Source organism: Eriocheir sinensis, unplaced genomic scaffold (assembly GCF_024679095.1).
Source record: "Eriocheir sinensis breed Jianghai 21 unplaced genomic scaffold, ASM2467909v1 Scaffold532, whole genome shotgun sequence".
Taxonomy (NCBI): domain Eukaryota; kingdom Metazoa; phylum Arthropoda; class Malacostraca; order Decapoda; family Varunidae; genus Eriocheir; species Eriocheir sinensis.
In genome coordinates, this window is record NW_026111868.1 from 2,829 (window position 1) to 74,917 (window position 72,089).

Here is a 72,089-nt window from a genome sequence, read left to right on the forward strand (position 1 = left end):
AGACGATCAGGATCGTTTCCGCCTGCAAATTTCCGCCTTTGTTTACATTTCCAAGACCAAGACCGAGACTTTCCGCGTGGCTTCAACCTGTCTCAAACGCTCTCCTGCAGTGACAGCCTTCCTCATCCTGGTGTCACTTCTGGCAATGAGAGGTGTCACTAACTCCAGAAGTCTGTGGTACTGGCTCTTGTCCAACCTGATCCAATTCTTCAGAGTCTCATGATCCTCTAAACTCAGCTCTTTTAACAGCCTGTGGTACACACTTTCTCTTTCCCGACGAGCCAACCATGAGCGCATCCATGCACGCTTTTTGGCTTGTTTAGCTCGTCTAAGTCTCACAATACACAGTATTAGGTTCAGAGCAGCGTATCTTTGCCGCAGCGTGGACTCCATGTTTGTTTACATTCCCATGGTCTGTGCCGACGGAAAGTTTCAGACGAAACACCGTTTGTGTGTGACAGGCCGCAGCCAAGATAGCGACGATTTTCAGAAAAACGACGGAAAAAGTTGACGGAAAAAGTGCTAGTGTGACACCGCCTTTAGGTTGCTCCTGAGTGACGTCACGGTTAGACTGTGACGTCATGCTTTCCTATTGGCCAGCAGCTCACTCAGGGACGACTGCTATTGGTCGAGATTTTCTCATAGCAAAAAAAAATTCACGCGCCGCCACACTGCAGTGTTGCCAGATTGGGCTACTTATCGCAAATTGGGCTACTTTTGGGAACAAAAAAACATGTTTTATATGACGTGTCAGAGGTGACTTCCCAAATGCATATTTTCCCATAGGGTTATAGTCCCGCCGTTCGCGGTTTCGCGCATCGCGCCGAAGTCCGAACGAAATACCATGAACGGCGGGATGACTCTATATATATATATATATATATATATATATATATATATATATATATATATATATATATATATATATATAAATTCAATTATTTTTTTAGTGTTGCCTTGCATCTTGGTCCCATTCCCTCCAGCCAGGATATATAGTAACATTCTGCTGAGGCTGCCAGGCATGAGAGGCAGCAGCTCTGCAGGGTGAGGGCACCAGTGGATGCCGTGTGTGGGGCCGGGAGCCATGGCTGGGTCGGGACTGCTGCCCTTGGTGCTGGTGATGTCTTTTGGCCTTGGCCTCCTGTCAGGAGTCACAGACACTGTCCCCAAAGGTGTGTTAACTTTATATGAATACAGTAGAGATAAACATTAGAGTTGCATACTTGTGACAATGTTGTTAACTTTGTGCAATAGTTAACACAGAAGTGTTTGTACACTGCAAGTTTTCAACATGTTTTGTTTGGCTGCCTCCTGTCACATGTGTCTCCAAAACATATTTTGCAGAGATCTATTTTCCCTCCACCTCACAGAATGCTATGTCCAACACTCTATCAACCATAGTGTGTGGAACAACAAATCTCTGGAGGCAAGTTTCTGGGGGAACGTCAAAAACGATCATCCATTCATGGAAATGAAGTTAAAAAAGAATACTGACATAATGGATCACTTCATTGTCACATTCAATCTGACCCATGTCAAAGTCCATGAAGTAACAACATCTGACACCACGCCAGTGTCAGTGGAGGTCATGCCGGGGCTGGTGTGCCAGGGCTGGAGGCTGTTTCGTCTTGTGCTGAGCGGCAGCAAGCTTCTCACCGTCACTGACGACCACAACACCACCTGGATTGACAGAGAGTTCAACAGCAGCGTCTCCAACCTGGAAATTACTGTTGACAACTTTAACTCTTCGTGTATCACATGTGAGTGGTTGGCTGCAGGTAATGTGTCAGGCTGGGTGGGTGAGTTATATGAATTAAATGTAACTAACTTAAAAGTGGCTGTCAGAGGGTGAGGTGTGAACAAGTTCTCTTTCCCTTCTCTCAGTGACTCCCATCTGGCATGTAGTTAAAGGAACACTTGTGAATATGACTCTGCCCTCGCCACAACAACAGGAAGACCTCCGCTTCACTCTACTAAGCAAAGTGGACAACGCCAAGCCCAAGTTTTTGATAGGCAAAGACACAGTAAACTTGGACATGGTGCTTCCCAGAATACCCACTCGTCTCAGGCTGAAGCAAACTCCTGGAGCTGTGCCCGGCAAGGTTGAGACTGACTCTGATTATGTCTGTTTTCTTTTTGATCTTGGCAGTGTGGATGAGATGCCTTCAACTTGTCCCTGCTTCTCATATGGGATTCACCCCCTCTGAGTTATTCCATCTTGTAAGTACTATCTTTCCCAGTGGTAACTTGCATTTCATGAGCGTGTTTGTTCATCACAGGTGGCGGCAAACACATGGGAACAGGTTATAGAGATCGGAAACACCACCTCAGTTGGCGTAAGGGCATCCGGTGACATTCTTATCTTGCAACACCTGGGCTGCCGAGTGTGCCCACTCTCAGCTGGTGAGGAAGGTGAGGAAGATGGTACAAACTTAGGTTAGCCACATGAGCTCCCCTGTTATAACTATACTTGAAGTTTATGTTCATATATTATGTTCAGTATCGGGACACCTCTCCACCTGAAACTGACACCTCTTTTGGCCACTCTGCTAACTCTTTTACAGGGGCAGTGATTAGCAGGCTTTATTTTTCTTCCATCATGGTTTCTTTTCTTTTTTTTCCCTTAAACTGCTTCCTTTGATGTAAAAAAAAAAAGTAACCCATGTATTAAACCCATTTCTAAAATCAACATTTTGATCAGTAGACTGCTGTTGCATCCCAGACTTTGTGCTGGCCTTCATGTGGATAGCGGCGGTCAGCAGCGTGGTCACCTACTTATCCCTAAAAAGGTAACACTATCAACATTACACTTGCACTTCACACACAAGCTCTATCATCATTCTTTTCTCTTTCCAGTCCGTTCTTTAACCCGTCTGCTGCTATTGGCACAGATTTGGCTTTCACTGGTAGCCAGGTAACATATGGTCCCAGGTCTTTGTCTGCCTCATTGGTGGATAGTGCAGTGTTTCCTATGTGGTATTGGTGTGCTGGATATCCCTTCCCAAGGTGCATGACTTTACATTTTCTTCATTGAATTGTAGCAGCCAATTTTTGCTCCATTCCCATAGTTTGGTGATGTCTTCTGGTAGGAAATCCACAGTCAAGGGGTTAATGAAAGGGACCCAATAATAATAATAATTATAATAATAATAATGGAACCAGGCCTATCCTAGATGAGCAACGCAGCACACTCAATCACCTAGAGCTGTATCTTTCTTTCATTCTTCCTGAGTAATTCTTCTCTCTGCACATCCAGAAGGCTGAGGAATGCTAGGAAAGGGAAGGGCAGCTGCATGGAAGTGGAGTTGGTGGGTGAGGGAAGCAATGCACCCCCTGGCATATGCTCCCTGTTAGTTAGTTAGAGCTAAATGGTTACTTAATTTTCCCTTATCCTAGAAGCCATTAAAATATTATTACACCCTTTGACTGTGGATTCCCTACCAGAAGACATCGCCAAGCTACAGGAATGGAACAAAAAGTGGCTGCTACAATTCAATGAAGAAAAATGTGAAGTCATGCACCTTGGGAGGGGAAATCCAGCACACCAATACCACATGGGAAACACTCCACTATCCACCACAGAGGCAGTGAGACCTGAGAGTATATTTTGCCAGGCTACCAGTGAAGGTCAAATCTGTGCCAATTCCAGCAGACGGGTTAAGAACATTTTTTTTTTCTTTACAGGATTTTTGAGCTGATCACCAACCAAGTACCTTCAGACAACCCCCCGCTGCGCCCACCCAGCCCTGAGGCCATTTACGAGGAGATAATTGCTTCCCCGTGGCTGTGATGTCTGTTCACCGACAGCAACCATGCACAGTTTGATGCAGGCGTGTGTTTGTGTGTGTGTGTGTGTGTGTGTTCCAGTCACGCAAGATCACTGTGCATCCACACAACCAAGAGTGACTTCCCTCAACCAATACAGGAATTCTAAATGTATCAGCATAGAAGGTTGGTTTCCGGGAATGTTTGGCGAGCCCTCCCAAAAAAGGCTTTTAAACAACCCCAAAAGAACACAGTAATTTTACACAAACTACTACTACTACTACTACTACTACTACTACTACAAGTACTACTACTACTACTACTATTATTAAAATGAATCTATAAAGTAAAAATGTGTTCAGGGGATCAGCTGGTAAGGGAAGACGATGGTTGGGCATCATAATTACATAACTTTCTGTGGATATAATACTGAATAAATAGCTCTAGTATCTGACATGACAAGTCAATACAGTTGCAGTCATTACATCTGCAGTTATGGTGTGAAGTGCAAACCCTGCCCCATGTACTTGATCATCTTGCCAGGGGGTAAAGCAGGAGGTGTGTAATTCTATACTGTAAAAAGACTTCATTCTTGGGGAGGGTGGAGCGGTGTGTCTACATTTTGTCTCTCCCTATCCACTGATTTTCTAAGCACCTTTTTGATGTAAGGAAGAGGTCAAGTCTCACAGCAAAATGGCAACAAATAGAGAAAAAGGAAAGAAATGCTATTCAGGTGGAGGAGCTTGAAACAGTAACTTCTGACTTTTGACAAGTCCTCAACTTATATAATAAAGAATACTGAAAAAACTTGTTTCAATGTGAAAAGAGCACGATAAATGCACTTCATGGTGAGTAGAAACATCTCAAAAATCAAGGAAATCATTTTGAAAAAGTACTCAAACTTTAGCAGGCCACAGTATCAAATGACCACACCAATAGGTCCATAAATGAAGATTCTAGAGTTCTACCAGCTGGTGTCCTTAACCTCTTGACTGCTGATTTCCTACAAGAAGACATCACCAAGTTACAGGAATGGAGCAAAAAGTGGCTGCTACAAGTCAATTAAGAAAAAAGTAAAGTCCTGCACCTTGGGAGGGAAAATCCAGCACATAAGTACCACATGGGAAACACTCCACTATCCACCACAGAGGCAGAGAAAGACCTGGGAGTATATGTTACCAGGCTACCAGTGAAAGCCAAATCCGTGCTAATCGCAGCGGACGGGTTAACATGAACAACACTGGGACCTTGCCTCAACCCTGTAAAACTACAAGAAACTTAGAACAGACCAGACTCTAACACAGTGATTCTCTACATCTGTCTTACTGTGCACCCCTTGAGGAGGCTTTCCTGAAGTGTTGATGCACCTGCAACCTGCCAGTCTGCCTCACTCTCACACAGGCACCTTATGAGACTCACACTTCAGCACCAACTTACCAGTGCATCTCCGACCAAAATCTGGAATGCACAATTGAGTAACAGATGTAGACAGGCCAAAAAGTGGAGAAAGAGTGAAATTTAAGCTGTGAGCAAGGGGTCAGAGAAGTGCATCAGTGAAGTGTACCGAGCCCTCAAACAAGATTGTGTTGAAGTTAAACATCAGTAATATTATCAGTTCATCTTTTATTTACAAATAGCTAATAATATTACATTTTATAAGTTATTTCAACATATAGCTATGGTATTAATGAAATGCCCCAGCAGGGTGAAATGGACCAAATGACCCCAGAGAGCAGTGTGTGGTGTGACAGACACAGACCCTCACACACACACACACACACACACACACACACACACACACACACACACATGCTGACTGGGGCACACTGGCTGACCTACTCTCACCACAGAATACATTTTTCCTTAACACTGAATGCTGGTATGATGGTGAAAGTTGTGAAAAGTTAGAGCAACACGAGGCAAACCTTCAGATTCTGTTCCTCAGTGGCTGCGTAGTTTTTTCTTCTCCTTAAAGACACTCTCCGTGCGAACTGCAAAGGAAAGACAATTGTTGGCTCATGTGAAAACAGAAAAAAAAGTTAATTCAAAAGCCACAACTTATATCCAACATATAATATTTTAACCCGGTATCAGCGACAGGCCAAATCTGTGGCTTTACGGTGTACCAGCGAAGGGCCAAATTTTTGCCATGATATAAACCCCAAGAAATAGATGATGCATAAACTGATCACAAATGCATTGATATATATTATGAAATGGTTTGCGTGAGTGATGATGTTTTTCTCATTTTTCTCACTTAGAGGGGCCTTTAAGAAACATGATCCCCACAGCTGCCAGGTTAATAACATAAATAAAGCAAATCCACACCAATGAATAAGGGTAGATATATAATGTAAAGGAGTACTCCACCAGCCTTTCCTTCACATTCACTGCCCTTCCTTCCTCAACATCAAGTTTAATAATGAATCAAGAGATGGAGTTACTATCGTGTCTCCTCTCTGGACACCACCTCGGCCTCATACTCACTATATGGGTCGTAGGCAATGAACTCCAGCTTCTCGGCGAGTCTGGGTCGGATCACGTTGAACCGGTAACCACTCACCAAGCTCTCCATCACCACCATCACCTTCCTGCAGAGACAAGGAGCAATTACTAAGGTGTGGAAAAGTTGTACTACATAAGGAACAAGACAAAGTAATAGAATAAAGAAAATGAGAGAGAGAGAGAGAGAGAGAGAGAGAGAGAGAGAGAGAGAGAGAGAGAGAGAGAGAGCCCTAATCGTAAAGAATGGGTACAATGGCATACCTCTGCGCCATTCCAGGAACAGGGCTATTTTGGAAAACAAAACATTGCGATAAAAAGAACACAATGTTATCTCGCTTCCCTGGCGCCGGGGCACCTTGGCGACTCTTAGACGTAATAAGGAAAAGTACATATATCAAAATCATATTGATACAAAAAGCTCCTTGCTTCGACTTTTCAGATAAAATGAATATAAAACTAAGGAGAGAGAGAGAGAGAGAGAGAGAGAGAGAGAGAGAGAGAGAGAGAGAGAGAGAGAGAGAGAGAGAGAGAGAGAGAGAGAGAGAGAGAGAGAGAGAGAGAGAGAGAGAGAGAGAGAGAGAGAGAGAGAGAGAGAGAGAGAGAGAGAGAGAGAGAGAGAGAGAGAGAGAGAGAGAGAGAGAGAGAGAGAGAGAGAGAGAGAGAGAGAGAGAGAGAGAGAGAGAGAGAGAGAGAGAGAGAGAGAGAGAGAGAGAGAGAGAGAGAGAGAGAGAGAGAGAGAGAGAGAGAGAGAGAGAGAGAGAGAGAGAGAGAGAGAGAGAGAGAGAGAGAGAGAGAGAGAGAGAGAGAGAGAGAGAGAGAGAGAGAGAGAGAGAGAGAGAGAGAGAGAGAGAGAGAGAGAGAGAGAGAGAGAGAGAGAGAGAGAGAGAGAGAGAGAGAGAGAGAGAGAGAGAGAGAGAGACGATCAAATATACGTGTATGTATGTGTGTGTGTGTACCTTTTTATATTGAGGTCTGTGGTAGCAAACATCTTCCCTATCCTTAGTTAAATCATTTACAACGATATTATTATTTCAATCAAACATCACTGTATTCATTGCTGCACGTTATGTTGGTAATTTTCTACTCTTCCCAAATTTATTTAATATCTAGTTTTACTGATCACGTGAACTTTCGCCTAAACTTTCCATGGCCTGCAGAACCATGTTATGTATTTTTTGGTCTGCCATCCCAGATTAATTATGCCAGGCGTGTCTTACATGTGACTCCACCAAGGCTGACTATAAGCACGCATTTAATTCAGGCTCTGGTCGCACTGGAGGCTGCTGGCTTCCTGTTAAATATTTCCTAACGTTCTGCAAGAGTGACTGGAGGTAGATTTTTGTGGTCTGTTCCGTTGATCGTGAAAACATCGCATGTGTGTCTCAGAGGTCAGCCTCCTTGAGGAGGTAGATGTCATAAAAAAATATTCCAGGTGCATACTTCATGATCAACGGGAGGTGGTTACATCATGGAACAGACTAGCGTTCTTAAACCATTGCTTTCTGTGTTACCTATATAACTGGCCTTGTTAGCCACAGAAAACGTCCTATGGCTGGGCTGGGGGTGGACGGAGGAAGAGAGGATGTGTCATACGCCTGGCTGGCCGCTCAGTTGCTCGCTGCCTCGGTAACCGCTCTAATATATCCTCATTGCGTGTTCATGCAGCTGAGTTGAGTTGAGTTGAGTTGAATTGTTTATTTTACACGGTGAGAGAATCCTCCTGTGAGCGTTTGCAAGAGAATAGCAACACTGGCGAACGTGGAAAAATATATATAAAAAAAAAAAGGAAAATAGCTTAGCGACCTCCCCGCCAACTCAGGTGCATGACTCACCGGCGATGCGTCAAGGTTACGTCCAGCACCTCACCCTCCCCTCTCAGCCTGCTCCTCCTCTCCCTCTCGTCATCACCCCTTCCTTCCTCTGCCTCCCTCCCAGCCCCTTCCTGCATCCCTCCTTTCTGTCTCTCTCCCACCCCTTCCTCCTCTCCTAACCCATCCCTGCACTGCTTCCTCCTCTATCTCTCCTCCGCATCCTCTGCTCCCGCCCCTCCCCGCCTGCCCCTGCCACCTGCTCCACTTCACTGATTTCCGGCTCGTGAACCGCTAACACCTGGGCCTCGAGGCAAAATCACGACCAGAGCAGGAAGGTCGCCCCGTGTCGACTCCACCATGAGCGGCTGACGCGTCCCTTCACTGCCCTGTCGAGTCTCATAATGGGCTTATATGTAAAGAGAGAGAGAGAGAGAGAGAGAGAGAGAGAGAGAGAGAGAGAGAGAGAGAGAGAGAGAGAGAGAGAGAGAGAGAGAGAGAGAGAGAGAGAGAGAGAGAGAGAGAGAGAGAGAGAGAGAGAGAGAGAGAGAGAGAGAGAGAGAGAGAGAGAGAGAGAGAGAGAGAGAGAGAGAGAGAGAGAGAGAGAGAGAGAGAGAGAGAGAGAGAGAGAGAGAGAGAGAGAGAGAGAGAGAGAGAGAGAGAGAGAGAGAGAGAGAGAGAGAGAGAGAGAGAGAGAGAGAGAGAGAGAGAGAGAGAGAGAGAGAGAGAGAGAGAGAGAGAGAGAGAGAGAGAGAGAGAGAGAGAGAGAGAGAGAGAGAGAGAGAGAGAGAGAGAGAGAGAGAGAGAGAGAGAGAGAGAGAGAGAGAGAGAGAGAGAGAGAGAGAGAGAGAGAGAGAGAGAGAGAGAGAGAGAGAGAGAGAGAGAGAGAGAGAGAGAGAGAGAGAGAGAGAGAGAGAGAGAGAGAGAGAGAGAGAGAGAGAGAGAGAGAGAGAGAGAGAGAGAGAGAGAGAGAGAGAGAGAGAGAGAGAGAGAGAGAGAGAGAGAGAGAGAGAGAGAGAGAGAGAGAGAGAGAGAGAGAGAGAGAGAGAGAGAGAGAGAATTTTTTCTTATTTTTTTTATTTGCTAGCTTAAACTAAATTAATTAAAAAAGCTAAATTAGTTTCTTCTGTTGTTCTGAACTTTTACAACCACACAGTAAAAATACATGTCTTACTTGGACTTGACTTTCTTGAGGAGGATGTTGGTGAGAAACATCTTGGGCAATGTTCAGGTCACTGCCAGCACCAGGTCATCACACAACTGTCTGAAAAAGAAAAAAAAAAAAATAATAATAATAATTCCTTTGAAAGCTAATTTTCTAATGCATATATACTGCTGCCATGTCAGATAACCTTTAGTGTGTGCTCAGTGAACTGTGGAGGTGACTGTCTGGGATGGCAATGTAGTGATTTCTCGACTTCTCATAATATCTCTATTTATCTGTCTATCTATATCTACCTATCTATCAATCTAAAATATGGCTGTTTACCTACACTGATTGAGTAGAGGAGCAGAAATTGCTTTGTTATTTAGTGGAGCCAGAATACAAGCACCTCTGGGATACATTAAAATAAGGTGGATGGAACTGATTCCCGCATTTGAAAGAACAATAAAAATATTTCCTGGTTAAAGATCGTACTTCCAGAGTGAAAGCAAATGTCTAGTGATACTGAAGACCTTTTTTGAGAACCCACAGTCAGAAATCTGTTAAATTTTCTCCATTTGCAAGCAACCACCAATCACCAAGTGGTTATATCTTAGCTCTGGAAGTGTTGACTCTAGTTCCTAGTATAAAGAAGCTTAGGAAACTCTGTAGTCAAAGAGGGATGTTGCCTTTTTGCCACTCACAGAGCTAATTTCTCAGTCCAACACAGTGGCTTCTTTTTCTTCTTCTTTTGACCTGTGACGCTTTGTATCGCATCTTAGGTCCTCCTCCTCTCGGTCTTCTCGGCTTAGTAATCTCCTGAACCAATTTCTTTACTTTTAAGTATACATGCGCCTTCATATTATGGTTGAGGGACATGTACTTCGTCCCTTTACTATAATATGGAGGCGTAATATCGTATTTTGGAGGCGAAAAGTCAATCCCCACAATTACCACTATTCAATCCTTTACATTTTTCGATGCAACACCAGATACACAAGAGCTTTCCCAAATAGTTTCCTCACATTTCTTAACTTAAATATGAACACAGTACACTACACAAGGAATTTTTGAAGTCTTTAGTATTGGTTTGGAGGCTTACTAACCCACCATGGCAAACTGTGAAAGTGGCCCTCAGTCACAAGACATGTGGGCAGCTTGAGCAGGAAGGCCTACTATGCATTTCAGCGGTGGACAAACGGTGTTTTTTGCAGATATCTCCTAAACGAATCGTTGGATGAGTATGATATTTCAACACACTACCTTGAACAGCCGTTCGTTAACATACCACATTGCTATATATGTTATGTGAGGAGTTTACTCGTGAAAAATAACACAAAGAGTCATGTTCACGCATTGAATGAAAGTGTGCCCCCCACACACCCACCCAAACCATTCCTAACCACTACTACGTCTCCCGTCTCGAAGTCCCCCCGCCTCTTTATCCCTCCTCTCCTCTTCCTTGCTTCTCGCCTCCACTCCTGTGCCTCCCTACTTCTCCCACTACTGTATTTATACATAGCCTCGGTTTGTCGAGGTTGCACCTCAGACCTCGGATAGAGGGAGGAGATACGGGTTAGATACGTTGCTTATTATCAAGCTATACGGCCATTAACAGCGGAATTAGCTATTGCTTTAACGGTCGTTTGACCCAGTCTGGTTTTCATGTCCACATATACCAGCAATTGTATTAGATAATATTATTAGTACATACTGACGTATGTAACTATTATACCTATACGTATGTAATTACAATAGGGAAAAAAATCACAGGTGGAAGGCTGATGGTGTGAGTAGGGGGGGGGGGGGGAAGAGGGTCATGTGATACTGGGGTAGAGAAGGAGTGGTCTGGGGGTTCTTCAGGGTGGTGGTGGTGGTGGAGGGGTTAGACGAGTACCCCACACTCGTCCGATTCTGTGTAACACCTTTGATATGATGACTGGATTAGGCGTAATATCACTCAGTAAACTCCTCACATAACACATATAGCAATATGGTATGTTAACCAAAAATTACGAACGGATGTTCAAGGTAGTGTGCTGAAATATCATACTCATCCAACGATTAGTTTAGGAGATATCTGCAAAAAACACCGTTTGTCTGCCGCTGAAATGCATAGTAGGTGGTTCCTCAATTACAAAAAGAGTAGTGAAGTTTTTTGACGTACATGTTTAGTATTTTAGGGAAGGCGGTGGCTGAGTGGTTAGCGTATGGCCCCCGCATTTACCGCGTGATAGACAACGTGGGTTCGAATCCGCTGCTACCATCTGGGATTTTTCAATCACCACCGAGTGGCTTAAGACTACCTACATGCTGTCCTAAAGACCACCCATCAACCCGGACTCTAGAGGAAACTGTCCAGTGAATCAAGAACAAGTCCTGGGGGCAGCATGAGCCAAGAAAATATGGCGCCACTATAAAAAAAAAATTTGATTGCACCGTGACGAGCTGGGGCCAATTACCATCCAGGCCCCTCAAGAAAGCCTACCACCAGTGCTATAGGCTGACACTTAAAAAAAAAAAAAAATAATAATAATAATAAAATAGAAATCAGTGGTCAGCTCACTTACTAAGTCTGCCTACCCCTGGAAATCCTCGAAACTCCTATGAAAGCCTTGTCAAATATGTGAACTTGGCCGCCGAAGTGTTTAATTAATAATACTGCCCCTGAACAACCAATCTGATTTGATAAATTTATTGAGATATACACCACATACATATAACAGTATACATATATGGTCTCAAAAGGATGAAGGTACCTTTGCATGGGGGCCAAGGTCACCTAAACCCAGGACAGGCCGATAACACCGTCCCCGTGGTGGTCTTATGAGGCATTTAGAGGGTCTGGGCACAGTGGGCAGACCCTTGAACCACAGCCTCTGCAATACCCTTTCTCATGGACATTAGTATCATTCTCCTCCTTATGTCCATTATATATTTACAGAAAAGGAAGTAGGCTAAGATAACGCAAGGCAGGGCTATCTTAATACTCCCTATGGTAAAGATTCATTTTAGTACCGTGCCAGTATTTCATTACCTACCTACTTTATAAAACATCACTATCTCTTCATATATCTTTTCTACAAACGTTCAACAATCATGGAAACGCTTTCAAAATCCAATTCAAGGACTATTTAGTTTTGAAAATAGGGGATAATATTCACGACAGATATTCATGAGGTATATAAAATGTTTTCAGATTGCGATTACTTAGATGTGGATAGTTTCTTTACACTAGAGGAGGGAAACAGGACTAGGGGTCATGATAGGAAAATTGGGAAACAAGGGTGTAGGTTGGATTTACGAAAATATTTCTTTAGCCATAGGGTGGTAGATTTCTGCAATGAATTGCCAGGGGAGGTAGGTATTCAGCAGTAGTTAAATTTACGGATGAAAAGATTTGGTAGAAAGTAGTAGGTGGGATACGGGGCGGGGTAGTAGATGACGAGTGGAATGGGCTGGGTGGCCGTGTGGTAGCTGGATGGGGCAAGATTTCTGCATTCAGGAGCTTAGATGGGCTTGGGGAGGCGGATGATAGGAGCTGCACTCCCACTCGCGGGGCTGCCAAGTATAGGCCAGTGGGCTTCTTGCAGACCCCTTGCGTTCATATGTTCATACGAAAGCGTAGCCTCCTCTGGCGGCGGCCGCATAACACGCATATTTGTGTTGGCTGTAGAGGGGACGAGGGAGCCGAGTGTGCAGGGGAGGGAAGTGAATCAAGTGTAATTGTAAGTGTTGGTGTGTTGTGGTGCCTTCCCCTGGGTGAAATTATCATCTATTTACCTCAGGCCAAGGGGAGGAGGTCGCTGTGAGGTGATGCTGTGGCCGGGAGATGAAGCGCCCGGCGAGATGGGACGAGGTAGACTTGCTCTTGCTCTTGCTGTACAGATGACCCGTTGGAAAGTCGGGCCTTCATATCTCCACAATACAAGCAGTATACATTACAAATCTCATCCTATTCCCTATTTCTTACACACCACATCTATTCCAGAAAACTCTTCATGGCTTCTATAATTCTCTCATTTGCTTCATCACTCAGTCCCAGCAGCAGCAGCATCCATTCCCTCTCCGTTTTTGCAATCCTCCCATTCACATCCCAGGCCATCTAACTCAGTGCCACCCTCATCATCTCCGAGACTCCGTCCTTTCTCTCCGGTACCTCCCACACAGAAGTATCACATGCGCCACAGTTCCACCAGTATCACATGCGCCACAGTTCCATGCACACCCCTGTCACGCATCTGACACACTTTGCTGCGGAATTCAGACCACCTTTAATTTCTTGCATTCACATTCATACACTGCGCTCAAGCTTGGAAGAGATCACCACCCAGGCCTCCATCATACCAGCTGACATACTGCGGGGCTCCCTTTTCCCTGTACCACTCCAAAGTACTCTTTCGCTCCATCGCATGTTTCCACCTCCTCAGACCGTCACCTTTCACTTCACTGTCTATCTCTCTCTTCCACTTTCTTACATCCCATTCTAGACCCTCACTGCTCCTGTCTGTCACCTTCCACTCAAAGAAACGCCTCCCTTGCTCTCTGCTCACCCACCTGACTCGCATACCACTGTCACCAACCATTCTCATGCAGTTCTTAATCCAGTTGCTCTCAGTAAGCTTATAAATGGGATAAGAGAATTAAAACAGTTAATTCAGATGGAACATTTATGACATATAGGATTTCGACGCTTACATAAGACTCTACATCAAACACATGAATGCAATATCAAATTACGTGAATTACACAAATGCCATACCATTAAAAACAAAAATCGGCTAAAATTACACTACAAGAGATTATCAATATTCAACAAAAATCAATTATAATTTTTTTTTTCTCGATAAGCGGTTGGATGCTTAATATCAGATCAGCCTGTCTGTCTGTCTTGCAAGTTGTATGTTTAACAGCAAAGAAAACAGGAAAATAACACAAATAAATAAAATAAGTCAGTCATTATAATCATTTTTGGTTGATTTTTGCATATTTAGTGATTTAGTCATTGCATTTTTATTGATCAGACTGTCCATCAATTATATAGCTGCAAGAAAAATAAAATAAAGTGTGACCCAGTGTGATTGTTACATATATATACTTTCTGATAGCTGGTGGTGGTTGATTATTGGTTGTGGTTATCAGTGTGGTTGTGTGGTGGTGGTAGCAGAGATATAACACCAAGGAAGAGAAAAAAATTAATATGCTGTATGTGACCAAGTGTGGCTGTTACAAATATATGCTTTCTGATAGCTGGTGGGGGTTGATTGGTTGTGGTTGTCGGTTGCTGGTTGTGTGGTAGCAGAGGAAGAAAAAATAACTGGTGTACTATAAGTGACCAAGTGTGACTATTACATATATATACTTATATACTTTCTGAGAGCTGGTGGTGGTTGATTGGTTGTGGTTGCTGGTGGTTGTGGTGGTGGTAGCAAAGGTATAATTCACACAGTAGTAATGCTGGTAACTTTGACAGAATAAAAAAAAATAACAGGATAGATAGAAAAAAATAGAGGAAGGATGAAGAATTATTAAGGAGGATGAAGAAAGAAAAGGAAACGTGATATGATGATTTTTTTTTTTTTTTTTTTTTTTTTTTTTTACATGTTTGCCAATAGTACCAGTCGGCTTTCTTCAGGGGCCTGGATGGTGGTCTGCCCAAGCCCGTCATGGTGCAGGCAATGTTTATAGTGGCGTCATTTATGCTTGGCACATGCTGCCCCCCGGAACTCATTCTTGATTCACTTGGACAGTTTCTTCTAGAGTTCGGGTTGATCGGTGGTCTTCAGGACAGCATGTGGGTAGTCTTAGGCCACTCGGTGGTGACTGAAAAATCCCAGGTGGTAACGTGCAGATTCGAACTCACGTCATCCAGCACACAGTGAATGTGGGGCCCGCACGCTAACCACTCAGCCATTGCCTACCCTATGAAGATTCTTTTTTTTTTTTTTTCCATTACTTCCAGCATAACTTTACTTATTTCTCCATTTCCTAAGCTATTTTTTAACTATGTATCTTATTTCTTTCTTTATCTCTACCATAACACTATTGATTCCTCCATTTCCTAAGCTATTTTTCAACCGTGTATTTTTGATCAGTTTATTCCATTTCCAGAGCTCTTTTTCAACTATGTGCTATTTTATCTTCTTCATTATTGTTTCTAGCATAACTTTACTGATTTCTCCATATCCAAATCTATTTTTCAACCATAAGTATTTTTCTTCCATCAATATTTCATTTATTTTTTTTGTATGTCCTTCCTCAGAATCTCTTATCAGCTGTGTATTATAAAAATTTTCTTCATTTCTAGCCTAACACTATTAATTCCTCCGTATCCACACCTCTTTTTCTGTATGTTCTTCCTTCAAATCTCTTTTCATTTATGTATCATGAAAGTTTTCTTAATTTCTAGCGTAACACTATTGATTCCTCCGTATCCAAACCTCTTTTTCAACAATAAGTATTTTTCTTCAATCATTATTTCATTTATATTTCTGTGCGTCCTTCCTCATATATTGTTCATCTTGCAGCAGCTTTCCCTGTTATCACTTCACTTATTTTCTTATGTCCATCCCTCATATGTTGTTCATCTCATAGCAGCTTTCCTTATGGTAGAACGAATGGTGATGGAAGAATATGGCGGTATAGTGGCAGGGTTGATGGTGGTGGTGGTGGTGGGGAGGCTTATTACATGGGCGCAGCGACACACTCACAGCCCTAGGCCCACACTGGTTCGTTCCGCCAGGGCTGCAGCGACACCTTGGGGATATCCTTGTCGGACGCACAGGGGACTCGCTTGTTCCTGCAGAAGGGCGGAGATGTTGTGAGTTAGTTACTGTGTCTGTGTTTGTGTCTGTATCTGTGTTAGTTGCTATGTCTGTGTTAGTTGCTGTGTCTGTTAGAGAATTGCATACTTGTTTGCCTGTGTAAGTTCATATATACTTCACTTATGGGGGGGTCGCCTGATATGCGAACTTGGGATATGCGAACCACCTCATATGCGACCTCCTTCCTCCCTCCCTCCCCCTGGGGAGGAGCGTGGAGCGGTGACTTGACGGTAGTAAAGAAGTTTTTTTTTCATTTTTTTTTCATGTTCACTTTCCCGACTTAAGCTCCCATCCATTTCCTACCAAATTGTAGTTACTTCACTTCGAAGAAGAAAATAAAACAAACAACTGCAATCTCTACTCTTCTGTCTCACGGCTCCCTTTCTCTCTTTCATCAGTAAAGCAGCAAGCATCCTCTGCTCTGCTGTTGTGCTGTGTGTGTGTGGTGTTGTGCAGCCTGTGTGTTTGTGCTGTTGTTGTTGCTGTTTATGGCACCTCCAAAGAAAAACAAAAAAGTAAAAAAGCAGTTGGAAAAAAAGTTAAAAAATGTGGGTTGACATGATTATTTATTTTTTATTAATTATTTTTTTTTTCCTAATGTTTTATATTCTTGTATGTTGAACTTCACCATTATATTATTCATATTATTATTTCTTTACCTACCTATAAATCCATTTATCTATGATCTATCTTTATCTATTTGTATTCTTATGATGTATTTTTCTATTATCCATCTATCCATCTTTTTATCTATTTATCTATCCATCTAATTATCTATTTATATTCTTATGATGCCTTATTCTGTTACTATATTATCCTATCTGGTCTATTATCTCTCTATCTTCATCTATGTATCTTCCCTGCAATGTCTTATTTTCATGTATCCAAGCAAAGATACATACAAAAGGTGGGCTCGGATGAAGACGAGAGGCTGCATCATCTCCACGTCTGAGTTGTCACACATGATCCTGGCGAGACTGGTGCGGCGAATCTCATCCAGCTGCTCCTCCCTGAACGAAGACTCCAGGCCGCCGTTTTCATAGAAGAAGCGGTCACCAAGCTGCAGGGAGGGACATGAGGAGCTGGAGTGAGGAAAGTGTATGTATGTGTGGTACCCTTTTATTTAACCCCTTGACTGTGGATATCCTACAAGAGGACATCACCAAGCTACAGGAATGGAACAAAAAGTGGCTGCTACAATTCAATGAAGAAAAATGTAAAGTCATGCACCTTGGGAGGGGATACCCAGCATACCAATACCACATGGGAAACACTCTTCTATCCACCACAGAGGCAGAGAAAGACCTGGGACTATATGTTACCAGGCTACCAGTGAAGGCCAAATCTGTGCCAATCGCAACGGACAGGTTAAGAATATGGGATAAAGTACAACAGCAAGTTCACCCACCCTGAGGCGCGCAAACTGGTCCCCAACGATGCACAGGAAGGTGTGGCCGAGGAGGGAGCCTTCCATTGGCCTTTCCGAGATACCACCGATGAAAATGTCGATGTCATTCACGTCCTCGTAGAGTGCCTGCAGGTGCTGGATAACCTGTGGGGGATGAACGGGCCAGGTGTGGGTAGTGGGGAGGACTAACCTAACCTAAACTAACCTGAGTTTAAGATAGGTAAAGTGAGGCCTTAGAATGAAGTGAATAGTGGTTTCTGGGATGACTGTTTTGAGGTAGAGGGGTCACCCTCGGCACTGCTGATCAAGGAGGGTTCTGAGAAATTAATGACTGCTTCCTCTGTCTTGCTTTGGCCGATTATATGAAAGGATGTGATGTGAAACTATATTAACTTTGTATATCTAATGCTTGCAAACTACCAGCAGGAGGAGGAGGAGGAGGAGGAGGAGGAACAGGAGGAGGAGGAGGAACAGGAGAAGGAAAAGGAAGAGCAGAAGGAGGAGGATAAGAATGAGGAAGGAGAGGAGGAGGAGGAGGAAAAGGAAAAGCAGGAAAAGGAGGATAAGAAAGAGGAAGAAGAGGAGGAGAAAAAGGAGGACGAAAAGAAGGAGGAAGAGGAGGAGGAAGAGAAGAAATAGGAAGAGGAAATTAGAGGAGAAACACCGTCTGAACACAAGAGAAGCTGTCGTGTAACAATGCATCATGAAAATGTACGAAGCAGTGCACAGATCAGAAAGCAATCAACACTTACATCAAGATCAATAACATCTGTAAGGTCTTGGAAGGTAGTCGCCAAGGGTAAGCCACAGATCTTGCGCCACTGGTTGTAGTCTGGCAAGCCGTGGTCTCTGCCTCGCTGGATGTTCAGGGCCACCAAGTCCATGCCGAAGGGGCTGAAGCCACCATCTGGCATTTTTGCAGGGAACAAGTGGTTGGTCAGCTGGGGGAAGAAGAGCTTGTCTCAACAGGGGGTAGCTGCAGCAGAAGTGTCTCCATCTCTCCCTGTTCTGGTACTCCCTCTCAGCACACTCCATCCTGCTACTTCCAACTCTCTCGTTCCAATATATCTAATCCCTAATGATCCACTTCACACACTCAATCCTGCTTCTTGTAGACTTTGTAGGGTCACACACACACACACACACACACACACACACACACACACACACACACACACACACACGTCCCCCTTCTTTCTGTACTTGTTTCATTAGCGAAGAAAATTTGTATTTATAATATGTAAATTTTCAGCCTGACGGTTGCTGCAACCAAATAAACCGTTTATTATTATTATTATTATTATTATTACACACACACACACACACACACACACACACACCTGCTCGCTGAAGAAGTGGTCAAACTTCTGGCTTGGCTGCTTGGTCACCCCCCGCAAGAGGGCATCAAAACCTCCGGGCCGGTAAAGAGCGAATGGCGAAAACTGGTTCTCACTCAGCTTGAGGTCTTGCTCCAAGGTGCCAAACTTGCTGAACGATCTGTGGTTGACCGCCGAAGGGAAGGGAAGAGCTGGGTTTATATATCATGCTTATTTCACTCAATCTTTTCTAATCTAAGTTTTATTGACTCAAGTTCTGCCCTTAACCCCACACCTTCCTTCTGTATCTCCTTCCCATCCTCCTCAATCTCTTGCATCATCGTCTAAGATCCGCCCTTCTTAACCCCACATAATCTCACTTCTGTAACTCCTTCCCATCCTCTTCAATCTCTCCCTCACTTCATATCTCTCTCTCTCTCTCTCTTTCTCTTTCTCTCTCTCTCTCTCTCCCTCTCCCTCTCCCTCTCCCTCTCTCTCCCTCTCCCTCTCCCTCTCTCTCTCTCTCTCTCTCACTTCATGTTTCCTCCTTTCCCTCCCTCCCTTCACATCTCACTCTCACTCACTTCATGGAGCCTGAGATGAGGGTGTGGCCATATCTGAAAGCAGCCGTGGCGAAGACGTTGTTGATACTTGGGTCAATGTCCTCTCGGTAGCCTGGAGCATAGCCAGACTCGCGGGGCACCAGACCGAATGCCACCATAAATTTGCTACCTGAAGGAGACGATGAATTTACTACCTGATGAATTTACGATGAATTTACTACCTGAATGAATTGACTATACCTGAATGAATTTACGATGAATCTACTACCTGAATGAATTTACTACCTGAAGGAGATGATGGGAACTACTGAAGAATGGGTAGTTTTGAAGAAGCAGTATTGGGGCTCTTAAATAACCTCTTGACTGCAGATTTCCTACAAGAAGACATCACCAAGCTACAGGAATAGACTACAAGAAGACATCACCAAGCTACAGGAATAGAACAAAAAGTGGCTGCTACAATTCACTGAAGAAAAATGTAAAGTCATGCACCTTGGGAGGGGATATCCAGCACACCAATACCACATGGGAAACACTCCACTATCCACCGCAGAGGCAGAGAAAGACCTGGAACTATTTGTTACCCGGCTACCAGTGAAGGCCAAATCCGTGCCAGTCGCAGCGGATGGGTTAAAGTACTGAAGAATGAGTGTTATTGAAAGAACAGTATTGTGTCTCTTAGTTAAACCTGACTGAATGCCTCCTTGAACCTGTGGCCTGAAGGAAACGATTGGAAGTTGTTTTTTCGATAATATTCCTAAAAAGGAGATCAGTTGGGTTCTCAGGAGTGTTTTTCCTATTTATGGTGAGGTAGGTCTTGTTCTCATGCTTTCCCTAGGCTCATAAAACAACCCATGGAAATACTAGCACAGCCTCTACCAAAAATCTATCCACTGTGGGTGTGTGAGCCTGAAATGTTAGCAGATGCGAGCCTTGCAGATCCCTCTTGAAGCCTTCTGTCACCCCTACCCTTCACTAGGCTTATAAAACTACCCATGGAAATACTAGCACAGCCTCTACCAAAAATCTATCCAATGTGGGTGTGTGAGCCTGAAATGTTAGCGGATATGAGCCTTGCAGATCCCTCTTGAAGCCTTCTGTCACCCCTACCCACCGAGGACGATGGGCAGGTATTCGTTGTAGGTGATGTGCTGCATCTGGGCGGCCACGATGCGCCTCGCCTCCTGGAAGAGAATCTCGTCGGTCCAGCCGGGGTTGATGGCTGACAGCTCCCGGGCCAGGCGGTTGTGCTGCCTCATCCACAGCGTGTGCATGACGGCAAGTTGTGGCTGCTCGTTCACCCGGGAGTCACCTGAGAGAAATTTTTTTTTATTTTTTTATTTATTATTATTATTATTTTTTTTTTTAGTAAAGCACCAACTCGAGGGAAAGAAAAGTATTAATGAGAAGAAATTAAAACACTGGGTAAGACAATGGAGGAGGAGGAGGAGAAAGAGAACAATGAGTAATACAATGGAGGAGGAGGAGGAGGACAAAGATGAGGAGGACGAAGAGGAAGAGAAAGAAAAGGAGGAAGAGAAGAAAAGCAATACCCAGTGAAGCAGAGAGGAGAGGAGAGGAGAGGAAAGGAGGAGGAGGAGGAAGAGGAAGAGAGAGAGAAGGAGGAAGAGGAGAAGAAAAGCAATACCCAGTGAAGCAGAGAGGAAAGGAGAGGAGGAGGAGGAGGAGGAGGAGGAGGAGTAAAAGAAGAAGAAAAAGAAGAAAAAAAGAGGAGAATATGAAGAAGAAAGAGAAGGACAAGGAGGAGGGGGAAGAGCAGGAGAAAAGCAATATCCAGTGAAGCAGAGAAGAGAGGAGGAGGAAAAGAAGAAGAAGAAGAAGAAAAAGAAGAACAAAGAGCAGATGAAGAAGAAAGAGAAGGACGAGGAGGAGGAGGAGGAGGAGGAAGAGAAAATCTGCACACCCAGCGAAGCCCAAACATTTAACTCACCCGCCTTGAAGCAGTGCATGGTCTTGGTGGCATCCTGGCAGCTACTGGAGTCAGGCGGCAGGAGGTGCTGCTGGGCATTGTTCTCCTTCAAGAGGCCGCCAGAGAAGGCCCTCAGCTCGTTCGACTCCTTGACAGAGGACCCATAGACGTTGCTGGAAGGCGGGGAGGAAGAAGAAGGTGAATTGAGAGCTAAATAAGGGAAGAAATGAACAAGAGAAGAGGAAAGGAAAAACAAGAAGGGGAAGAAGATGAAAATGGAAGCTGTTTAGAGGAAGGAAAAGAAGAATGAGAGAAGAACAAGGGAAGGAAGGAGAGATGGGGAAATAAAAACTGATTAGAGAAAGGGAAAAAGGTATAAATGGAGGCTGTTTAGAGGAAGGAAAAGAAGAATGAGAGGAGAAGAAGGGAAGGAAGGAGGCATAGATGGGGAAATAAAAACTGATTAGAGAAAGGGAAAAAGGTATAAATGGAGGCTGCAGACACTTCTGCCCCTCACAAAAACTAATTTCCAAAGGTCAAAAAAGAGGATCAATTGGGTTCTAATGAGTGTTGTTTCAGGTTCACGGTGCAGAAGAAGGGTCAGACTACCACCCTGATCATAGAACTATCCCTGGAAATGCCCAAAACTCCTACAAAAGTTTTTTCAAATATGTGCTTCTAAGGTTCATGGTACAGAAGAAGGGGCAAACCACCACCAGGGTCATAATACTACCCCTGAAACTGCCCACAACTCCAAAGAAAGCTTTGTCGAGTAAGTGTGCTTGAGAGCTGAAAAGTTTAACCTCTTGACTGCAGATTTCCTACAAGAAGACATCACCAAGCTACAGGAAAGGAACAAAAAGTGGTTGCTACAATTCAATGAAGAAAAATGTAAAGTCATGCACCTTGGGAGGGGATATCCAGCACACCAATACCACAAGGGAAACACTCCACTATCCACCACAGAGGCAGAGAAAGACCTGGGAGTATATTGTTACCAGGCTACCAGTGAAAGCCAAATCCGTGCCAATCGCAGCGGGCGGGTTAAAACTACTGCACTTAGAAACAGAAGAAAAGGAGAAGGTGAAAGATCTGATTCGTGTAAGTTCACCTGGCATCGAGGAAGGCCGTGATTTGGTTCATCTGCTCCCGAGCGCCGAGGTTACAGGCCGGACGTGGGGCCGGCAAGGACCTCGCGAAGTCCATGCACCGCTGGTTGTGCCTGGAAAAAAGAAAAAAAATAGTAACACCATTATCTTTCAAATGGCAAAGTTGGCATTTTTCACGGTCACAGGAATGCAGATGTAGCTAACAGATGGGGAGTAGAGGACCTGGAAACAGTGCTCAGACGGGAAAGACTCCAATGGTTTGGACATGTGAAGAGAGCAGTCCTGGGAGTTTTGGATTAGAGGTAGAAGGAAGGAGACCAGTTGGTAGACCTAGGAAAACGTGGAGAAGGTGTATACAGGAAGACTTGTCATTGATGGGATTGGATGAACATCAGGCAGAAGACAAAGTAGAATGGAAGAGAGCCATAAAGTGTCCAACCGCTCAGGAAGAGTGAAAATGGACGTTAAACGAAATATTGATGATGATGAGAATGCCGAGTTATATATAAGAAACATATAAATACTGTGCAAGGAGTGAGGATGGAAGTACTATAGAGGAGAAGAAAGAGCTGGAGACCAAGGAATAGGAAAACCCACTTGCTGTAGAAGGCGTCCGTTTCAGGAATATCGATGGGCATGCAGGCCTGGTGGAGGGTGGAGGCGTCGCGGAAGGCGCCCCTGTTGCAGCACGTGATATCCTCCATCTCCCCCGTGGAGTTGTTGATAACTACCACAGAAATGAGGAAAAATGAAAGTTCACCCCACACTTGAAATTCCCGTAATTCAGGGACAAAAGCACAGGTAGTAAATCAGTGGCGGATCCAGGGCAGGGGGGGGGGGGGTATTATTCCTGTGAACGCTACTAGCCTACTAATTATAATGATAATAATAATAACAATATTGCTACTACTACTATTACTACTACTACTACTGCTATTACTACTACTACTACTACTACTACTACTACTACTACTGCTAATAATAATAATAATAATAATAATAATAATAATAATAATAATAATAAAAATACAAAACAAATAAAAGAAATTGCGAACATTATCGTATTTGTATTTGTAAAAAAATATGTGCGCCATAAGTAGAGAGAGAGAGAGAGAGAGAGAGAGAGAGAGAGAGAGAGAGAGAGAGAGAGAGAGAGAGAGAGAGAGAGAGAGAGAGAGAGAGAGAGAGAAGCTGGATCCGCCACTGTAGTAAATTAAAATAGAAAGAAGGAAAAGATAGAAAAACAAAAGGGTCTGAAGAGAGATGAAGAAATATAAAGAGAGAAGAAGAAGATGGAAAAAATTAAAAGATAGAAAAACGAAAAAGTGAAGAGATGATGAAATATAAAGAGAGAAGAGAAGAAGAAGATGGAAAAAATTAAAAGATAGAAAAACGAAAAAGTGAAGAGATGATGAAATATAAAGAGAGAAGAGAAGAAGAATATGGAAAAAATTAAAAGATAGAAAAACGAAAAAGTGAAGAGATGATGAAATATAAAGAGAGAAGAGAAGAAGAAGATGGAAAAAATTAAAAGATAGAAAAACGAAAAAGTGAAGAGATGATGAAATATAAAGAGAGAAGAGAAGAAGAAGATGGAAAAAATTAAAAGATAGAAAAACGAAAAAGTGAAGAGATGAAGAAATATAAAGAGAGAAGAGAAGAAGAATATGGAAAAAATTAAAAGATAGAAAAACGAAAAAGTGAAGAGATGAAGAAATATAAAGAAAGAAGATGGAAAAAATTAAAAGATAGAAAAACGAAAAAGTGAAGAGATGAAGAAATATAAAGAGAGAAGAAGATGGAAAAAAATAAAAGATAGAAAAACGAAAAAGTGAAGAGATGAAGAAATATAAAGAAAGAAGAAGAAGGAAAAAATTAAAAGATAGAAAAACGAAAAAGTGAAGAGATGAAGAAATATAAAGAAAGAAGAGAAGAAGAAGGAGAAAAATGATGGCTAAACAACTATCATAAACTTCATCTTGCTGCATCTATCATTTCTCCTTCTTTACCTCTCAATCTATCTATCTATCTATTATCCATATTCGTCTTTATATTCTTTACCCTGTTATTTCTTTTCTCCTTACCCTTGGTGAGCGGCGTGTGAGTAATGTCATGGTCCAGGAACTGTCCCCATTGCATGATAAGTAGGGTAAAGTTATCGTAGAGGTTGTCCCGGTCGATGATCACCTCGGAGGAGATGGCGCGCGGCGAGGGCAATGGGTTCCCAGACTTGGTTTTGGAGCGGGGTGCGTTCAAGCCTGGTGGGGGAGCCAGAGAGAAGGTTATCGCAGTCATTCACTAACCCACTTCCTCTTCTTACTATAACCCACTGCTTGCACTCTTCTCCTCCTCCTAAAAAAACAATCTCTCTCTCTCTCTCTCTCAACCTCTATCCATTTATCTATATTATCTATCTATCTAACTATCTATTTCCGTCTCCCCCCATCAGTACTGTAAGGTCTCTAAAAAAACATTACTTTCTTTTCATATACTCCTAAATACAGAATGATCCTAACCTAAACCCTAAATTCTCCTGATCCTAAATACATCTCTCTCTCTCTCTCTCTCTCTCTCTCTCTCTCTCTCTCTCTCTCTCTCTCTACTACCCCTATCTATCTATCTGTCTCCCCGTCGGTCTCGCAAGGTCACACGCTCACCGTCATCGTAGGCCGGCGGCAGGATGCGCTGGAAGGCGGTCTCAGCCTGTCCCCAGCTCTTGTTGCGGCGGTTGTTGCAGGTGGCATTCATGACGCGGTACTTGGTGTCGGGGCAGATTGGCTCCTCGGGGCACGTGTCTTGAATCACAGTGTTCTGGATGCCGAACTGAGGAAGTGCAAACCCTCCCTGCTCCTTGCTGAGTTTGAATCTTAAAGAGTTGTAAAGGTTTTGGGGGCATTAGTGAAGCATTATTTGCAGTCAGTGTGCAATTCACCACAGCCTGATCACGTGTTGGACTCATAATCGCCAGCAGGTACTACCCTCCCGACATGACTGTATGCCCTTTAAGAACATAAGAACGTAAGGGGTCCACAAAAAGCCCACTGGCCTGTACTTGGCACCCCCTGTCTACCTACCGCGAGAGGCAGTGTAGCACCTATCATCCGCCTCCCCAAGCCTATCTAATCTCTTGAATGCAGTAACCTTGCCACATATACCTACTACAAGCCATCCAGCCTATTCCACACATTTAAACCGTCCCTGTCATGTCCTGGTGTGTGGAAGGTTAAGGGTTATGTGTCTTGGGAGGAGTGGAAGGTTGGTATTATTGGCTTGAAGAGAAAGGAAGGTAGGTCAGTAGTGTGTGTGTGTGTGTGTGTGTGTGTGTGTGTGTGTGTGTGTGTGTGTGTGTGTGTGTGTGTGTGTGTGTGTGTGTGTGCTTTGCCCTTGAGCTGTATCGTTCGCTGAAAAAAAAAAAAAAAAAGAGAAAAAAAAAAAAATCATTCCAGAAGCCCCAGGGCGCCACTCACTGCTTCATGAGGATAACAGACGCAGCGATGTTCTTGGAAGCGTCCTTGCCCTTCTTGACGACCTCCTCGGTGGTCTGGAAGAGCATGCCGTGCTGGGCCATGGACGAACCCTTCTTAGCCACAACCTTGTTCTGGACCTACACAGGGATAGAGGGAGAGAAATAGAGACAGATGGATAGATAGATAGATAGACAGACAGAGATAACGTACAAAAACACACACACATACACACACTAGATAACATTCCTTAACTAAACTGCACCAATTAAACGTAACCATTTTTCTTGAAGGTATAAAAAAAAATCACAAAGCTCCCTAGACACACACACACACACATTAATCAAAGGAAGCAAAGGAACAAGTCAACCCATCCTACGCCATCCTATCCAATCCTATATCATACCAAGAAGGCCTCAAATTGATCCTGTTGGTCCACTGCCTGTATTCCCATTTCGCAGGCGTTGTTAATCTCCGTAAATTTAATGTCGGGCACCTGGACGGCTGCTTGGGGTACTGGCTGTTTGCTGATGAGCCCACCAACATCTGCAAAGAAGGTGTGGAAGATTAAGGTGGATGTGTGTTGGGAGGTGTGGAAGATTCAGGGGGGGTTGGAGGGTCTAAGGTATTGCTATATCTTGAAGAGGAAGGAAGGGAGGTCAGTGTAGCCGCGGCGCCGCGTCCACCGGCGGCACCGCGGCTACAGTCAGTATAGTCAGTCACTAGTTTGGGAAGTGTGTGTGTGTGTGTGTGTGTGTGTGTGTGTGTGTGTGTGTGTGTGTGTGTGTGTGTGTGTTGGAATGTCTACGATATCTATCTATCTGTTTATCTATCTATCTATCTATCTATGTGTCTTTCTATCTGTGTCTATCTATCTACCCATCTATCTATCTATCTATGTATCTGTCTATCTATGAATCTATGTATCTATCCATCTGTCTATCTCTCTATAAGTCTGTATTTCTAAGCTTCTACACACCAAAGACTGCAAACCAATTCACAGACTACTCAAAATATTGTAAAATGCAAATTATATGGACAGCTACCGTAAACTATATCCCCTACAGACAAGGAGCTGCTTAGATGACAGAAATACAATGCGGACCCTTCTGCTTAACTCACCAGTGACAGGCGCCTCGGTCGCGGGGCAGCACACGCCCTGCTGATGCTCGTTGATGGTGCAGGGGGAGCGCGAGAGCTGGGCAATCTCGGCGTAGAAGGTTGCGCACTTGAGGAGCAGCCGACAAGAGCCTTGCTTTCCCTCGTAGGTGGTGCAGGGGACCTGGAGGCACATAAAAAAGTTGTCTGGATGGATGGATTAGCTCGAGAGAGAGAGAGAGAGAGAGAGAGAGAGAGAGAGAGAGAGAGAGAGAGAGAGAGAGAGGTAAGAAAAAAAATATATGAGAATTTACAATCAATATAAATGTATTGTACTATAATAGAACAATAGATGGACATAAAGATTGACAGACTGGTTATATCTGCTATGAATAAGTTCAGTGGGGAGGCCGTTCAGGAAGCGGTGTGACATTGAAGAAGCTTACAGAGCCCCTCACAACTGGAGACTGAAATGGCGTCATGCTACAGGCTGATGAAGAAAAAGGTCCATTCAGTACAATTTTCTTTCTTTATTAAATGATATGTGATCTTGCACTCACCTCAGGCTGCTTAGCCTCCCTGGGAAAGAAGATTGGCAAGGACTTTTCTCCCGGCCCGTCCGAGGAGGCTGCGCCGGCCTCATCCTTCGGGAAGACGACCTGAGCTGCTGCCAGGCCGGCCACCAGGACCACGACGCAAGCCCTTTCCAGCATGTTCCCACCCCTTGATGACCCTGTGGGGGAGACGTAGATGTTGTTGATAACTAATAACACACACACACACACACAAACACACACCATGCCATGCCTTTCCGCAAAACAGTGTCTCCTAGTTTTTTTTTTTTTGTTTTTGTTTTTTTTTTGTTTGTTTGTTGCTGTCAATGATACCTAGCGATGCTTTACACGCGTGCAGTTTCGGATTGCAAGGGAAAGGCCGGGCCAAGAGTGCACGTGTTTTCCTTCACCGAAGATAATTAACTCTCCAGGAAATAGAGGCGAGCGATAAGAGGGATAACTACGCAGCGAAGAAGTCACAAAGGATGAGTCTTTCATATTTTATTTTAACGTCATCCATATATATTAGTGACAAGAAGAGAGAGAGAGAGAGAGAGAGAGAGAGAGAGAGAGAGAGAGAGAGAGAGAGAGAGAGAGAGAGAGAGAGAGAGAGAGAGAGAGAGAGAGACTACGAGCACGCCTCACAACGCTCACCTCACTGTCACATTATCTTTATAACAGTTAATAGTTTTTACACTTAAATAAGGACAAGACATTATGAAAGCTCCAAGGAAAGCCTTGTCAAATGTGTGTGTGTGTGTGTGTGTGTGTGTGTCCGCGAGTCATTAGCACATGAATGGCGTCATTTCGCGCGTCTCCGTCTTTAATTACTATGCTCGTATTGTGAGACTTCCGTGATACGATGCAGCTCCCTTCCTTCCCTCCTCCTCTTTAAGCTTGGTATTGTCAGACGTTTCCGACCCTCACATCAACTATTTCCAAAACCCGAGAAGGAGTTACGTCGGGTTATAATGAGTATTTCCTTAGGGTCTATGTGTGCTGGAGCGCCGAAATGTTTAATAATGCGGCCCCAATTCCCGCCGCACACCGGAGCAGGATGGTAGGGAAGAGGGAGTCTGCAAGAGGAGCGGCATCCGGGTAGGCACAGTTCACCCTTCCCCGGCCTGGCAGGTTTGAAGGTCGGCGCGCTGCATGCTCCATACACATGTAAGGAAGGACCCCTGCCATGCCAAGCTGACTTTCAAATGATTAACAGCTAGCCTGAGTAAGTCGGGCTGCCTCTTGAACATATCGGCGACTAAGCTCACACATTAGACAAGGCTTTCAGAGGAGTTTGGGCATTTCCAGGGGTAATCTTATGACCCGGGAGGTAGTTTGACCATTGTTCTGTCCCATGAACCAAAAAAATACTTATTGGAACCCGACTGATCCCTGTTTTGGACTTTGGAAGTGGTTGTTGTGAGAGGAGGAATCGTCAGAAAATACCGACAAGTGTCTTCCGTGTTCCATGTTAAACGTATCGGTCTCCCATTACGACTATTCCACAAGGACACGGTGAGTAGTTTTCCCCGTTGTAGATATAGAGTCCGGGTAAAAAAAAATATATATCACTAACATCACAAAACAGCCCATGAAAATCCCAGCAGCTTCTACGACGAGAGGATTTTCAAACAGGAAAACTGCATGAGGTGCCGAGACGTTTACAATACTGACGGGCCTGTACAGCCTCAAGCGGGTACTATCGCTGATAGTCGTGCCCACTCTGAGGTTGCCTACAGGCTGGTCGCAGTGTGTGTGTGAGTCCAGCTTTACAGGAGAGGCCGCGGTTAGTACCTAGAATCTCCAGGCCCAAGAATAGTGCAGAAGGCCTCCGTGGCTCGTTGCCAGGGGAGCTAACCTTTGCCCCACAAGAGCCTGCATGCACGCAACAGCCGGTGATTAGGGAAACGAAATAAGCGGGTCCACACAATACACCAACGCTGCGTATATCCCCATGGCTTTTCAACGCAAGACAACACATCTACTCATGACACTGAGGCCCGTACTGTTAAACATATCAGAGCCTCAGTTCCCATGTTTGAAAAGCCTCTCGTCGTGGAAGTTGCTGGGATCTCCCTGGACTGTTTGGTGATGCTTGGTGATAGTTAAAACGGCCTCTGCATCTTGAACGGAAAGAACACTCATGAAGAAGCCTGACACGTTTATAAGAGTATGGACGTGAATAATGTCGAGAAGCTAAGTCCCAAACGCACTAAAAAACAAAGCCTTCACACACTGGGAACCCTTCAAGTAATATGCCATTACAATCTGTTAAAAAAATGCTTACGACACATAGAAAAAAAAAACAAGGACACGGAAAAATAAAGGTGACAGATTAAATGAATAATAATAATAAAAAAATAATAATACGAAATGAGAGAGAGAGAGAGAGAGAGAGAGAGAGAGAGAGAGAGAGAGAGAGAGAGAGAGAGAGAATTATGTAAGGTATATAACCACCTTGAACGACTGACCATAGTAGTAGTAGTAGTAGTAGTAGTAGTAGTAGTAGTAGTAGTAGTAGTAGTAGTAGTAGTAGTAGTAGTAGTCGTAGTAGAGGAGAACGAGGAAGATTAGGAGGAGGAGAAGAAAGAAGAAGAGGAGTAGGAGGTTGAAGATGGAGAAGAAAGTGTAGGTCAGGTAAGGCAGAAACTCTGATGCAGCATTCTTCTCCTCCTCCTCTTCCTCCTCCTCCTCCTCCTCCTCCTTGTATCTGGGGAAGGATATGACGTAAGACCCCGTGCTTACCTGTGTGAGTGTGTGTGTGTGTGTGTGTGTGTGTGTGTGTGTGTGTGTGTGTGTGTGTGTGTGTGTATTCCCGAGAGACTGCAGGAAGAAGTTACGAATATTTTGAATGTTAATAAATATTGATAGATAGATAGATAGATAGAGAAAAGAAAATAGGAGAAAAAAAGAGAAAAAAAAATTAAGAGAGAGAGAGAGAGAGAGAGAGAGAGAGAGAGAGAGAGAGAGAGAGATGCAAAATATTCACCTTGAGGGGATGAAGGGACGAAAAGAGTGAGGGAGGAGGAGGAGAAGCGGGAGGAGGAGGAGGAGGAGGAGGAGGAGAAGCAATAAATATGTTGTTGTCAGGTGAATAAAGGAAAGTCCGCCCGGAACTCAGTATTACACACACACACACACACACACACACACACACACACACACACACACACACACACACACACACACACACGAATTTTTTTTACGTAATTCCCTGATTGGAGGAGGAGGAGGAGGAGGAGGAGAGGATTATCTCCACTCCCTCGACCAAGCTCCCTCCCATCTCCTACTACTACTACTACTACTACTACTATTAATACTAATACTAATACTACTACCACCACCACCACCTCTACTACTACTATACTAATAATAATAATAATAATAATAATAATAAGAATAATAATAATAATAATAATAATAATAATAATAATAATAATAATAATAATAATAATAATAATAATATACTACCCATTTATCGACCATTCCGAAAAGCTGAACAGTTAGGTGGGTTACATCGACTGCCTAGGGCGGGATGCGAACCTGGGGACGCAGATTCGTAGTAAGGGACATTAGCCACTGCACCGAGGAAGCGGACGAAGGAGGTGAAAGGAAAAATGATCAACAACAACCTTCCTTTCGTAATCCTCCCTATTGAAATATTTAATGATGGAGCGACTTTCTCTGCACACACACACACACACACACACACACACACACACACACACACACACACACACACACACACACACACACACACACACACAATTTACAAGGCTTTAGTAGGAGTTGTGGGTATTGCCAGGGGTAGTTTTATGACCCTGGTGGTAGTTTTGACTCTTCTTCTGTACCCTGAACCTAAAAGAACACTCCGTAGAACCCGACATATATTTTTTTGGCCTGTGGAAGAAATTGTTGATGAGTGGTGGAAGCGTTTGACAATACCGACCATTTCACTTATCACAAGGCTTTCGTAGAAGTTGTGGACATTGCCAAGGGTAGTTTGATCCTTCTTCTGTGACATGAATGCAAGAACACACTCACAAGACCTCGATCAACTTCCTTTACGGCCTTTGGCAATAGTTGGCGTGAGAGCCGGAAGCGTCTGAGAACACCGAACAGAATGTCTGGATGGCGTGTGGATAACTTCGCATTTGTCACGGCAGCAGTATCATCCTCATATAAATAGTAAAGTGATGCGGCAGGTTGCTCACACGCCATGCTTCCAGCCGGCTAGACACGCCCAGATACTGTAGAAGAAACATGGAACTTGGACATGGAAATGCAGGCAACAGAAAGCCTATTGGCTCATTACGAGGTTGCCCGCTTTGGTGATTTAATCTGCTCCACAGCCACTTGGGACCTGGGGAGCAGATGAAAACACCTCGACATTGAGGAGCAGATGAAAGCACTTCGATACTGAGGAGCAGATGAAAGCACCTCAATATTCGGTTTACTCCCGACGCAGCGAAGTGACGGTCGATTCTACATTTGAAGGAGTTGATGGTATTCGCATTTACTACTTCTGAAGGAAGATTGTTCCAGTGGCGGATGACGAAATAAATAATGCATTTTTCAGTTCACACACCATTGTATTAATATACATTATATATCATAAAACAAAACAATAGCGTAGTTGATCTACAGGCAAATAACAAGTAACGCGGGTAAGTTCATTTATGAGGTAGTTTGTTTGTTTTTTACGTGTACGCCTATAGCGCCGGTAGGCTTTTTTTTTTTTTTTTGAGGGGCCTGGATGGTAGATATAATATCAGTCATAAAACTATTCTGATACTTTTCAATATATTTCCTTCTATAATAACAAATAGAACACTATTTATTCATGAAATATACGAAGAGAAATCTGAAGATGTCCTGCTTCTAACCCCGCGGAGTCAACACTTTTTCGACCCCATCCGCTCTCTCTCGAGGTAGTATTAATCAATCCCAATCCCAACCCCCCGGGGACGCTTAAAACTGAGGTTCACAGCCAAGGGAAAGGGAAGGGAAGGAAACGGGAATGGGGGAGATTAACACTACGGCCGTATGACCTGTCACGGCGTCGTCTCAGCTAGCAAAAGACCTGGGACCATATGCTAACGGGCTAACGTCACGACTATTTCTCAAGACCAGAGAAGATTAACCGGGTTTTCATGGGTATTCTTTTTCCCGCTCAAGATGCAAAAGTCGTGTAAAACTAGCACCAACATTACAAAACAGTCAACTCAGCTGGCGAAAGACCTGGGTCCATATGCTTAAACGTATCGGGCTCCCATCACGACTATTTCCCAAGGCCACAGAGAAGATTAACCGGTTTCATGGGTGTTTTTTCCCGTTCAGGATGCAGAAGTCGGGTAAAACTATCACTTCCATCACAAAAAAAAAAAAAATATATATATATATATATATATATATATATATATATATATATATATATATATATATATATATATATATATATATATATATATATATATATATATATATATATATATATATATATATATATATATATATATATATATATATATATATATATATATATATATATATATATATATATATATATATATATATATATATATATATATATATATATATATATATATATATATATATATATATATATATATATATATGCCTGCCTGCCTGTCTATATACCTGTCTATCTATCCGTCTATCTAGTGGATGAAAGCTTCACAACCCATTGATAAAAGAATGAACATAATATAAAACTCAAGTCATCGCTGCGGTCGGAGACAGGAAGAACATTTTTTATGGTGCCGAGAAAAAAAAAAACACGAAAATAATAATACCATGAAAATAATCCTTCTACATACATCTTTCTCTATATAAACAATCCTGTGTCTAGAATCCTTCCATATGTACACACACACACTACTTATTTTTCAGTGTTTTTAGCACCCATCGATAAACGTTTTGGTTCTGCGTCGTTTCTTGGATATGCTGCTGTAGCCCTTATTCTTAAACGTATCGGGCCCCCATTACGACTATTTCCCAAAGCCACAGAGAAGATTAACAGGGTTTTCATGGGGGGTTCCCGTTCAAGATGCAGAAATCGTGCAAAGCTGCTGCTGGAATCATTATAACAGTTCATGAACGTCACAACTTCTACGAGAGGATTTTTAAACAGGCAAACTGAGCTGCCGAGACATTTACAGATACGGGCTACAGTGTCTCAACCATATGTAGATCTTCATTATCTTCTCTACAGTTAAGAAAGTACATCCAGGGCGGTACCCAGGGCGTTCGACCCTCCCCCGACCCCCCCCTAGGTACGGCCCTGATATCTCTTTTTCTATCCCCTTTTTGAGTCGGGAAAAATCTGGTCCGCGTCGGTTCTCCGTGACCCTCTTGCAGACTCGTTTCATGGAATACTCGTGCGTGTAGCGTTCACTCTCTTTGTCCTCTCCTTGTGCGAGGTCATAGCGGGGAGAAGGGACCCAAAGAATGTAAATGCGCCGGACTGGAAAGGTTAGGATGGGTCTCTCTGTCCTGCCGCAGGGGACGGTGCGCTACTTTTTCCTCTGCACGATACAAGGAAAGAATTATATAATCACCACCACCACCAACAACAACAGCCACCATCACACTTTTACTATCTAACCTACATTCTTTCTTACGTCTATGCTCTCTCTCTCTCTCTCTCTCTCTCTCTCTCTCTCTCTCTCTCTCTCTCTCTGCCAAATATGCCTGATTCCACTGAAAGATTTACTGAAGCAATAAGATTTCGGGATTTCCCTGTCGTCTACAAGGCCTCGTCACCCACGCCCTTGCTTTGCTCCGCTTCACGCCTATACACGCACCATCACTCACCCCTTCCCTCCCCCGCCACACCTCACCTCACCTCCTGGCCTTCTCGCTCCAATACACATCCTGGTCCTGCGCCTGGTCCTCACGACTTGCGCTATTGACACACCTTACTGGTGGCTGTTATTGTTGTTGTTGGTGGTGGTGTTGTTGCCTGTCTTCTCTTTCCAAGCTCGAGCGCAGTGTATGAAAGTGAATGAAAGAAATTACAGGTGGTCTGAGTCCCGCAGCAAAGTGTGTCAGATGTGTGACAGGGTGTGGATGAAACTGTGGCGCATGTGATACTTGTATGTGGGAGGTACCGGGGAGAAAGGACGGAGATGATGAGAGTGGCACTGAGTGAGATGGCCTGGGATGTGAATGGGAGGATTACAAGAACGGAGAGGTAATGGATGTTGCTGCTGGGACTGAGTGCTGAAGCAAATGAAAGAATTAAAGAAGCCATGACGAGTTTTCTGGAAAAGGTGTGGTGTGTTAGAAATAAAGAATAGGATGATTTGTAATGGATACCGCTTGTTTTGTTTTCATTTTTACAGGTTGTGTCGATATGAAGGCCTGACTTTCCAACGGGTCACCTGTACAGCAAGAGCAAGAGAAAGAGTTGTTGTTGGTGGTGGTGTTTGTGATGTTTCTATCCTATTGTCCTGCAGAAGAGAAAGCAACGGAGCAGGACAGTACCCCAAACTCGAGAACAGATCGCACAATGGTCGGAATGCTCAAACGCTTCCACCCCTCACGTCAACCACTTCCAAAAGCCGAAAAGGAGACTTATCGGGTTCTCATGAGTGCTTTTCACGTTCATGGTTCAGAGGAAGGGTCACACTACCACCAGGGTAAAAAAAGTAATACCTCTGGAAATGCCCAAACCTCACGCCAAAACTCTTGTCAAATGTGAGCGTTCGAGAATATGGGTTTATTTTATTTTCTCTATATTCTCCTTTATACTCTCTCTCTCTCTCTCTCTCTCTCTCTCTCTCTCTCTCTCTCTCTCAACACGGTCACGAAGGGCAGGTAAAACATATAATTTCGAGACCAGTCAGACAAGATGCGCACACACACACACACACACACACACACACACACACACACACACACACACACACACACATGAATTTGCTGCGCCATCAGTCCATTTACTTCTCTTTTTTTTTCTTCTTTTTTTTTACTTTTATCCACCCATCTCAATGTCGCTTGTTATAAGAAAATGTAAAGTTACGATTCACGAAGTTATGAAACCCTACATCTGTGGTCCATATTCTTAATTAAACGTATCGGGTTCTCATGAGTGGTTTTTCATGGTTCGTGGTACAGAAGAACGATTAAACTACCAGAGGGGTCAGAAAACTACCCCTGGAAAAGGACCCTAAACTACTACGAAAGCCCTGCCAGATGTGTGTCTCTTAAGTTCATGGTATAGTAGAACGATCAAACTACAAGAAGCGTCATAAAACTATCCCTGGAAATGCCAATAAACTAATTCAAAAGCCTTACCAAATGTGTTTTTCTTCAGGTTCAGGGTACAGAATAACGATCAAAATACCAGAGGGGTCAGAAAACTACCCCTAGAAATGGCATAAAGTCATATACGAAAGCCTCACCAAATAAGTTTAAAAATAGGACCCTGTAGCTACATACCCGACCTCCTCTCCCTTGCACTTCCCTTCTAATCCCATCCCACACCCTTCTCGTAGCTCCTTCCCTTTCCCTCCCTCGCTCATAAGGTCACTGACACTCGGCCCCTCATAACTTTTAGCATGGTCAGGTATACTACGGCGTTGCAAGTGGGTGGGTATTATTTATAGCTGATTTATACGACCCACAGCCATACAGAGTTATTATATAGCAAGCCAGCGACTTCAACCTTCCTACAGTCGCCGTACGCTAAACACTGACTCACTCAGAAGCCTTGCCTGCCCCCTTCTTCCATAGTTAATACAGGAGATGACTGGCTGGATGAAAGGGTCGGGCTAGGAGGCGATGTAACGCTAATGTAAGAGAGAGGGGAAGACAAGTGAAAGGGAGGGAAGGGAAGGGAAGGCAGGTGAGAGAGAGAGAGAGAGAGAGAGAGAGAGAGAGAGAGAGAGAGAGAGAGAGAGAGAGAGAGAGAGAGAGGTATACAAGTATTTTTCTGTCATTTCGAATTTGCTTTCCGAGTATTATTTCCTCATCATTGTGCATCCGACCGTCACTTCCGTAGCACACTTTACACGCAAGGATAGGCAAGGATATATATATATATATATATATATATATATATATATATATATATATATATATATATATATATATATATATATATATATATATATATATATATATATATATATATATATATATATATATATATATATATATATATATATATATATATATATATATATATATATATATATATATATATATATATATATATATATATATATATATACTGGTTCGCGAAACATGAGCTCGCCGAATGACTTGAGCGCCGAACTGATAGTGATCTCTCTAAATTTCGAATTCCTTTGAGGTCTGATATGGCAAGACGCGAGGCTCGAGTGTAGGACATTCTTCCTTCCTCCCTTGAGGACATTTTCCCCCGTGGACAATTTCCCCGTGGATATTTTCCCCCGCGAACATTTTCTCCCCTGTGAACATTTTCCCCCGTGGACATTCTCCCCCATGGATATTTACTCCCCCGTTGGCATTTTCCCCCGTGTAGACATTTTCCCCCGTGGACATATTCCTCCTGTGGACATTTTTCCCCCCCGTGGGCATTTCCTCCCCCGTGAACATTTTCCCCCGTGGACATCTTCCCCCATGGTCTTTTTCTCCCCCGTGGTCATGTTCTCCCCGTGGACATTTTCCCCCGTGGACATATTCCTCCTGTGAACATCCCCCCCCCCCCGGGGACATTTTCTCCCCCGTGAACATTTTTCCCCGTGGACATCTTTCCCCATGGTCATTTTCTCCCCCGTGGTCATTTTCTCCCCCGTGGACATTTTCCCCCCTGTAGACATTTTCCCCGTGGACATATTCCCCTGTGAACATATTCCTCCTATGGTAATTTTCTCCCCCGTGGTCATTTTCCCAGTGAACATTTTCCTCCTGTGGACATTTTCTCCCCTGTGGATATTCCCCCCCGTGGACATTTTATCTCCGTGGACATTTACTCCTCCATGGACATATTCCATTGTGAAAATTTTCCACCTATGGTAATCTTCTCCCCCATCGACATTTTCCTCGTGGGCATATTCTCCCCCGTGGACATTTCCCCTCGTGGACATCTTCCCCAAGGTAATTTTCTCCCCCGTGGACATTTTCCCCCCTGTGGACATTTTCCCCCGAGGACATATTCCCATTAGGACATTTTCCTCCTGTAGTCACTTTCTTCCCCGTGGACATATTCCTCTATATATAGAGAGGCAAATACGGCTGGACTGGTCTGACCTGTTGCCTTGGGTACCGTCTGGCCTTCACTGTCTCCGAGAAACAGCCGATTCCCGAAACTTGAAAGTCATCTGGGTAAATAGTTAGCGCCTTGTTCCTAGAAATGTGCGTGTGTGTGTGTGTGTGTGTGTGTGTGTGTGTGTGTGTGTGTGTGTGTGTGTGTGTGTGTGTGTGTGTGTGCACGACGTGGTTTATTAGTGTGCCCCAAACTCCTACGGAGGCCTAGTCAATTAAGTAGTATGTGTGCTCGGTCGCCGAAATGTTTAATAAAAGAATAAGACCCTATAGCATGTAACGAACTACTCTACTACACGCAAATCTATATCCCTGCTTCAACCTACGTCCTCTCCTCTTCTTCTTTTCTGCCTCTACGTAGCTTAGAAGATGCCTCGTTCCCTGCACTTAACATCTCCCACAGCGCTCGTCATGAAACAGCAAAAGGAGGCATCATGGAGCAATAGTTTCAACATTATTTAATTTCACATCATTACGCTTTGAGAATAGGGGGAGAGGGGGGGGGGGAGTCCCACCAGTACACACACACACACACACACACACACACACACACACACACACACACACACACCACTACAACTGAATATATTTGTATCGTAGGTTAGTTAATTTGTTAGCTAGAAAGGATGTAATTCGTTGAAGACTATACACATCCCCTTTCTGTGTGCCTTGAAGACGACAGGACTCAGGAACAAAAAGAAACATGACAGACAGACACCCTTGCGGCGCCGTAGTAAGAAGTGATGTTTCCAAGACCCTTAATTTTACATGAGATGCAGGTAAATAAATGCCAAGTAGCGCCCTAATGTTTGCAGGTAAAGGATCATTCATAGGTCGGTATTCTAAGACGCTTCCTTCTCTTGCATCAATCATTTCTAATGGCAAAAAAAAAAAAAAAAAAAGTTAAACGCGTCCCGTGCAGAAACTTTGTCTAAACTACCACCAGCGTCACAAAACTACCCATGGAAATGCCCGCAAATCCTACGAAAGCACCTGCCAAGAATACTTTCCAGATTATCTTACCTTGGGATACAATAAGCACTAAACTCTACTGTCAGTCATGGGAGAATCCAGCAGTTCCGCTCAAGGTTACGGGGATGACGCGAGCCAGACTCTGTTGTGGCTTCCAGAGAGGATGTTCCAACGTCTTCACCCGACAAGCAGCGGGAACACACTGCCTATCCTGCTAGGCTACTCGAGTGGAAGCCTTGATATCCTGGTGGGCGTGTCAATACTTTCGATACCGCCTCTAGACGTCATGGTATACTGATAGGGACAGCTTAGCATCTTGTGTTAGGGGGATCTGAGACACAAACACACTGTTGAACCTACTACTCGAGTGGAAGCCTTGATTCAGTGGTGGGCGTCTCAATACTTTCGATGCTGCCTCTAGACGTCATGGTCTACTGATAGGGACAGCTTAGCATCTTGTGTTAGGGGGATCTGAGACACAAACACACTGTTGAACCTACTACTCGAGTGGGAAGCCTTGATTCAGTGGTGGGCGTCTCAATACTTTCGATGCTGCCTCTAGACGTCATGGTATGTACGGATAGGAACAGGTTACCAGCTTGTGTTATGAAGATTTGAGACACAAGAATACACTGCTTAAAACACTACCCGAGCCTTGCTACAGTTTCGATACAGATTCCGTACTTGACAGTACGGATGTTGACAGCTTAGCATCGATTATTATCATGAGGCTTTGAGACACAATTACAAGTGACAGTATTTAATTAAACTTATCCTCTAATTAAGTATACTACTACTACTACTACTACTACTACTACTACTACTACTACTACTACTACTACTGCTGCTGCTACTACTACGACTACAGGCAGCGTGAAGGATGTGGTGATGGAGGTGGTGGTGATTACGATGGAGCAGTTATTTACGGACTTCAATTTCATCATTGTTTCCTTTTTTTGCCCTTGAGCTGTTTCCTTTACTGTTAACAAATAAATAAATGAAAAAAATACAAATTATAAACATCATTGTCACGTCTAAGTCTTTAACAAGTGCATCAGTAGCCATTCCTCCCTCGTCCTCCCTGTCCATGGCCGCGTCACACAAGTAACAATGTGATATTTACCTTCCCCTCTCTCTCTCTCTCTCTCTCTCTCTCTCTCTCTCTCTCTTGTGTTTCTCCTCCTCCTACTCCTCCTCCTCCTCCTCCTCCTCCTCCTCCTACTACTACTACTACTACAATTTTTACTGGGTTAAGTGTGTGTGTGTGTGTGTGTGTGTGTGTGTGTGTGTGTGTGTTTGTTAGTTAAGCCAATACATTCTCTCTCTCTCTCTCTCTCTCTCTCTCTCTCTCTCTCTCTCTCTCTCTCTCTCTCTCTCTCTCTCTCTCTGCATTTGTTCGCATGATTATTGTTTGTTTGTTAGTTAGTCTGTTTGACTACCTCTTTCAATTTAAATATAAATAATATAAATAATAATATAAATAACAATAAGAAGAAGATAATAGTTTACTTAGTAGTAGTAGTAGTAGTAGTAGTAGTAGTAGTAGTAGTAGTAGTAGTAGTAGTAGTAGTAGTAGTAGTAGTAGGCTATTATTATTATTATTATTATTATTATTATTATTATTATTATTATTATTATTATTATTATTGGTAGTAGTAGTAGTAGTAGTAGTAGTAGTAGTAGTAGTAGTAGTAGTAGTAGTAGTAGTAGTAGTAGTAGTAGTAGTAGTAGTAGTAGTAGAATTAGTAGTAGTAGTAGTCGAATTATTATTATTAGTAGTAGTGGTAGTAGTAGTAGTAGTAGTAGTAGTAGTAGTAGTAGTAGTAGAGGATTAGGAGGAGGAGGAGGAGGAGGAACACAAGGCGATGATGATGATGGTGATAATAATAATAATAATAATAATAATAATAATAATAATAATAATAATAATAATAATAAGAAGAAGAAGAAGAAGAAGAAGAAGAAGAAGAAGAAGAAGAAGAAGAAGAAGAAGAAGAAGAAGAAGAAGAAGAAGAAGAAGAAGAAGAATTGGAGAAGAAAATGAAAAATATGTAAAGAAGTAGAATAGCTGTAATAATGATAATGATGATAATAATAATAAAAAGAATAAGAATGAGAATAATAATAATAAGAAGAAGAAGAAGTAGAAGAAAAAAAAGTAGAAAAAGAAGTAGAATAGTGGTGATAATGATGATGATGATAATAATAATAATAATAATAATAATAATAATAATAATAATAATAATAATAATAATAACACTCACTACCCAAGCGATGACATAGCTGCTGTAATTCTCGTTCTTGTTCTTCCTGTTTTTGCGATAACAAACTTGGTGATAACATTAACTTGATCATATATATTCAAAAACCACGGACACGTATATATGCACACACATTAATTTCACTTCCTTTTCTCCTCTCACTATCTTCACTTTATTTCACCATTGCATATTCACTTTCTAATTTATATGCATTTTCTTTTACTTTGCATATTTCCGCTTTCTTTTCTTTTACTTATTCTCGAGACATAGGCCACGATTTTCTTTTACTTTACATAATTAATCTTCCTTTTCTCGTAATAATAATAATTCCTCCTTTCTAAACTAACCAGCATTATTATCAACGTCAATTTCAACACTTTTATTAATTTTCTCTCTTTTTTACCGAACAAATTCATCTTCACGTTTCTCGTAATAATAATGATTCCTGCTTTCTAAATTAACAAGCAATTATGAACGTCATTTTCAACACTCAATCATTTTCTCTCTCTTTGTTGCCTTATATAGATAGTTCATCTTTTCTCGTAATAATAATAATTCCTCCTTTCTAAATTAACAAGCAATTATAATTACCAACGTCATTTTTAACACTCAATCATCTTCTCACTATTTCCAGCACGAACACTTCTCTACAACGACTTATTATCACACGCTTTTTCTATTAATAATAATAATAATAATAATAATAATAATAATAATAATAGCTGTAAGGTCACTGGCACCTTATCTTCCTTTTCCTGGCACTTGGCACTCGGGGAAACACGTGATTTGCACTAAAATTATTTAAATAAATGATCGTGGACACTTAACTTTTCTCGTATTAATCCCTTTATCTAAGCTTTTCCAGGCGTTAGGAATGGCACCATAAGATCACTGGCACCTTATCTTCCCTTTCCTGGGACTTGGCACTCTAGGAAACACATAATTCGCGGTAAATCGAAAAAAAAATGTTCGTGGCACTGGAGAAAAACATGGGGGGACTTCCCTCTCTCCTTCACTTTTCTCTTACAAAAAAAATAGTTTACCCTTATCTAAGCTTTCCAGGCGTTACGAATGGCACTATGAGATCACTGGCACCTTATCTTTCTTTCCCTGGCACTGAAACACTCCGAGAACACGTAATTCCCTCTAAAATTTGAAATATTTCCCCCTTTCACTTTTTTTTTCATATTTATCACATTATCTAATCTTTCCAGGCACTAGGATTGACACTGTAAGATCACTGGCACGTTATCTTCCCTTTCCTGGCACTGAAGAACTCCGAGAACACATAATTCCCTCTAAAATTTTAAAATATATCATTGCAACTCCTTCCCGCCATTTTTCCCCTTCTCTCATTTTGTCATATTTATCACATTATCTGAGCTTTCCAGTCACTAAGATTGGCACTGTAATATCACTGGCACTTTATCTTCTCTTTCTGGCACTGTGGCACTCTGGGAACACGTAACAGGCCCGAAAACACGAAAAGAACCGTCGGGACATGGGTGAATTCTCCCCCTTCATTCGCCATGTTCCCTCCCTCCCCTCACTTTATCTTCATTTTTTACGTTATTTAAGGCTTCCCAAGGTCTATATATGGCACCCTCGTAATCTCTGGCCCTTTTTATCCTTCCTGTGGCACTGTGGTTTGCTGGCACCGTGTACTTAGCGCAAAATAAGTAAAAATTACTAAGTTTTGCGCGCCGGCACACAATCACGGACCAAGTCAGCTGATTCGCGCGGGAGACTGACTCATAGTTCACCTCTTCTTCTTCTTTTTCTTCTTCTTCTGCGCTGTTCTCAATTTTCTTTTTATCTTCTCCTTAGTCTTCATCTACTTGTATTTCTCCTTGTTTTCCGTGTTCCTTTCTCCTTTTTTTCTTTTTTTCTGTTTTCAGAGAGAGAGAGATTTAAAGGTCTCAGAAATCTGTTAGAGAGACAGACAGACAGATACATCTCCCACAGAAAGTCAAAATATATTAGTGCCCCCATGTTTAGAAAAAGAGACGCGTTTAACCTCTTTTTTTTGGGGGGGACCATTAGAAATGATTGATGTAAGAGAAGGAAGCGTCTAAAAATACCGACCTATGAACGATCCTTTACCTGCAAACATTAGGGCGCTACTTGGCATTTATATACCTGCATCTCATGTTGTAAAATTAAAGGCCTTGGAAACATCACTTCTTACTACGGCGCCGCAAGGGTGTCTGTCTGTCTGTCATGTTTCTTTTTATTCCTGAGTCCTGTCCTCTTCAAGGCACACAGAAAGGGGATGTGTATAGTCTTCAACGAATTACATCCTCTCTAGCTAACAAATTAATTAACCTACGATACAAATATATTCAGCTGTAGTGGTGTGTGTGTGTGTGTGTGTGTGTGTGTGTGTGTGTGTGTGTTTAATTTCTTTTATTGCTAATATAATTTTTCAGGCACAAATTTGATGTATATGAATGTGTATGTATGTATGTATGTATGTATGTGTGTGTGTGTGTGTGTGTGTTAGTTTCCCCGGTAAAAGTATTCATAATAAAACTCTATGCAAACCTTATAGAATAAAGTTGCAAACCACTATTTTTCTACATCTCTTGAGCATAGCAATAAAAAGTAGACATAGTTTTTAATAATATTTTTTACTGTCAACTGTAGATCAATTTATACTTACCTTCAATAAAACTATCACCCTAGGAGTATGTATGGCTGTATAGGGTACGTATATAGTTATATTCTGTATATGTATGGAAAAGAATATGGATATCTATTTATATACAGTAGATAGCGATTCTTACTTTGAATAAACTCATTTCGATAACCACACACTAATTCTGTCACCTTGAGTGTGTTTATGTGTGTATATGGTATGTGAATGTATGTATGTATGCATGCATGGAAAAGAATATGATACCTGTTATTAAACATTATAGATAGCGATTCTTACTTTGAATGAACTCATTTCAATAACCAAACATTAATTCTGTCACCCTGAGAGTATGTATGTGTGTATATGGCATGTGTATGTATGTATGGAAAAGAATATGAATACCTATTTTTATACAGTAGATAGCGATTTTTACTTTGAATAAACTCATTTCGATAACCACACACTAATTCAGCTTTAAATAACTATATAGACCTTTAAAGCTTGGATTACGGCACAGCTTAAAATAACTATATAGACCATAACGGCATAGCTGAAAATAATTATAGCTGGGGTTGTAGGAGGGTTATATGGTGTTGGGGAATGGTTATGTGGTGTTGGGGAGGGCTATGTGGGGTTAGTAAGGGGTTATGTGGATTTAAGGAAGGTCTATTTTGTGTCAATGAAGGGTTTTACGTGGCTTTGGGGTGGATATGTGACGTTCGGGGTGTTGTATGGGGTTGTAAGAGGGTTATGTGGTGTTGGGGAATGGTTATGTCGTGTTGGGGAAGGCTATGAGGGGTTAGTAAGGAGTTATGTGGATTTAAGGAAGGTCTATTTTGTGTCAATGAAGGGTTTTACGTGGCTTTGGGGTGGATATGTGACGTTCGGGGTGTTGTATGGGGTTGTAGGAGGGTTATGTGGTGTTGGGGAATGGTTATGTGGTGTTGGGGAAGGCTATGAGGGGTTAGTAAGGAGTTATGTGGATTTAAGGAAGGTCTATTTTGTGTCAATGAAGGGTTTTACGTGGCTTTGGGGTGGATATGTGACGTTCGGGGTGTTGTATGGGGTTGTAGGAGGGTTATGTGGTGTTGGGGAATGGTTATGTGGTGTTGGGGAGGGGTATATGGTGTTGGGGAGGGCTATATGGAGTTGGGGAGGGCTACATGGAGTTGGGAGGGTACTACATGGCGTTCTGGGGAAGAATAATTATGTGAATCTGTGGAAGGGCTTTAGCGGGCGGTATGTGGCAACAATCATGATTCTCACGTATCTGTTCATTATAGGCATCGTGTTCACTAAGATACAATGATAAACACATGTGGGTATGTGTTTTACGGGGTTATGTTGGGGTTGGGGCTTGTCACGTGGGTTCAGGGGTTAGATATGAGGCGTTTAATGGATAAGTTCACTAGCGATCGACGGCAACTTACTGGAAAAAGTCTGTCAATCTTCGGAAATAAAAAAAGAAACAAAAAAAAGGAGCCCCGGTCAGTGCTGCCCCCTGTGAGCAAACACGCCTGGTATGCCATTCATTCAGCAGGGGACGAGGTGAGAATTTAAAGACCAAGTCGTGTTTTTTCGCCGTGCATTCAGGCTAATTTCGGGCTATTTCTGGGCGTTCGGGGCGTGGTACATTGCTTTTCCTGTAGCCACAAGGAACGTACAGGTATAGGACGGTACGTGGAGGTGTTCCCAAAGCCACAGACAGTAAATAAAGCGATAATTCAACGTCTATATTGCCTACTCTCAACCGCCAAGAAGTCCCTCCCAAGGTACCCCCTGAACTCCCGTGTGTTTGGGCGTGTGGGCGTGATACATTAGATTTCTAGCACTAATGAGGAAACTGTAGGCATAATATTGTCCGTGGAGGTCTTTCCATAGCCATAGACAGCTCTTAAAGGGTAACTCTGCGTATATTCAGCCTCCCTTCCCGCCAGAAACCCCGCCCAGCGCACCACCTGAACTACCGTGTGTTTGGGCTGTGTGTGGGCGTTTTGGGCGTGATACATTAGTTTTCCATCACTGTTAAGGAAGCTGCAGGTATAATATTGTACGTGGAGGTCTTCCCATCGCCATAGACAGCTCATAAAAGGATAAATCAGCGTAAATACAGCCTCCCCTCCCCGCCGCATGCCCCGCCCACCGTCTCCCCGCAGCCAGTCCAATACACTTCCAGTCAGGCCTTCCCAGTACATTTTATCACCCGGCTTCTGGCTATACACAATCACACTCACGTCAGTTACCGTACCCAAGCAAACACTGTGCATGAAGCCTAACTGTTGGTGTAGGTTATACGAGCGGAAAGGATTGATCTGAGCTCCTCAACGTCATTTTATTGTGTCTGAAGGAGTTGTCGTATAGCTGGCATCACCTTCCCTGGCCCGCTAGATTCATCCATGTAGCTATCCAGTCTACTCATAAATCAAGCTTTCGTCCCTGCACTAACTATGTGATTGCTGAGTCTTTTCCATTCCCCCACCACCCTATTACTAAACCAATGCTTGCCTATATCTCTCCTAAATCTATACTTTTCTAATTTAAATCCATTACTGCGAGTTCTATCCTGCTGGCTAATTCTCAGTACTTTACTTATATCGCCTTTGTTGTAACCCTTGACCCATTTGAATACTTCTATCAGATCTCCCCGCACTCTTCGTCTCTAGTGAATGTAAGTTTAGATGTTTCAGCCTATTTTGATATGGGAGGTTCCTCAGCCCCTGAATCATCTTGGTCATCCTCCTCTGAACTGATTGTAGCAAGTTGATGTCCATTCTGTAGTGTGGGCACCAAAACTGGACAGCATAATCTAAGTGTGGCCTAACTAACGCTAAATAGAGTCTGAGGATGACCTCTGCACTCCTGTTGGTTACCGTCCTGTTAATAAAGCCTAATACCCTGACATAAGGCAAGAATTATGAGACAGAAATGAATTGTGAGGTAAAGACAGAACACACAGAGATAAGAGACAGAACTAGACATAAGGCAACAATTATCAGATACAGAGAAATGATGAACTGGAGGTAAAGACAGAACACACAGAGATAAGAGACAGAATTAGACATAAGGCAACAATTATCAGATACAGAGAAATGATGAACTGGAGGTAAAGACAGAACACACAGAGATAAGAGACAGAACTAGACATAAGGCAACAATTATCAGATACAGAGAAATGATGAACTGGAGGTAAAGACAGAACACACAGAGATAAGAGAGACAATTATTATAAAGAGGAGTGGGAGAAAGAATTTATATTAGAGTTGGCTGATGATTAGAAATGGATCTTGGTATGTACGGAAAATTGTGTACAAGTGTGTGAGTGCCACTATGAGGAACAGCTGGCTGGGATGATTTAGAGAGAGCGATCGAGGATTAATTAAAAAGATGAGAGGCCAATCAAGATATATATATGAGGAAGAATGAATTAACTGTGAGGTAAAGACAGAACATTTGAAACATTTCTTAATAGCTCATTAGGTACAGTTACATATGTTGTTGCATGTATTGTTAGAGGCCAGCCTTTATATAACACACAGAGATAAGAGAGAGACAGAACTAGACAAAGCTATCTCAACCGGTAGGCGCTGTATCGCAATTTCGAGACCAGAAATGGCTTTGCCGTGACGTACTCTCCCAGGAAAGTCCCCATTTGCAAGGAAATAGCCCCAATAACAAAGATAGGTTTCCAGATTTTGATCGAAAACCCACACATACGTTACGCCTCCTGCTGTATGGAGACCTTGAGCAGGGATTTTATGTACCGCCCAAAAAAGTTATAAATCGGGTTCTAATGAGTGTTCTCTAAGGGCGGTATTGCAAGACACTTTTGCTTCTCACATTACCTATTCATAAAAGTCAAAGAGGGGGTCATTTGGGTTCTAATGAGTGTTTCTACAGGTTCATGGTACAGAGGAAGGGTCACACTACCACCAGGGTCATAGAACTACTCCTGGAAATGCCCTCAACTCCTATGAAAGCCTTGTCAAATAGGTGTTTCTTCAGGTTCATGGTACAGAGGAGGGGTCACACTACCACCAGGGTCATAGAACTACTCCTGTAAATGCCCTCAACTCCTATGAAAGCCTTGTCAAATAGGTGTTTCTTCAGGTTCATGGTACAGAGGAGGGGTCACACTACCACCAGGGTCATAGAACTACTCCTGGAAATGCCCTCAACTCCTATGAAAGCCTTGTCAAATAGGAGTTTCTTCAGGTTCATGGTACAGAGGAGGGGTCACACTACCACCAGGGTCATAGAACTACCCCTGGAAATATCCACAACTCCAACGAAAGCCTTATCTTAAGAGATATTCTAAGTGTATACATTCATAAGTATATACATACACCATCTTGCATTGGCTCATGCTGCCCTCCCGGAACTCATCTTTAATCCTAGAATCTAGAGTCCGGGTTGATAGGTGGTCTTCTGGACAGCATGTGGGTAGTTTTAAGCCACTCGGCGGAGGCTGAAAAAACCCGGCTTGGTGGTGGCTTGTCAACCTGGTGGAGAGAGAGACGGAGGTTAGGGTAGCTTAGGGTAGGGTAAGGTAGGTTAGGTAAGGAGAGGCTAAATTTGGCAGGGAGGGAGAGATATGGCAGGGACACAGGCAGGGAGAGAGTGATTTGGCAGGGACAGAGGCAGGGAGAGGGAAATATTTGGCAGAGACATGTAAAGAGAGCAGGGGAGGATGCAGTGCTGGGAGTTTTAGTAGAGGACCTGGAAACAGTGCTCAGAAGGGAAAGACTCCGATGATTTGGACATGTAAAGAGAGCAGGGGAGGACACAGTGCTGGAAGTTTTAGTAGAGGACCTGGAAACAGTGCTCAGAAGGGAAAGACTCCGATAGTTTGGACATGTAAAGAGAGCAGGGGAGGACACAGTGCTGGGAGTTTTAGTAGAGGACCTGGAAACAGTGCTCAGAAGGGAAAGACTCCGATGATTTGGACATGTAAAGAGAGCAGGGGAGGACACAGTGCTGGAAGTTTTAGTAGAGGACCTGGAAACAGTGCTCAGAAGGGAAAGACTCCGATAGTTTGGACATGTAAAGAGAGCAGGGGAGGATACAGTGCTGGGAGTGTTGGAGAGATTGGAGGTAGAAGGAAGGAGACCAGTTGGTAGACCTAGAAAAACGTGGAGAAGGTGTGTACAGGAAGACTTGGAAGTGATGGGATTGGATGAGCATTGGGCAGAAGACAGAGCAGAATGGAGGTAGAAGGATGGAGACCAGTTGGTAGACCTAGGAAAACGTGGAGAAGGTGTGTACAGGAAGACTTGGAAGTGATGGGATTGGATGAGCATTGGGCAGAAAACAGAGTAGAATGGAGGTAGAAGGATGGAGACCAGTTGGTAGACCTAGGAAAACGTGGAGAAGGTGTGTACAGGAAGATTTGGGATTGATAGGACTGTATAAGCATTGGGCGGAAGACAGTAGAATGGAGGAGAGCCATAAAGCGTCCAACCGCTCAGGAAGATTGAATTAAATGGACCTTAACCTAAATAATGATAATAATGACATTGTACTTACCAGGGATTGAGTGGTCATAGTAACAGTAGTAGTAGTAGTATCACTCATCAGCTGTCATGGAAGTACTATATAAGGGACTCAATAGTACACATAGTAGCAGTATAGAGGATTTAATAGTACACATATCAGTATAGAGGATAGTAATAGTAATAGTAGTAGTAGTAGTCTCAGCGATCTCGTTGAGTCCGTCGTCAATGTAGATGCCGTTCCCCATCTCCACCATCTTAGTAAGATTGTCATAGCCGAGGTCAACAACATTGGCCGAGCGCACGTCACGGAAATCCTTGTCGGTGGTGAGCTTGACCCGGCCGCCAACCTTCCGCCAGCTCGATCTCTGCCGACGCTCCCTGGGAAAGGAGCAGCATCAGAGTCTCAACGGTGTAGAGGCAATTATGTGGCTTCCTAAGAATAGCTTCCAAGGGCTTGTGGTCTGTCTCTACAACAATGTTATGTTTGCCGTACTGCTGGGAATGGAATCTCTCAACCCCAAACACTATAGCAAGAAACTTTTTCTCTATCTGGGCAGAGTTTTTTTCAGATTTTGTCAATGACCTCGCTGCATAATAATAATAATAATAATAATAATAAATTTGATTTCGCACATCGGCATATGTAAAGAACAGGACAAGTAAAGGAACGAGAACAAAATCGAGGTAGCTACAGGGTGACCTTTTTGCATTATACAGGCCCATAGTGCAAGGCTTGAAGCATCTACACAAAGTAAGACAGGTACAGCACTTACATCATAATGACCGGGCACCATGACCACAAGGATGTCTTGCAGCTCCTGGAAGCCTTCATGCTGTGTCTCCTCCCAACAACAGTCATGCAGTGTTTTTCTCCAGCAGAACACACAGCAGGTCTGTGAGTGTGGAAAGATTTTGTATGAATTATTTACCCACATAATTGATCATGCCCAAAAACCTCTGACACAGTTTTGTTTTGTGGGACAGGAATAAACTCATCAACAGCTTCCACTTTTTGCTGATCAGTATGGATGACACTTTCAGTCAAAACATGACCAATATATTCAATTTGCTTGGTTTTCAGCTAGATCAGATTTGTCTCTCAGCATCTCTTTAGGACATCTTTAACCCAGTAGCTGCGGGGATCATGTTTCTTAAAGGCTCCTCCCCCTAAACGAGAAAAATGAGAAAAAAAATCATCACTCATGCAAACCATTTCATAATATATATCAACGCATGTGTAATCAGTTTATGCATCATCTATTTTGGGGGGTTTATATCGTGGCAAAAATCTGGCCCATCGCTGCTACACGGTAAAGCCACAATTTTGGCCCGTCACTGCTACCGGGTTAATCTATGGTCATGTTCATCTTCTGTGCGCCGCCCATGCACCAAAATGTCATCCATCATGATCTCTACACCTTCACCAAAAGCCTCATGCATCCTTCTCTGGTATATTCCAGAGCTAGCCGCTTACTCCAAATGTAAGTCTAAGGTAGGCCTATATCTTCCAAAACAGGTATTAAAGGTCACCTATTTAGAAGTCACATCAAATTTAAGTTGCCCAAAACCTTTAACCTGGTAGCAGCGATGGGCCAAATTTGTGGCTTTACCGTGTAGCAGCGACGGGCCAAATTTGTGGCTTTACCGTGTAGCAGCGACGGGCCAAATTTGTGGCTTTACCGTGTAGCAGCGACGGGCCAAATTTGTGGCTTTTTTTTATCTTTGTCAATTACAAGCATACTATTGAGCCAGTCTGTGGGTGTATTTTCTTCAACAATGATACCTAATCTTTCCATATGGTCTATTCCTTCTTAAGTTTACCTCTCAGAGCAACAGGTATTTCTCTAGGAGGGTGAGCCACAGGGACAACACTTGGATCAAACTGTAATTCAACTGTTGGAAAGTTGGAAAGTTTTGTTTAGTGGGTGCAACATCTGTGATCAAATGCCAGAGAGAGACAGAAGGGGAAGGAATTATAGGAGAAGGGAACAGACCCCAGGAGACAGGACACAACCCCCGATTAATACCTGGTACCCATTCACTGCTGGGTGGACAGGGGCAGAGGGTATCGGAAAAGCCGCCCAAATTTTTCCACTCTGCCCGGGAATTGAACCCGGGCTCTCTCAGTTGTGAGCCAAGTAATTTACCTGTACCATCCAGCAGGCATCCCAGTCCCTCAAATACATCAAAGAATTCCTCCAACATACCATTTGAACCATGAATTGTAGGCAATGTCCAGCGCGCACCTGTGGTCGACGCATGTGTAGGCATTGGCACCCTTCAGCTGCATGGGCGAAACCTTAGACATCTGTGGGAGAGAGAGAAAGAGAGAGATTGATAAATAATATAGAGGGAGAGGAAGATAACAGTAAGATACAGGGATTTTAACACGATAATGAGGTTAACCCGGTAGCAGTGATGGGCCAAATTTGTGGCTTTACCATGTAGCAGCGACAGGCCAAATTTGTGCCATGATATAAACCCCCAAAAATAGATGATACATAATCTAATCGCAAATGCTTTGAGATATATGAAATGGTTTGTGTGAGAGGTGATTTTTTTTCTCATTTTTCTCGCTTGGAGGGACCATTAAGAAACATGATCCCCGCTGCTACTGGGTTAATATCTGCATTTTTATGAGCGTTTTTTTCAAGTTCATTGCACAGAGGAAGGGTCAGACTACCACCAGGGTCATTAAACTACCCCTGGAAATGCCCCAAACACCTATGAAAGCCTTGTCAAGTATTTTTTTCTACAACAAAGGAGACAGCTCAAGGGCACACACAAAAAAGGAAACTATATTGTCAATTATTGTCTATAGTGTCAATTCCTGTGCAGATGACAAAAACCTGGATCTTCAAGTCCCTCCCTGTCTTAGCCTGTGGGGGGAGTCTCAACGCCCTGCCCCTGCTATGGGTGGTGTGGGGGTGTGTGTGGGGGTCTGGTGCAGGGCCCACAGCTCCACCGTCAGGCTCAGGGGGGAGTCTCCAGGTCCAACAGGTGCTGGGGGAGGGGGGGGAAGGCACCATATCAGAACACTCCTTACCCTGAGAGCATGTAAAGATATTTAACATCGCAACATTCAGTAGTTATGTACCATTAAAACCTCTTGTAAACCCAGCCATTAAAACCTCTTGTAAACCCAGCCATTAAAACCTCTTGTAAACCCAGCCATTAAAACCTCTTGTAAACCCAGCCATTAAAACCTCTTGTAAACCCAGCCATTAAAACCTCTTGTAAACCCAGCCATTAAAACCTCTCTTGAACCCAGCTATTAAAACATCTTGTAAACCCAGCCATTAAAACCTCTTGTAAACCCAGCCATTAAAACCTCTCTTGAACCCAGCCATTAAAACATCTTGTAAACCCAGCCATTAAAACCTCTTGTAAACCCAGCTATTAAAACCTCTTGTAAACTCAGCTATTAAAACCTCTTGTAAACCCAGCTATTAAAACCTCTTGTGAACCCAGCTATTAAAACCTCTTGTGAACCCAGCTATTAAAACCTCTCTTGAACCCAGCTATTAAAACCTCTTGTAAACCCAACCATTAAAACCTCTTGTGAACCCAGCTATTAAAACCTCTTGTAAACCCAGCCATTAAAACCTCTTGAACCCAGCTATTAAAACCTCTTGTAAACCCAGCTATTAAAACCTCTCTTGAACCCAGCTATTAAAACCTCTTGTAAACCCAGCTATTAAAACCTCTTGTAAACCCAGCTATTAAAACCTCTTGAACCCAGCTATTAAAACCTCTTGTAAACCCAGCTATTAAAACCTCTTGTAAACCCAGCTATTAAAACCTCTTGTAAACCCAGCTATTAAAACCTCTTGTAAACCCAGCTATTAAAACCTCTCTTGAACCCAGCTATTAAAACCTCTTGTAAACCCAGCCATTAAAACCTCTTGAACCCAGCTATTAAAACATCTTGTAAACCCAGCTATTAAAACCTCTCGTGAACCCAGCTATTAAAACCTCTCTTGAACCCAGCTATTAAAACCTCTTGTAAACCCAGCCATTAAAACCTCTCTTGAACCCAGCCATTAAAACCTCTATTGAACCCAGCTATTAAAACCTCTTGTAAACCCAGCCATTAAAACTTCTTGTAAACCCAGCTATTAAAACCTCTTGTAAACCCAGCAATTAAAACCTCTTGTAAACCCAGCAATTAAAACTTCTTGTAAACCCAGCTATTAAAACCTCTTTTAAACCCAGCTATTAAAACCTCTTGTAAACCCAGCCATTAAAACCTCTTGTAAACCCAGCCATTAAAACCTCTTGTAAACCCAGCCATTAAAACCTCTTGTAAACCCAGCCATTAAAACCTCTTGTAAACCCAGCCATTAAAACCTCTCTTGAACCCAGCTATTAAAACCTCTTGTAAACCCAGCCATTACAACCTCTCTTGAACCCAGCTATTAAAACCTCTTGTAAACCCAGCTATTAAAATATCTGGTAAACCCAGCAATTAAAACTTCTTGTAAGCCCAGCCATTAAAACCTTACCTTATCGCTTGTGTGAGTCCTCCCCTGCATAGGAACAGCTGCGTCATCCAGGGGTAGACCAGGGAATCAACCACTCATATCCACGGTAGACCAGGCAATCGACCACTCCTCCAGGGGCCGGTAGACCAGGAATTCAACCACTCAGCGGATGACCAGTGTTGTGTAGCTCTCCAGCCTGAAATCGAGGGAGTTCGTAACCTAACCGATCATGGATATTAATCAGTGTTTCTACTCAAAGACAAACTGTGTGCGATGAACATTCAGCGACTCGGAAATGGAAATAATCACTGGATATTTACGACACAATAACAAAAATATCTGAGATCACACCTGAACCATCGGATACCTGTGACATTATCCATGAAGGCAATTAGGGCACTCACTCACGAGGACGTCTCAGAATAAGTGCGCCAAGTTTTATTATCGAGGCTAACATGGCTGTGGTCCGGGGCGTGGAACCTCCTCAACGGTGACGAGGTGTTCTGTGGTTGAAGCTCGGCCCTGGAGGTTTCTTGTAGACCCGGGTGGATGTGGTAATGCCCGGGTGGAGCAGCAACGGCCGTAGAGGGTTGGGATGTACACTGTAGTCTTATGTATACTGTAGAGTCTTCCATGGCAAACGTTGCCTGTTCTTTACTAACTAGAGAGAGAGAGAGAGAGAGAGAGATTGAGAGATAGAGAGACAGACAGAGACAGAGATAGAGAGACAGACAGAGACAGAGAGAGAGACAGAGACAGAGCAACACACACACACACAGACGTACGCACAGTGCAGTGAGGGAGAATTAAGCAACACACACACACACAGACGTACACAGTGCTGGGAGGGAGGAAGGACAGGCAGCATGGCGGTACATTGTTTATTACGGAACGAAATTCGCGTTACAGCTGCAAGGTGCTCTCAACCACAATGCCTTACAAAACCAGCAGTAGTTACCTCCTCCTGCTGCAGCGACCTCCCCAAGACGGAGGGCCCCCAGACCCCGCCCAGCGAGGATGCGCCTCCCCGGCCACCTGGTCAAAGCCTGGTCAACCAGTCAGCCAGAGAGGTGCGCCCCCGCCGACAGGGCCCAGAAGCCTTCCGCATCGGGCGGGTCACCACAGCCGCCTCTTCTTGCTGCTCAGGAACACAACAGGCTAAAAGGCAACAGTTACACACACGGACATATAAAAAAAAGAAATCCTAACCGACATCTCAGAGGGAGACGCCCAAAGGCGGCAGACTCAAACGCAGAACGGAAAACACCCGTTCTGTGAAAGAGCCAACCGTTGTACCCCTAACACCCTAGGCCCCACCAGCCTCCTCCTGTGAGGAAAACTGGTCCTCAGTTTGGGCAGCTCGTAAGGAGCTACCCTGACGGCAAAGCTGTAACACAGACTGGCCCGCGTACAACTCCGCCGCCTAAACTAACACCTTGCCAGACCTCCCTACGGGAGAATCTGACATCTATCTGCGCGTCTTTCAAGCGTTGCTCCGACTCCCTACCCGCCCGACCACCCGTCCGCCCGCCCGTTCCCACGTACGCCCGCCCGTCCGCCCATCCGCCCCCCGCCCGCAAGCGTGCGAGCAGAGGTACGACGAGCGTCAGTGCGGCGGAACGTAGCGTACGGGTTCCGTGCGTTCGTACGTGTGGCCGTACGGTTCAGCGTAGACGCTGCTGCCTGCCTACCTGACCGAGGGTGGGGTGCCCGCCCGACAACCTGACCGCAAGGTGGCCTGCCTACCTATCTGATGGCCTGACTTACAGCCTGACCACCAGACAGCTTGCCTGTCACCTGCTAGCCTGACTGCCAGGTGGCACACCCGCCCGTCGGCCTGATGGACAGACGGCCACGCCCATGCCTTCCTGACACAGTGATTAGCTAAGTCCCCCGCCAACACCCCACACAAAAAAAAAGACACTCACACAAAAAAAAAACTCACACACCCTACATAACCTGCACCGTAGTGCTACCCCAAACCTCAGCAGCTCCCGCGTTGCACACCGCCACCGCCGTTGGTCGCCCGGCAGCATCCACCCAGCAGGGACAACAGCTAAAGAGCTAGGGAGGAAGGGGGTTATGGGGAAAAAAACATGCATAGAAATGAAATCCTAGCAGTCACACAGCAACACACAGCAAAAGGTCAAACACACGGCAGGCCTGCCATCACACACACAAACACACACAGCACACACTAAACCAAATACCGTGGATATACCGTAGTGACGTGATGTGATGTCCTCGCTGCACGCGCCTCCGGACTGCCACACACACACACACGCTAGCTATTGGGTATAAACACACGGGAAAAAGGCATAGAAAAAAAAGACATCCTAAATAAAATAACACACACAAGCACTTAGCGGGGGTTTGGGGAGGCAGACGGAGGAGGGCCAGTTAGCATGGGAAAGGGGAATCGCCCTGCACCAGGAGATGGATATAGTCTTGGCACCCCCCCCCCTGGCGTGAAGGTTACCCAACACACCAGGCGGTAAGGCTCGACACAACCCAAATCCCAGGAGGCTCATCCCCCAACCCACTTCCAGCCCACCAACCATTCTACCCCACCCTCCCGTACCCACTAAGTACCCACAGACATACACCAAAAAAAAGACTCCACTCCCATCAGACTCCTTGGAAGAAGGCAGCCTGATCCACCTAATAAAAAAGCCAGGCTCAACCTTACGGAAGAGTCTGGCAAAACGTCGGCGGAGACAACGCGAAAGGCAACGCCTGGCCAAGCAGAGCCCGACCGCTCTGACCCCCGGAAGAGAGGCCAGAGTAGCTAGAGTCGGCTTCCTCCTACGGAGAAAACCGACAAAAAAACTTCAGACATCTCGGAGGGAGACCGTCTGAAGGTGGAAGACTCAAACGCAGAACGGAATCACACCCGTTCTGTGAAAGAGCCAACCGTTGTTACACCTAACACCCTAACACCCTACACCAGCTAAACAAACACCCTACACCCTGACGTGCTGCTCCCGCGCTGCGCCGATGCTCTCCTCTTACGCGCCTCTGAAAGAACAAGACCGACTTAGACACAACCCAGGAGACAGTGACGGAGAATTAGACACATGATGAAAATTATACAAGAGCAACAGTATTTAATGATCTCGTTATTTGACTGATTATCATTTCATTACTATTATTGGTATTGTTATATTCATTACTATTATTGGTATTATTATATTCATTATTATTATTGGTATTATCATAATCATTATCATTGTTTACCTGGGCGCCAGAGGATACAGGCAAAAGGTGACACACACGGCCACCTCCATCAACGTGTCTCTCCAGGCGGGGCAACACACTGGAAGTACAGGGAGACTCAGACATGCGGAGAGGCAGCGGCAGAGACATCCAGACATCTTGGCTCAGACACAGGTGGCTGCTCCATTAACCCAGCAGCAGTGACGGGCCAAGTTTGTGGCTTTACCGTGCAGCAGCGATGGGCCAAGTTTGTGCCATGATATTTAAACCCCCCAAAATAGATGATGCATAATCTGATCACAAATGCTTTGATATATATTATGAAATGGTTTGTGTGTCCAAACTCCTTATGCAAGAGTTAAGAACATAAGGAGTCTGCAAGAGGCTGGTTAGGCTATACAAGGCCATGGCTTTATCTAACCTCTTCTTGAATGTATCTATGGTATTGGCACCCACAACATGGCCCCCAAGCCTGTTCCACTCATCCACCACTCTGTTAGTAAACCAATTCTTGCCTATGTCTTTGTTGAATCTGAATTTGTCTAACTTAAAACCATTGCCACGCGTCCTACCTGGCTCTTTTACTATCAAAATCTTATTGACATCCCCTTTATTAAATCCCTTCATCCATTTATAGACTTCGATCAAGTCTCCTCGCAACCTTCGCCTTTCTAGCGAGTGTAGATTTAACTGCTTCAGCCTGTCTTCATAAGGCAAGTTTCTCACCCCCTGAATCATCTTTGTCATCCTCCTCTGTACAGATTCTAACACCTTGATATCCATTCTATAGTAGGGGGACCAGAACTGAACCGCATAATCGAGATGAGGTCTAACTAGTGCTAAGTAAAGTTTGAGGACGACTTTAGCGCTCCTATTGCTTACGCTCCTTGAGATGAAACCAAGTACTCTGTTGGCCCAATTTTTGGCCTGAATGCATTGAGCCCTAGGACGGAGGTCAGCGCTCACTAGGACTCCTAAGTCTTGCTCACGCCCAGACCTGCTTAGAGGAGTGCCATTTAAGGAGTAATTGTGTGAGGGGTTGTTCCTGCCTACACTCAGAATGCTACACCTCCTGATATTGAATTCCATCTGCCACTTCCCCGCCCAATCATATAGTCTGTCAAGCTCATCCTGGAGAACGGTAGCGTCCCTGTCTGATTGGATTACACTACCGATCTTGGTATCATCTGTGAACTTGCTGACGTCACTACTAATTCCTGTGTCCAAGTCATTGATGTAATTAATAAAAAGCAGAGGACCCAGCACCGACCCTTGTGGGACTCCACTCGTAACATTGCCCCATTCAGATTTTTTACCACTGATCTGCACTGTCTGCTTCCTACCACTGAGCCACGCCCTGATCCAGTTCAAAACTTTACCAGCCACGCCGTGAGCCTGTAATTTTAGTAATAGCCGGTGATGAGGGACTTTGTCGAACGCTTTACTGAAATCTAGATACAATATGTCATAGTTTTCATCTTGGTCAGCCGCCTCGATTACTTTAGTGTAGAAGGACAACAGGTCAAGACCTATCCTTTGTGAACCTATGCTGTGAATCATGAATTAAATTATGCTTTTCTAGATGGTCCAGAATGCTCCCAGCTATAATTTTACCGTGTAGCAGCGACGGGCCAAATTTGTGGCTTTACCGTGTAGCAGCGACGGGCCAAATTTGTGGCTTTACTGTGAAGCAGCGATGGGCCAAATTTGTGGCTTTACCGTGTAGCAGCGACGGGCCAAATTTGTGCCATGATTTAAACTCCCCAAAATAGATGATGCATAATCTGATCACAAATGCTTTGATATATATTATGAAATGGTTTGTGTGAGGGTGATTTTTCTAATTTTTCTCGCTTGGAGGGACCATTAAGAAACATGACCCATGCTGCTACCACCACCACTGGGTTAAGGTCAACAAAATTGTAATGCCAAAATTTAATTAAGTATGGGAAAGATAGAAATTAGGGAGGATAAGTAGTTTTAAGTATTTTTAAGAATGTATAAATTCCATCTCTGTCTCTTCCGTACTTAATTGAATTTTTCTTAACTAAAAATGGTCAAATCATCACTGATCTCCTCTATTATGCATATATAATCATTTTTGCAATTCCTAACATTATATATCCATTTAAATAATTTTTCACACATATATATAAATACTACTCTTACATATACCCTATGCTGTCCAACCCCTTATGCAAGAGTTAACCAGCATCTTCACTCTTTCATCCCTATACTGTCCAACCCCTTATGCAAGAGTTAACCAGCATCTTCACTCTTTCATCCCTGTGCTGTCCAAACCCCTTATGCAAGAGTTAACCAGCATCTTCATTCTTTCATCCCTGTGCTGTCCAAACCCCTTATGCAAGAGTTAACCAGCATCTTCATTCTTTCATTCCTATACTGTCCAAACCCCTTATGCAAGAGTCAACCAGCATCTCCACTCTTTCATCCCTATACTGTCCAAACCCATTATGCAAGAGTTAACCAGCATCTTCATTCTTTCATCCCTATACTGTCCAACCCCTTATGCAAGAGTTAACCAGCATCTTCATTCTTTCATCCCTATACTGTCCAACCCCTTATGCAAGAGTCAACCAGCATCTTCATTCTTTCATCCCTATACTGTCCAACCCCTTATGCAAGAGTTAACCAGCATCTTCATTCTTTCATCCCTATACTGTCCAACCCCTTATGCAAGAGTTAACCAGCATCTCCACTCTTTCATCCCTATACTGTCCAAACCCATTATGCAAGAGTTAACCAGCATCTCCACTCTTTCATCCCTATACTGTCCAAACCCCTTATGCAAGAGTTAACCAGCATCTTCATTCTTTCATCCCTATACTGTCCAACCCCTTATGCAAGAGTCAACCAGCATCTCCACTCTTTCATCCCTATACTGTCCAAACCCATTATGCAAGAGTTAACCAGCATCTTCATTCTTTCATCCCTGTGCTGTCCAAACCCATTATGCAAGAGTCAACCAGCATCTGCAAACTTTCATCCCTATATGTCCAACAGAGTTAACCAACATCTTCATTCTTTCATCCCTATACTGTCCAACCCCTTATGCAAGAGTTAACCAGCATCTTCACTCTTTCATCCCTATACTGTCCAAACCCCTTATGCAAGAGTTAACCAGCATCTTCATTCTTTCATCCCTATACTGTCCAAACCCATTATGCAAGAGTTAACCAGCATCTTCACTCTTTCATCCCTATACTGTCCAAACCCCTTATGCAAGAGTTAACCAGCATCTTCATTCTTTCATTCCTATACTGTCCAACCCCTTATGCAAGAGTTAACCAGCATCTTCATTCTTTCATCCCTATACTGTCCAACCCCTTATGCAAGTTAACCAGCATCTTCATTCTTTCATCCCTGTGCTGTCCAAACCCCTTATGCAAGAGTTAACCAACACCTTCATTCTTTCATCCCTGTACTGTCCAAACCCATTATGCAAGAGTCAACTAGCATCTCCACTCTTTCATTCCTATACTGTCCAAACCCCTTATGCAAGAGTTAACCAACACCTTCATTCTTTCATCCCTGTACTGTCCAAACCCATTATGCAAGAGTCAACTAGCATCTCCACTCTTTCATTCCTATACTGTCCAAACCCATTATGCAAGAGTTAACCAGCATCTCCACTCTTTCATCCCTGTGCTGTCCAAACCCCTTATGCAAGAGTTAACCAACATCTTCATTCTTTCATCCCTGTACTGTCCAAACCCATTATGCAAGAGTCAACCAGCATCTCCACTCTTTCATCCCTATACTGTCCAAATCCATTATGCAAGAGTTAACCAACATCTTCATTCTTTCATCCCTTACACTGGTAAACTCTGGGGCACCCTTCCTGTATCTATATCTCCTCCTGCCTTCGACTTGAATTCTCTCACGAGGAATGACGTATCGAGACACCTCTCCTCCCAAAATTGACCTCCCTTTCAGCCGCTCATAACTTTTGTCTCTGAAGGAGTAGCGATTAACCTGAGAACATCGGCAGACCCTTTTCTGGGCTTTCACGAGTCATGGCTGTGGTATGGTGGACCCAAAAAAGGGCTCGCCATAAAACCCCTGATTCAAGCTAATTGCAGGCGGTTGTGGCATAGAGGAACCCACCATGCATGCCCTGGGTCATTGTGGTGGGTGAGTGATCTTGAGGTGGGCTTTTTTGTCATGGGTGGTGCAGTAAGGTCACGGCAGACTGAATTAGCTATCCATACAGTAATCACTCGTCAAATTCTTTAAAGTAGACAATAAGCGACTCTTGGCTAGATGCCGCGCGTCACAAGACTTTATTTTGTGACAAACACCACACAAACAGAATGGAGTTTGAGTGAAAGAAATACTCTTAATGGCTTTATGGTTATGAGGAGCAGGTGCTCTGATGTACGTTCCATGCTCTTTTCTTAGTCTCAAAATGCAGTGTAATTTTGCCATTTCCCGGCCATTTCTCGGCTTTCCCATTGCCGACGCCCACGGGTTAAGCCCTTCCCGGCGGAGGATCTATATAGAGACGTTTGGAAATTGGGACTTTTTGTCGGCGCGTCTGTGTATAGACGTTTGCTCTCATTTGCCCTCATTAGATAGTATCATGGCGCCACTATAAACACTCGCCTGCGCCAGAACGGGCTGGGCCGACCCCCCAAAAAATAGACAATTCCTTACTACTGACAAAATGAACAAAAATTATTATTAGGCATCTCAAACCCCCGGACACTTGCCGACATTGCCTCTCAAGGACAGTCACCCTTGTGGTTTGTTGGATATACAACACACATCAGCTGACACCGGGAATTTTTGCATTTTTCCTAGTTTCTTTTATTATAGTCTATCATGTCAAGGAGTAAGAGACCTCTTGAGCCGGAGGAAATGACTCCTTTGGTAGCTGAGGATATAGATGCTGATTTTTTGAATGATTTTGATGATCCTGACTCATGTACCATCAGTGGTTACACTCTAAACCTTCATTTGAATGTATCAATATACATATAACTAGTCAAACTTAACCCTTTCATTGCTAAATGCTTGCAGTGGGCGTTAGGCGTGTTTGCTGGTGTTGCTAAACGCTCACTGCGACCTCCAGCCGCACTAAAATCTCCCGTGTATGAGAGTGTTCCAACACTAACTCTCACAACACAGGATTGACAAGTGAGTGTTTTCTACTAAACTTGGTGGAAAATCATGTCAGCCCTGCTGCCGGGAAGGGGTTAACGGGCTTTTTCTAAACCTATTTTCTTGTTTGCCCTAGAGTGGTTTCTTTAGCTGTAAAAAACAATATCCATTATCCACACAACTATGTCAAAATGCTTACCGGTCTCCCCAGCTGAAGAGGTCACGGACAGAGGAGGTAATGCGCCTCCCCGGCCCATGTCCCGCGGCGTCCATCTCCCGGAACACAGCCACACACACAACGCTAGCTATGGGTTTAAAAAAGATTACGTGCAAAAAGTTCACACACAAAAAAATACATCCTAACAAAATAATAGTGCCAAGGCATAACGCCAACGCACACACACACACAATCATACGACAGGCCTGCCATTCACACACAGACGCACACACAAGAGAACCCACTTAACCAAACCGTTGGTGTCGTCGCGATGAGTCCTCTGCATGGTCCGTCCGCGGCATCCTGCAAAAACAGAGAGGCATATTAGAAAAGGGAACATTAAGGGCCGCTTCCACAGTCCATCATGGTCTTTGTAACACTCCCGAACCAAGCTATAGAATCCCATACTGTTCAAAATGGCGCGGTCTTCGATGACACACTAAATACAAAGAGCTTTTCCTGTATTGTGTCGTCAAATTTGTGGACTTGAATATACACAGGATCTCAGCTTACTCATCTCCCTTCTCTTCCCTTTCCTTCATATCATAAACAGAGAGCTTTTCCTGTATAGTCTTGTCAAATTTGTGAACTTGAATATAAACAGAATCTCAGCTTACTCATCTCCCTTCTCTTCCCTTTCCTTCATATCATAAACAGAGAGCTTTTCCTGTATAGTCTTGTCAAATTTGTGAACTTGAATATAAACAGAATCTCAGCGTTTTCCTGTATAGTCTTGTCAAATTTGTGAACTTGAATATAAACAGGATCTCGGCTCACTCGTCTCCTAATCTCATCTCCCTTCTCCTCCCTTTCCTTCGTATCATGACAATATAAGACCTTTCCTGTATAGTCTCGTCAAATTTGTGAACTTGAATATAAACAGGATCTCGGCTCACTCGTCTCCTAATCTCATCTCCCTTCTCTTCCCTTTCCTTCGTATCATGACAATATAAGACCTTTCCTGTATAGTCTTGTCAAATTTGTGAACTTGAATATAAACAGGATCTCAGCTCACTCGTCTCCTAATCTCATCTCCCTTCTCCTCCCTTTCCTTCGTAGCATAAACACACAAGACCTTTCCTGTATAGTCTTGTCAAATTTGTGAACTTGAATATAAACTCCAGACACTGTACAAGGAAATTTCGAAGGCTCTGGTATTGGTTTTGGAGCTTACTAACCCATCATGAGGAACTGTGAAACTGGGCCTTAGACACAGATGCAGAATTATAGCCATGCAAAAGGCAAATTACTTATATATAGTGCATGAAACTTGCCATCACGGGGAGTTCACTTATGGCAAAATATATTACTAACCCCGGAAATTAAGTGAGACTGAAAATTTAAAGAAGCATTATGTGAGAGAGCACCGTGCAGGGCTTAGTAACAAGGATTTCGGTTAATTTACATTCACGTACGGATTGAGATATCGGCAAGGCTTGAAGCTGCCGATATCTTTACATGGAAGAGGCGCCTGGCTGGGACCGACCATTATACAGGGACAAAGCAAACTAGGATTGACAATTATACAGTGGCAAAACAAACTAGGATTGACAATTATACAGTGACAAAACAAACTAGCAAGCAGAGCTGGACACCACAAACACACTGGAAAGAACCTTGAGCAAAAGATAACTTAGACATTAATTAAAAGGAAGGAAGGGATGAAGATAGACAGAGGAGGAGGAGGAGGAGGAAGAGAGAGAATGGACGATAGGAAATAGGATGCAAGATTTGACCGCCAGAAAGAACGTCACTCAAAGGATAACTTAGACATTAATTAAAAGGAAGGAAGGGATGAAGATAGACAGAGGAGGAGGAGGAGTGAAAGGAGAAAAAGGAGAAGGAGATGAAGGAAGAATAGAGGAGGAAAGAATGGAGGAAAGTCGGGGAGGGGGAATGGAAAAGGGAAGGAGGGAAAGTGAAAAAGGAATAAAGGAGAATAGAAGGAATTGGATTATGAGCAGGAGGAGGAGGAGGAGGAGGAGAGAGAATGGACGATAGGGAAATGAGATGCAAGATTTGACCACCATAAAGAATTATAAACGTTAATTAAGCAAAAGATAACTTGGACTTATTAAAAGAAAGGAAGGGATGAAGAAAGACAGAGAGGAGGAGGAGGAGGAGGAGGAGGAGAGAGAATGGACGATAGGGAAATGAGATGCAAGATTTGACCACCAGAAAGAATTATAAACGTTAATTAAGCAAAAGATAACTTATTTATTAAAAGGAAGGAAGGGATGAAGATAGACAGAGAGGAGGAGGAGGAGGAGGAGGAGGAGGAGGAGAGAGTAAATTTAAGACTAAAAACAATCACTTGATATCATTTAGTATTCCATAATGTTGCCGAGCTCTGCAAACTAGTCACTCCCAATGATTAGACAGCTAACCAGTGATAGCCTATCCTCACTAACACACTGAGGACATATGTTGACCTAAATTGACCTATCTATCTTGGTGTGACTCTCCGTGATGTCTCCCCTGCTTGGCCCGGCATCTCCACGGTCCCACACGAGTCCGGCCTCCGTCACGGCAGCTCTGGGAAGACAAAACATATCTGACAGAAAACATACTGCATGACACACGAGGCTGGTCCATATACATACTGCATGACACACGAGGCTGGTCCATATACATACTGCATGACACACGAGGCTGGTCCATATACATACTGCATGACACAAGAGTCTTGTCCATATACATACTGCATGACACACGAGGCTGGTCCATATACATACTGCATGACACACGAGGCTGGTCCATATACATGCATGACACACGAGGCTGGTCCATAGACATACTGCATGACACACGGCGAAGCCAACACATACTGCATCACCATTAAGTCAATACACCCATCACCATTAAGTCAAAACATCCATCACCATTAAGCCAACACATCCATCACCATTAAGTCAACACATCCATCACCATTAAGCCAACACATCCATCACCATTAAGCCAACACATCCATCACCATTAAGCCAACACATCCATCACCATTAAGTCAATACCCCCATCACCATTAAGCCAACACATCCATCACCATTAAGCCAACACACCCATCACCATTAAGCCAACACACCCATCACCATTAAGTCAATACCCCCATCACCATTAAGCCAACACATCCATCACCATTAAGCCAACACATCCATCACCATTAAGCCAACACATCCATCACCATTAAGCCAACACATCCATCACCATTAAGTCAATACATCCATCACCATTAAGCCAACACATCCATCACCATTAAGCCAACACATCCATCACCATTAAGCCAACACATCCATCACCATTAAGTCAATACATCCATCACCATTAAGCCAACACATCCATCACCATTAAGCCAACACATCCATCACCATTAAGCCAACACATCCATCACCATTAAGCCAACACATCCATCACCATTAAGCCAACACATCCATCACCATTAAGCCAACACATCCATCACCATTAAGCCAACACATCCATCACCATTAAGCCAACACATCCATCACCATTGTCAACATATCCATCACCATTAAGCCAACACATCCATCACCATTAAGCCAACACATCCATCACCATTAAGCCAACACATCCATCACCATTAAGCCAACACATCCATCACCATTAAGCCAACACATCCATCACCATTAAGCCAACACATCCATCACCATTAAGCCAACACATCCATCACCATTAAGCCAACACATCCATCACCATTAAGTCAAGACCGCCATCACCATTAAGCCAACACATCCATCACCATTAAGCCAACACATCCATCACCATTAAGCCAACACATCCATCACCATTAAGCCAACACATCCATCACCATTAAGCCAACACATCCATCACCATTAAGCCAACACATCCATCACCATTAAGCCAACACATCCATCACCATTAAGCCAACACATCCATCACCATTAAGTCAACACAACCATCACCATTAAGCCAACACATCCATCACCATTAAGCCAACACATCCATCACCATTAAGCCAACACATCCATCACCATTAAGCCAACACATCCATCACCATTAAGCCAACACATCCATCACCATTAAGCCAACACATCCATCACCATTAAGCCAACACATCCATCACCATTAAGCCAACACATCCATCACCATTAAGCCAACACATCCATCACCATTAAGCCAACACATCCATCACCATTAAGCCAACACATCCATCACCATTAAGCCAACACATCCATCACCATTAAGCCAACACATCCATCACCATTAAGTCAATACCACCATCACCATTAAGCCAACACATCCATCACCATTAAGCCAACACATCCATCACCATTAAGTCAACACATCCATCACCATTAAGCCAACACATCCATCACCATTAAGCCAACACATCCATCACCATTAAGCCAACACATCCATCACCATTAAGCCAACACATCCATCACCATTAAGCCAACACATCCATCACCATTAAGCCAACACATCCATCACCATTAAGTCAACACATCCATCACCATTAAGCCAACACATCCATCACCATTAAGCCAACACATCCATCACCATTAAGCCAACACATCCATCACCATTAAGCCAACACATCCATCACCATTAAGTCAATACCGCCATCACCATTAAGCCAACACATCCATCACCATTAAGCCAACACATCCATCACCATTAAGCCAACACATCCATCACCATTAAGCCAACACCCCCATCACCATTAAGCCAACACATCCATCACCATTAAGCCAACACATCCATCACCATTAAGCCAACACATCCATCACCATTAAGCCAACACATCCATCACCATTAAGCCAACACATCCATCACCATTAAGCCAACACATCCATCACCATTAAGCCAACACATCCATCACCATTAAGTCAATACCACCATCACCATTAAGCCAACACATCCATCACCATTAAGCCAACACATCCATCACCATTAAGCCAACACATCCATCACCATTAAGCCAACACATCCATCACCATTAAGCCAACACATCCATCACCATTGCTCAACACATCCATCACCATTAAGCCAACACATCCATCACCATTAAGCCAACACATCCATCACCATTAAGCCAACACATCCATCACCATTAAGCCAACACATCCATCACCATTAAGCCAACACATCCATCACCAGTAAGCCAACACATCCATCACCATTCAGCCAACAAATCAATCACCATTAAGCCAACACATCCATCACCATTAAGCCAACACATCCATCACCATTAAGTCAATACCCCCATCACCATTAAGCCAACACATCCATCACCATTAAGCCAACACATCCATCACCATTAAGACAACACAACCATCACCATTAAGCCAACACAACCATCACCATTAAGACAAAACAACCATCACCATTAAGCCAACACATCCATCACCATTAAGCCAACACATCCATCACCATTAAGCCAACACCCCCATCACCATTAAGCCAACACATCCATCACCATTAAGCCAACACCCCCATCACCATTAAGCCAACACAACCATCACCATTAAGACAAGACCCCCATCACCATTAAGCCAACACATCCATCACCATTAAGCCAACACACCCATCACCATTAAGCCAACACATCCATCACCATTAAGCCAACACATCCATCACCATTAAGTCAATACCCCCATCACCATTAAGCCAACACACCCATCACCCTTTTTTTTTTTCTCTCTCTCTCTCTCTCTCTCTCTCTCTCTCTCTCTCTCTCTCTCTCTCTCTCTCTCTCTCTCTCTCTCTCTCTCCCTTTCCCTTATTCTCTCTCTCTCTCCCTCTCCCTTAAGCCAGCAGTGAAAACCCTAACACCTCTGAACACTCCAAGGACTGTCTTACCATAGATCACATTAATTCCCTACTCGCAAACTTTGATGAAATAAAAATGTTAATGAGTGACAGAAATACAGATATTCTTTGCGTCAGCGAAACATGGCTCTCCCCTTACACTCCCGACACATACATCAACATTCCCAATTATAAAGTGTTCAGGTGCGACGGCGGCCGAGGTGCAGGTGTCTGTCTCTATGTTAGTGATACCCTTGCTTCTGAAATAATACACTAAAATAACTAAACAAACAGGGACTGAAGACATATGGGTCCGAGTGCAGTGCAGGATATTACCATCTGTCATAGTAGGATGTATTTACAGACACCCAAAGGCTCTCGCTAATTCATATGATCATATAACTGAAACTATACGATCTATTATGCTTCATGAAAAAACATTCCTAGTACTAGGCGACCTAAATGACGACCTTCTCTCGCCTACCAGCAAACTCTCACGCTTACTAAAGAATAATAAACTAACACAACTACGTAATAAGCAAACCCACACGACTAACCCCCACCACTGCTACATTACTGGATGTAATAATAACCAATAACCCTGACCTCATATTACACAGTGACGTGATCCCTAACCCAATCGCTGATCACGAGCTTATCACAGCCACAGTCAATATGAAAAAGCCAAAACGAATACCAGTTATAAAAACATTCAGAGACTTAAGATAAATTCTGCGAAAGCCTGCTAAACAACGTCACCGAACTGAATCAAATATTAAACACGGATAATGTTAATGACCAAGTGAGCATACTAACTTCAGTGTTCACCAGATGCTTAGACAACCTTGCTCCAATGGTAACACGTGAAATAAAACGGCCCCCTGCTCCCTGGATCAACAATGAAATTAATGAATGTATAAATCTCAGAAATACAACACAACGTAACCTCAAAAACAATAGAAAAGATAAAATACTACAAGATAGGTACAGATACCTGAAGAAACGCGTAAAAACCCTAATTAATATGTCCAAAAATAATTACTATCAGTCCCAACTCAAAGATTGCAAAGGTAATACGTCTGCCACCCTGAAAATATTACATACGAGATGAAAAAAAACATAAATTAGGACTTGCATCGAAAATAACAGCTCTGAGGGCGTGGTTGTCCCTTTCCGGGCCAAGGCAACAAAGTTTTGCATATTCACACAAAATCTCGCGGCACTCACTCCCATACACTTTACAATAAGTGCTATGGCCGGACAATCCCACTGTCCGAATCATCACCCCTCTCCCCTACTTAAGGACAGGGCTTGTAGGTGAGGGCGGGATTCGAACCGAGTCCAACATTTACGTGGGCGGCATGGAGCACAGACACATAACATGGAAGTGCTGAGGGCGGATTCGAACCGAGTCCAACTGTTACGTGGGCGGGTACGGAGCACAGACACATAACATGGAAGTGCTGAGGGCGGGATTCGAACCGAGTCCAACATTTACGTGGGCGGGTACGGAGCACAGACACATAAGTGACATAACATGGAAGTGCTGAGGGCGGGATTCGAACCGAGTCCAACATTTACGTGGGCGGGTACGGAGCACAGACACATAACATGGAGGTGCTGAGGGCGGGTATCGAGACCCGGGAGATACATAGTCGGGGGCCGTAACACATAAACACTTAGCAGATACGGGAGCAGCGGGTTCAGGCGAAGAGCTCCCGCCACCAACACACAGAATGATGGACGGAGACTTGTCGAGGAGGTGGAGGTTTGTGAGAGACTGAAGGGCTGACGGAAGGTACAGGGTGCAGAAAGGAAGGGAGTGCGCTTGTCCCGCCAACTCTTCTTTGTGTGTGTGATAGTTGTTCGGCGTAGTCCGCTTGTTTGCCTGTTGGTGGGGGGGGAGCAGGCCTCTAGTTAACGGTCGTGTGTGTGTGTGTGTGTGTGTGTGTGTGAGTAATAGTTGTTTCGTGTAGTTCGCTTGTTTGCTTGTTGGAAGGGGCGGAGCAAGCCTATTAAGGGTTGTGTGTGTGTGTGTGTGTGTGTGTGTTAACGGCCACTTTGAATGTCGTTAAGCCCAGGGTGTGGCGTCATGAGACATCCGGGTATCATGAGACATCCCATATCCTCATATACCTGAATTTCGACAAGGTACCGTGTCTTTTGTCGTCTGCTTGTCGGGGTCTGTCCCACCCAAGTTTATTTATTTTATTATGAAAGCAAATGATGACGTATGTGTGTGTGTATATAACGAGGATATTAACAATCACTCTTCTTCTTCTTCTTGTGACCTAATAAGCCTTGCATCGCTATTTAAGTCCTCATTAGTACTGTTTTACACTTAGATGTTTCACTTAGTCACTCCATGATAGTAAAGTTTACGTTCCGCGATGGTAAAATATGGATATGGGATGTCTCACGACACCGGATGGCAGATGACACCACACCTCTCATAATGTTATACGGGCTAGTTAAACGTGTGTGTGTGTGTGTGTGTGTGTGTGTGTGTGTGTGTGTGTGTGTAATTTATCATATCCTGATCACGGGCCCGATCCGAATAAGCTCATTACAATTATAAATGTCCTGGATATTTTAAGATATCCAGGCTATTAACATTTCAGTATATTTATTTTAGGGAATTCTTCATCTTCCAGGGCTTTAGGTTTTTCTTTTATCATAATGTATTCTGAAAATGTCTCAAATAAGTAGTTTCATATATTTATCAAACTTTGTAAAGCTTAATTTTTAACTATTTTTTTTAGCCAGTAAAGACACAAGAGCTCTGTATATTTTAGTGACTATATAAAGATTTTACTGAAGTGCTGAATGTGGACTAGAAATTGGAAATGTTCTTATATTAACGGAATTATTAGCATTCTTAAATAACTTCCGATTTATGTATGATGTTTTGGTTTTATGTACATTTGTGGTCAATAAATATCTATCTATCTATCTGTCAGTGTGTGTGTGTGTGTGTGTGTGTGTGTGTGTGTGTGATCTCCGACCATTATACGAGCTAGTTAATGTGTATGTGTGTGTGATAGATAGATAGGCAGATAGATAGACACGTAATTCCCTCTAAAACTTTAAAATATATAATTGCAACTCCCTCCCCCCCCCGCCATTGTTTCCCTTCTCTCATTTTGTCCTATTTATCACATTATCCGAGCTTTCCAGGACCTAGGATTGGCACTGTAACATCACTGGCACCTTTGTGTTCCCTTGATGGCACTGTGGCACTTAGGGAACACGAAACATGCCCAAAAACACGAAAAAAAACGTCGGCACTTGAGTGAACTCCCCTCCTTCACCCGCCATGTTCCCTCCCTCCCCTCAGTTTATCTCCATTTTTTACCTTATTTAGGGCCTCCCAAGGTCTATATATGGCCCCCACGTAATCTCTGGCCCTTTTTATCCTTCCTGTGGCACTGTGGTTTGCTGGCACCGCGTACTTAGCGCAAAATAAGTAAAAAGGATTAAGTTTTGCGCTCCGTCACAGACCAAGTCAGCTGATTCGCGCGGGAGACTGACTCATCTTCTTCTTCTTCTTCTTCTTCTTCTTCTTCTTCTTCTTTTTCTATTTCTTTTTATCTTCCTATTCTTCATCTACTTGTTTTTCTCGTTGTTTTCCGTGTATTTTTCTTTTTTTCTTTTTTATCTTTTCTGTTCTCATAAACCTTTTCTCTCTCTCTCTCTGTGCGTTACTGTCTCCCTGTGATTGTCTGATATGTAATTCTATGTAATTCTCTTCTCTCTCTCTCTCTCTCTCTCTCTCTCTGTGCGTTACTGTCTCCTGTGATTGTCTGATATGTAATTCTATGTAATTCTATGTAATTCTCTCTCTGTGTGTGTGTGTGTGTGTGTGTGTGTGAAAGATAGATAGAGAGAGAGAGAGAGAGAGAGAGAGAGAGAGAGAGAGAGAGAGAGAGAGAGAGAGAGAGAGAGAGAGAGAGAGAGAGAGAGAGAGAGAGAGAGAGAGAGAAAATTACATCGAATTACATAGAATTACATAGAAAATCAGACCACACAGACCCGGCATGGTCCAGACTAGACTATCTTGAATGGCACTCGTCTGCTTTCAACTTGATCCATACGGTCAACAAGAGCCTTCATTAATGCTCTGTTGCCTGGCACC

General features: G+C 43.5%; 2 protein-coding genes and 1 long non-coding RNA gene across 6 annotated transcripts; 1 reads left to right on the plus strand and 2 right to left on the minus strand.

The window, feature by feature from the left end:
• Positions 1-957: 957 nt before the first annotated feature.
• On the plus strand, positions 958-5,617 carry LOC126992975 (uncharacterized). 2 transcript variants are annotated; one of them, XM_050851799.1, is made up of 6 exons: positions 958-1,172; positions 1,371-1,760; positions 1,885-2,102; positions 2,280-2,412; positions 2,702-2,789; positions 3,685-5,617. In XM_050851799.1, exons 1-6 carry the CDS (start codon positions 1,061-1,063, stop codon positions 3,788-3,790), a joined length of 1,047 nt encoding a protein of 348 aa, XP_050707756.1. In that variant the 5' UTR covers positions 958-1,060; the 3' UTR covers positions 3,791-5,617. The 2 variants fall into 2 exon arrangements, with proteins under 2 accessions (XP_050707756.1, XP_050707757.1); XM_050851800.1 differs by having other exon boundaries at positions 961-1,172; positions 2,705-2,789.
• Positions 5,618-13,878: 8,261 nt separating this feature from the next.
• LOC126992974 (peroxidase-like) lies at positions 13,879-41,114 on the minus strand. Of its 2 annotated transcripts, none has more exons than XM_050851797.1 (17): positions 41,000-41,114; positions 27,495-27,667; positions 26,959-27,118; positions 26,243-26,382; positions 25,840-25,976; positions 25,030-25,238; positions 24,457-24,630; positions 22,970-23,099; positions 22,375-22,485; positions 21,285-21,436; positions 20,448-20,645; positions 19,355-19,502; positions 18,795-18,951; positions 18,207-18,395; positions 17,455-17,598; positions 16,949-17,106; positions 13,879-16,021 (listed from the first exon to the last, which is right to left on the minus strand). In XM_050851797.1, the coding sequence occupies exons 1-17, from the start codon at positions 41,088-41,090 to the stop codon at positions 15,937-15,939; spliced, it is 2,556 nt and encodes an 851-aa protein (XP_050707754.1). In that variant the 5' UTR covers positions 41,091-41,114; the 3' UTR covers positions 13,879-15,936. The 2 variants fall into 2 exon arrangements, with proteins under 2 accessions (XP_050707754.1, XP_050707755.1); XM_050851798.1 differs by lacking the exon at positions 41,000-41,114 and adding an exon at positions 38,787-38,953.
• A 7,876-nt stretch (positions 41,115-48,990) lies between these two features.
• LOC126992970 (uncharacterized) lies at positions 48,991-54,300 on the minus strand. Of its 2 annotated transcripts, XR_007747204.1 has the most exons (5): positions 54,015-54,300; positions 53,632-53,806; positions 51,334-52,129; positions 49,900-50,019; positions 48,991-49,504 (listed from the first exon to the last, which is right to left on the minus strand). It is a non-coding gene; the product is annotated as an uncharacterized LOC126992970 (long non-coding RNA). The 2 variants fall into 2 exon arrangements; XR_007747203.1 differs by having other exon boundaries at positions 53,632-54,300.
• Positions 54,301-72,089: the final 17,789 nt, after the last annotated feature.

Excerpts from the sequence above, each read along its gene's own strand:
- LOC126992974 (XM_050851797.1), bottom strand. The coding sequence starts at position 41,090 with ATGATCAAGTTAATGTTATCACCAAGTTTGTTATCGCAAAAACAGGAA. Across the intron at positions 27,119-27,494 it reads GGGAGGCTAAGCAGCCTGAG|GTCCCCTGCACCACCTACGA; the intron begins GTGAGTGCAAGA and ends ATGTGCCTCCAG. Across the intron at positions 26,383-26,958 it reads GACCGAGGCGCCTGTCACTG|ATGTTGGTGGGCTCATCAGC; the intron begins GTGAGTTAAGCA and ends CCTTCTTTGCAG.
- LOC126992975 (XM_050851799.1), top strand. The coding sequence starts at position 1,061 with ATGCCGTGTGTGGGGCCGGGAGCCATGGCTGGGTCGGGACTGCTGCCC. Across the intron at positions 1,173-1,370 it reads CACAGACACTGTCCCCAAAG|AATGCTATGTCCAACACTCT; the intron begins GTGTGTTAACTT and ends TCCACCTCACAG. Across the intron at positions 2,103-2,279 it reads CTGGAGCTGTGCCCGGCAAG|GTGGCGGCAAACACATGGGA; the intron begins GTTGAGACTGAC and ends TGTTCATCACAG.